Source organism: Solanum lycopersicum, chromosome 3 (genome assembly GCF_036512215.1).
Source record: "Solanum lycopersicum chromosome 3, SLM_r2.1".
NCBI classification, from domain to species: domain Eukaryota; kingdom Viridiplantae; phylum Streptophyta; class Magnoliopsida; order Solanales; family Solanaceae; genus Solanum; species Solanum lycopersicum.
The window spans coordinates 5227427-5288374 of record NC_090802.1 but is presented as its reverse complement, the minus strand read 5'-3'; the positions used below and the strand labels follow the sequence as shown (position 1 = coordinate 5288374).

The 60948-nt window shown below is 30.8% G+C and overlaps 6 protein-coding genes and 3 long non-coding RNA genes across 11 annotated transcripts; 5 read left to right on the top strand and 4 right to left on the bottom strand.

Annotated features, from left to right (window-relative positions):
* The first annotated feature begins 2672 nt into the window (after nucleotides 1-2672).
* Nucleotides 2673-3943, top strand: LOC112941159 (uncharacterized). Its single transcript, XR_003246208.2, has 2 exons — nucleotides 2673-2810; nucleotides 3460-3943. It is a non-coding gene; the product is annotated as an uncharacterized lncRNA (long non-coding RNA).
* A 3684-nt stretch (nucleotides 3944-7627) lies between these two features.
* On the bottom strand, nucleotides 7628-9737 carry LOC109119697 (uncharacterized). The gene is made up of 3 exons (XM_069295458.1): nucleotides 9505-9737; nucleotides 7948-9172; nucleotides 7628-7750 (listed from the first exon to the last, which is right to left on the bottom strand). The coding sequence occupies exons 1-3, from the start codon at nucleotides 9735-9737 to the stop codon at nucleotides 7628-7630; spliced, it is 1581 nt and encodes a 526-aa protein (XP_069151559.1).
* Nucleotides 9738-12092: 2355 nt separating this feature from the next.
* Nucleotides 12093-13673, top strand: LOC112941158 (uncharacterized). The gene is made up of 2 exons (XR_003246207.2): nucleotides 12093-12705; nucleotides 13207-13673. It is a non-coding gene; the product is annotated as an uncharacterized lncRNA (long non-coding RNA).
* A 2980-nt stretch (nucleotides 13674-16653) lies between these two features.
* LOC109119762 (uncharacterized) lies at nucleotides 16654-17407 on the top strand. The gene is made up of 2 exons (XR_002027183.3): nucleotides 16654-16973; nucleotides 17058-17407. It is a non-coding gene; the product is annotated as an uncharacterized lncRNA (long non-coding RNA).
* A 3402-nt stretch (nucleotides 17408-20809) lies between these two features.
* LOC101263493 (anthocyanidin reductase ((2S)-flavan-3-ol-forming)) lies at nucleotides 20810-23602 on the top strand. The gene is made up of 6 exons (XM_004234535.5): nucleotides 20810-20984; nucleotides 21520-21686; nucleotides 21799-21999; nucleotides 22075-22234; nucleotides 22774-22987; nucleotides 23258-23602. The coding sequence occupies exons 1-6, from the start codon at nucleotides 20867-20869 to the stop codon at nucleotides 23400-23402; spliced, it is 1005 nt and encodes a 334-aa protein (XP_004234583.1). The 5' UTR covers nucleotides 20810-20866; the 3' UTR covers nucleotides 23403-23602.
* Nucleotides 23603-24088: 486 nt separating this feature from the next.
* On the bottom strand, nucleotides 24089-25632 carry LOC101250372 (small ribosomal subunit protein mS78 (rPPR3a)). The gene has a single exon (XM_010319354.4). It carries the CDS (start codon nucleotides 25380-25382, stop codon nucleotides 24243-24245), a length of 1140 nt encoding a protein of 379 aa, XP_010317656.1. The 5' UTR covers nucleotides 25383-25632; the 3' UTR covers nucleotides 24089-24242.
* A 5843-nt stretch (nucleotides 25633-31475) lies between these two features.
* Nucleotides 31476-34851, top strand: LOC101263190 (transcription factor bHLH112-like). Its single transcript, XM_004234534.5, has 7 exons — nucleotides 31476-31956; nucleotides 32639-32918; nucleotides 33182-33298; nucleotides 33562-33627; nucleotides 34219-34284; nucleotides 34381-34431; nucleotides 34603-34851. Exons 1-7 carry the CDS (start codon nucleotides 31664-31666, stop codon nucleotides 34744-34746), a joined length of 1017 nt encoding a protein of 338 aa, XP_004234582.2. The 5' UTR covers nucleotides 31476-31663; the 3' UTR covers nucleotides 34747-34851.
* A 5254-nt stretch (nucleotides 34852-40105) lies between these two features.
* Nucleotides 40106-42877, bottom strand: UREF (ureF protein). Of its 3 annotated transcripts, XM_010319349.4 has the most exons (3): nucleotides 42740-42858; nucleotides 42372-42422; nucleotides 40106-41652 (listed from the first exon to the last, which is right to left on the bottom strand). In XM_010319349.4, the coding sequence occupies exon 3, from the start codon at nucleotides 41640-41642 to the stop codon at nucleotides 40914-40916; it is 729 nt and encodes a 242-aa protein (XP_010317651.1). In that variant the 5' UTR covers nucleotides 41643-41652; nucleotides 42372-42422; nucleotides 42740-42858; the 3' UTR covers nucleotides 40106-40913. The 3 variants fall into 3 exon arrangements, with proteins under 3 accessions (XP_010317651.1, XP_010317653.1, NP_001233942.1); XM_010319351.4 differs by lacking the exon at nucleotides 42372-42422 and having other exon boundaries at nucleotides 42740-42877; NM_001247013.1 differs by lacking the exons at nucleotides 42372-42422; nucleotides 42740-42858 and having other exon boundaries at nucleotides 40376-41652.
* Nucleotides 42878-46290: 3413 nt separating this feature from the next.
* On the bottom strand, nucleotides 46291-48447 carry LOC101250087 (uncharacterized). Its single transcript, XM_004234417.5, has one exon. The coding sequence runs from the start codon at nucleotides 48185-48187 to the stop codon at nucleotides 46412-46414; it is 1776 nt and encodes a 591-aa protein (XP_004234465.1). The 5' UTR covers nucleotides 48188-48447; the 3' UTR covers nucleotides 46291-46411.
* Between the last annotated feature and the right edge of the window lie 12501 nt (nucleotides 48448-60948).

The window sequence follows — 60948 nt, the reverse complement described above, 5'->3', positions numbered from 1 at the left end:
ATTACTGGTGAAATATCCTTGAGCTCTCAATCGATAAATTATATATTAATTGCTTAATATCTTTTTTATATTTATTCAAGCATTTCAAATAATGTTGTATTTTTAAAGTTTGTGTAAGAAAATAAATACGTAACCTTATTGATTTTCCATATATTGGGAAACTACCTACTCTAATAGATTGGTTGCCACTTAAATACATGTATATGTTGGGTGTTTTGTGTTTATCCTATGTGCAATTCATTATTTATTAAGATAATATAATTAAAATAATATACCCTAGTTATTACCTTTTTTGAAGAAAAAAAACTACATAATATAAGCAAACATAACTATTTTATATGCATATATAATCTTGCAATATTTTCAACCAATTATATAACATAGCTACGCTAAAAAGATTTTGTAGCAAATATTTCCACTCTCTTCCTATTTCGTTCGCCACTCTCCTCTCTTCCTCGCTCTCTCTCGCTTTCATTTCTCCTCTCAAGTTCTCTTCTTTCCTCACTACAATCTATTGCGTGAATCTTTCTTCTCCCTCCATGTTTTATTATATGGGAAAAGACTCAAATATGTCATCGAACATTGAGAAAAGGTTATCTATGTCATTTGTTAAAATTTTGACTCATTAATTTATGTTGTATCTGTTTGAGAAAAGGTTCATTCATACCATTATTTGTTAACTAAAAATAATTTTATTTTGCGATACCATTATTCATTATGATTCTGCCACGTCTCTAATTTAAGAGAAAAGATTCAAATATGTCATCGAACTTTGAGAAAAAACTCAAAATCATTCTTATAGTCTAATGCTAAAAATCAATGAAAACCTTTAGAGGCGATACTTTACGAATTTGTGGCAACTTTTGTAGCCGCTATAGGTTCAATTTCTCGTAGTAAATCCTAGTTGATAATACTTAAGGGGAGGGAATTAGTTTCACGTGGCTTGCATATCACTAATACTATTAATTTGTTAACTCTTGAGGGTCTTCGTGGTCTCTTAGGATAACGACAGAAACATTTTTTTTATACAAAAATGTAATGAAAGGTTTAAGTTATCTATTTTACCTAGTCTAGGAAAGAACAAATGTATATATAGAACACGATTTATGACTAATAAATTTGGAGCTAATTAACAAAATCCATCGGTAATTTTATTTTAATGACGAATTAGAAATAATTTTCTGTTAACTACGAACAAAATAGTGACGTATAAGCAACAAAATTCATAGTTTATTCCAACTTTTTAGTAGTATTATCATAATTGATTTTACTTTTCTTATAAAGGAAATGGGCCTAATATACCCTTCCATAATTAAGTTTTAGGGACATTTTAAAATAGAAACATAATGTTAAAGATATTTTTAATTCAATAAATTAATATAAGATACTTTTTGCCAAATTAATAGGTTAAAGGTTTTTTTTTCCCACACGTTTTAATATTTTGTACGTAAACATTCATTAAGAAAAAGAGACTCAAGAAAGTTGGATTATAGAATGATCCAATATAGAAAAATGTCACTGTTAAATCAACAGAAAGACATAATACATAAACGTGTGCTTTAGTTTGATCTCATTTTATATTTATGTCCGATAAAGTAGAACAGTAAACACATGAGTCCTACATGACATAGGACGCTACAAAGGACAAAAAATGACATGTAGAATGTCATGTAGGACATGTATATTTATTTGTTCGACTTTATACAGGTTTAAGTGTCTAAGTGAAGAACATAAATGTGATCTGAAGCTAAATTAAAAAGTATATTTATATATTATGTCTAAAAAAAACGAATCTTAACAATTTATGACTTATGAGGAAAAAAACTACCATTGCTTTGAGCATTAGTGGTGATAGAATTACAAAAATGGTAAAATATGGATGGAACATTTTAGAGTTCACTTGTTTCGTATCGAAACTCTATTAATGACGAATAGAGAAAAACTAGATTATTCAATATGACACGAATGTGGATAGACCAAAAAAGTGTAACAAATGACTAAATTAAGTGATTCTATATAATATATAGATTATAGGGTCATATTTAAAAATATTTCTTATGAATAATTTGAATTATGTATTGATATTATATTATTAGTTCAATTTGAACAAATATTAAAAGGTGATCATTTTATTTCAAAGCCGCATATCAAGCATAATATAAAACACACATTAATTAGTTTAAATATTGAAATATTCATGAGATTCTTTCTTAAAAGAATTAAATGTTTGCAAGGGAGTGAGTTTGATTTTTGGTAGTCAAGCTATTTATTAGGCTAACAAGAAAGAAGAAAGGGTAATACATTAAAAAAGAAGAAAGTGTAACAAAAGAAGAAAGGGTAATACATTAAAAAAGAAGAAAGTGTAACACGTATAATCGATTTATTGGTCACATTTTGTTTTAATTCGTCATTTTACACATTGTCTGTGAGTGTAACATACAGTTGATAGTAAAAAAGTGTTCATGACACAATAAATCCTGACATGGAGTATTTAAAATGAACAAACACTAGTAAAAATATTTAAACGAAATTTTGATGTCAACTTTAAATAACTATCGATAAATTCTACCTTAAATATATGGTGTAGACCAAATGTGCTCACTTTTGCAAATATAAAGGACAAAACTGTTAAAAAATATTTGTAAGTGACCATCTTGTCATTTTCTCACAAGTCTCAATTCTGGTTAATTTAGGCTTATAAATACAAGACTTCCACAAAGGAAAAAGCATCAAAATATTTTACAAAAAATTAATTGAGATGGCCTCATTTAAGCAAGCTTTTCTCTTCATTGCTCTCTTTGCAATTTTGGGTTGAAACTTTTACCACTCTTCTCCCATTTTATTAGTATATATTTCTTAGATATTTAACTTTTTTTTTTAGTTTGTTATAAATACTAAATATGTAGCATAGTCAGAATTTTCATTAAAAGGGTCCGAAATAAATACATGAAAGAGTCAAAGAGGGTTCTATATCTACTATATAATATAGGAAAAATGCATAAGTACCCCTCAACCTATGTCTAAAATCTCAGAGATACACTTATACTATATTAAGGTTCTATTACCCCCGAACTTACTTTATAAATAATTTTCTACCCCTTTTCGGCCTACGTGACACTAGTTTTAAAAAAAATGTCAACACACGTTGGACCCACAAGATAGTGCCACGTAGGCCAAAAAGGGGTAAGAAAATTATTAATAAAATAAGTCCAGGGGGTAATAGGACCTTAGTGTAGTATAAGTGTGTCTTTGTGATTTCGGGCATAGATTGAGGAGGTACTTGTGCATTATCCTAATAATATATAATAAAATATCTTCATTATGTATAAATATTGTACTATTCTATCTAAATAAGTCTGAATGAACTCCTAAACCCTTACTAGCTCAACCGCTGACTTAGTCAATTGATATCCTTATATAGGATCTTAGTCTAATCATTGTTGTGTTTACACTGTGCAGTTAATCTCTCTTGGGCTCCAAATAAAATACAAGTCATGGCATTACGAGACTTATCTGTTGATGTTGAAGATATTAAAGGGAAATTACTTCGACTTGATGATATTACTACTTGTGGGAGACGTTGCAAGGTCCATAGTGATTGCGAAGACGGTGTTATCTGTTCAACTTGTCTTATACTTGGATCTACGATTTTTCATTGCGTATAACACAAGTGCACTATTACTAATGAAATATTCTTCGATCGCAAATGAATGAACTATTAATTATTTGATATGTCATAGTGTTTATTCAAGCATTTTAAATAATGTTATGTTATCAAAGTTAGTGTAAGAAAATAAATATGTAACCTTATAAGTTTTCCATATATTGGGAAACTACCTAATCTTATAGGTTACAACTTAAATATATGTATATGTTGGTTGCTTGTGTTTATCCTATATGAAATTCAATTTTAATGAGATAAAGTGAAAAAAATATACCTCAATCCTGATTCTTTTTTAAAAAATTTTCTTCAAATTTCACATCTCAATTACTAATTTATTTATTTAAAATTTAAACGCAATATATTATCATTAATATATAAAAACACACCTAATTGAGTATATGTTGATATATAGTTCAAATAGAAAAATGGAATAATTTATATAAAGTTTGACCAGTTTATTGCAAGGTCTATAACTGATCAAAAACATAATTAAAAAGTAAGAGGTCTATGATGAGATGACAAGAGTTTCTACTTCACAAACCTTCAACAATAAGCCTTAGACGGATATGAGAAGAGGTAATCAAAACAATCCGAGCTTGTAACCTACACAAGTGTAGAAAGCAAGGGAGTAATATCAAATAACAACGATACTCAACAAGCAATCCTAACTAACCCTAGGTAAGACAATACTGAACACAAGTACTCTAACACACCATCCAAATCTCCATAAAACTACAACATGCATAGAATAAATCAACCTAATCTAACAATTCTCACTCAATAACAACAATGCACATATAGAACATCACAACTTGCACCTCTAACACATACAGAAATATCATCACAAATTTTCATAATTCAACAACCACAATAACATATTACCACTCATGAATAGCAAGAAACAAGGATGAAGTGTAATTCAATGTACTGTAACATAATATATGGTGATGTATGTCTGTTCTAATGTTACACAACCCGTTGAAGGGCTTGATTCTTGTCGGATGGGATGTGCTCAGCTGCCTCCAATTCTTTCTGTGGATCAGACAACTTCCTTAAGTCAGCAGACGTCATATTGATCTCTCTACTGCTCCCGCAAACGGTGATAAATCTCAATTCAGGATTCATGTGATACTTATTGAATCTACCACAACGTGTGGAACATCCCCTTATTTTTAATAAAATCAATCATGTCATATGACACGTCCCTTTTTCCTCAATATTAATCAAGCACGACATGTGGCATATTCTTTTTTTCTCAATAATTTCACAAAGCCTCATCACCACAATATTATAACTATTAAATTGTTGATACTGAGCAATCGACAATGGAAGAAGAAGAAGAAGAAGAAGAAGAAGAAGAAGAAGAAGTCTGTTACAGAGAAAACTTCTCCCTCATGCTTTTACAATGTGCTAACTAACTATTACAATGTACAATACTCACATATATACAATTAGCTAATTAACTAACAATGGAAATGAACCAATAGTAAAATGACAGCTGGCTAACAAACTAAACTAATAACTAACAACTAGTTAACTAACTAATTGAACTCTAGCTAACTAGTTATTCAACTCTTATCAATACTGTTAGCATATTCCTCAATACCCCCCCTTCAAGCTAGGAGATATGAAGATGTTCTTCATTCCGAGCTTGGAAACCAGATACTCATGTTGCAATCGACCAAGTCCTTTAGTTAGTACATCAACAGGTTGTTCAGCAGTAGCCAAATGTTGAATGGATACATGACCTCTTTGAACCTTTTCTCTAATAAAGTGACAATCAATGTCAATATGTTTGGTCCTCTCATGGAAAACAGGGTTGGATGCAATTTGGATAGCAGCAGTGTTGTCACTATATATAACAATAGGCAAGACAGTAGGTATGTCTAATTCACGAAAGAGACCAAGTATCCATGTAACTTCAGCAACAGTAGATGCCAGGCTTCTATATTTTGCTTCAGCAGAACTTCTGGATACTGTAGACTGTTTCTTACACTTCCAAGAAAGTAAAGATTCTCCAAATTTAACCATATATCCAGTAATGGACCTCTTAGTATCAGGGCATGATCCCCAATCAGCATCACAAAATGCTTGTAAAGAACCAGAATGCTGAGCAGATAACAAAACACCTAGGCCAGGTTGTTGTTTAATATGTCTGACAACTCTAATAGCAGCATTCATATGAGATTGCTTGGGAGAATTCATGAACTGACTTAAGTTTTGAACAGCATAGGACAAGTCAGGTCTAGTAATGGTTAAGTAGATCAATCTTCCAACCAATCTTTGATACTCACCAATATCTGATAATACAGGATCAGATGTAACTCCTACATGCTTGTCAAAAACTACAGTAGTGAGCTTTCCATTCAGTTCAACAGGTGTGGCAATAGGTTTAGATCCACCTAAACCCAAGTCTGAAATAATCTCTAATGCATACTTTCTCTGATGCATGAGAATTCCTTCACTGTTTCTGGCAAATTCTATCCCTAGGAAATATCTCAATGGTCCTAGATCTTTGATCTTTAAGTTATCCTTTAATACTTGTTTGGTGTCATTGATTAATGTGATGTTACTACCAGTGACTAACAAATCATCAACATAAATCAAAACAATCACAATGCCTTCACTAGACTTCTTGATCAATAAGGAATAATCCAAACGGCTTTGCTGAAATCCAGCAACTAATAATGCCTGAGTCAATTTTACATTCCATTGTCGTGAAGCTTGCTTAAGTCCATACAATGACTTAAGCAACTTACACACAGGTTGAGCCCCAGCATGCATATGAGGAAATCCTTGAGGTATCTGCATATAGACTTCTTCTACTAAGTCACCTTGCAAAAATGCATTATAAACATCCATCTGTTGGACATCCCATCCCTTAGATGCAGCTAGAGTAAGCGTTGTTCTAACTGTGACCATTTTAACAACTGGAGAAAATGTCTCCTGGTAGTCTAAACCTTCTTGCTGACTGTATCCCTTGGCTACAAGTCTGGCTTTGAATCTCTCAACTTCACCATTTGCCTTGTACTTAATCTTGTACACCCATTTGCAACCTATAGCCTTTTTTCCAACAGGTAAAGTTACTACCTCCCAAGTCTTATTGTCTTCTAATGCCTGTATCTCTTCTTTCATAGTTGTGACCCACCTCTTATCCTTGGCAGCTTGATGATAGAACTTAGGCTCAGTGTCGATTGAAAGATTAGCAATGCAACATTGATAATAGGGAGACAAGTTACTGTAATCAATGCTATTTTTCAATGAGTACAAACAGTTAGACTTTGATCTGGACTTGAATGTAGTAACAAAATCCTTTTGCCAAAGTGGAGGCCTAGAAGTTCTAGTTGATTGTCGTCTGTTGGAGCTCAAAGATGAATCATCTATAGTTGGTTGATCCTACTGATGATAATCCTCAAGATCATTGTCAAATGTCTGTCCATCAGTATCAATGGGATCATCTATATAGTCAAGATCATCATATATGACTGGCGAATCTGAAGATTCATTAGATAATACAATGTCTTGTATATCATCAAAACAATGAGTTTGAAAAGGAAAGATAGATTCATTAAAAACCATATCTCTACTGACAAAGAAGACCTTATTTTGTAAATCATAAAGTTTGTATCCCTTCTGTGTAGTGCCATAACCCATAAGTACTGACTTGATGGCTCTAGGACCAAACTTATCAGATCTCAACAATGTAGTTGCATGACACAAACATCCAATAATCTTCATGTAGGACAAATCTGGTGGCTTTCCAAACAACATTTCAAAAGGAGACTTATTAAGTAACACAGTGGATGAAATTCTATTGATGATATGAACAGCAGCTAAAGCACATTCTCCCCAAAACTTGATTGGAATATTGCCTTGAAATCGAATAGCTCTTGCTGTCTCCATTATATGTCTATGTTTTCTTTCCACTACACCATTTTGTTGAGGTGTATATGGACAAGAACTCTATTGTATAATACCTTGAGAGTTAAACAACTCACTCACCTGAGCATTAAAAAACTCTCCACCATTATCTGATCTAAACATTTTAACTTGAACATTGAATTGAGTCTTAACCATAGCAAGAAACTGTTTCAATATGGTAGAGACATCAGACTTAAGATGCATGATATATATCCATGTCCATCTAGAGTAATCATCAACCAAAGTAAGAAAGAACTTAATTTTATTATGAGTTGTAATCTTGTAAGGTCCCATACATCCATATGAACTAAATCAAAACATTGTGGACTTCTAGTACTGCTATTATGAAATGGTAGTCTGACTTGTCTAGCTAATGGACAGATATAGCAACATGTCAACTGAAAATCCCTCTTATGAGCAAACATGTCTATCTTCCTGATAACACTCATAGGGATATGACCTAGCCTTTTATGCCAAACTTCACCTTCAGCAGAATTCTTCACTGCAACCAAACTCTTATGTTGTCCAGTGTTTATCAATTGTGGTGACTTTAAAATGTATAGGCCACCATTTTCTTCACCAATCTCCTTCACTTTCCCAGTGAAGAGATACTGAAGAAAAAAGAAATCAGGATAGAAAATTGCACAACAATTCAATTTCCTAGTAAGTTTAGCCACTGAAAGAAGATTGAAGTTAAGTTCTGGCACATATAAGACATTCTTAACTACTTCACCTCCTTGTAGTTGAGAGCAGCCTGAATGTGTGACTTTAGTTGAATCACCATTTGGAAGTTGAACATGTCCTGAACTCTTTACTGTTGATCCATGAGTTAGTAGATCTTTAGTTCTCACCATATGATCAGTTGCCCCACTATCAACAATCCAATCAAAACTAGAAGTTGAAGGAGTAAACTGAGAATGTCCTGCAAATATACCTGTTGCATTGGCATTACTATTGGTAGATACTGTATTTCCTTTATGAATCAATGACTTGTTCATCATCTGTAGAACTTGTTGATATTGATTAGGTGTAAAATGTTGAGCTAGAACAGCTCCTGAACCACCTGAACCTGAATTAATTCCATGTTGTTGTAACATCTGTTGTGAACCACCTCCCTTAAACTTCTGCATCTGATCTACAACATTACTATCAGTTGAGCTACCTGGATTGTTAAATTGAGAGTTGTAGTCTGTTGTCATAATATTTGTTTGTCGCTTCCCTTTATAATTGGTAGGATAGCCTATTAACTGATAACAAGAGTCCTTCAGATGTCCATGTTTGTGACAGTGAATGCAATACTTCAGCTTGTTACATTCAGCTCTATTGTGGCCTCTCATATCACAGTGATCACAATATAAGTATCCACTTCTCTGCTTATTAAGTTTCACATTACCACTTCGATTACTCTGACTATTAAAATTGTTTCCTCCAGATCCACTAGTGAACAAAGTTGTAGGATCCATTTGCCCTCCTAAATTGTATTGATCTCCACTTAACTCTCTTTGACTTTCATCTTGAATTATCATAGCATAACATTGATTAACAGTTGGAGATGTATTCATCATAAGAATTTGACTTCGAGCATGACTATAATTGTCATTCAGTCCCATCAAAAATTGCAGAAGCTTCTATCTAAGCATGCTATCAACATATTCTTTAGATTTTTCACAATTACAAGATGGAGGAGGGACAATTGAATCAAATTCATCCCACAAATCTTTCAACTTTGAATAGTATACTGAAACTGGAGAAGTACCTTGAGTATGTGTAACAATCGACTTGTGTAAGTGAAATATTCTAGACATATTAACCTTGTCAAATCATTCCTTCAGATCACTCCATACCAGTGATGCATTAGAACGAAATAGAATTCCACTCATCAATTCCTTGCTCACATTGTTCATAAGCCATGAAAGCACCATTGCATTACATCGATCCCACTGCTTCTTCTCAGAACGACTGTGTAATCTTCACGTTTGATGCTGCCATCAATAAATCCCAATTTATTCTTTGTTAGCAGTGTCAATTTCATTGCCCTGCTCCACAAATTATAATTCTCCATCCCTACAAGTTGAATGCCAATTTGAACTGCACCTGTGACATCAGAAGAAGACAGATACAGGGGGTGTATGTGATCGATTTTACTTGTCATTTTACCTCTTCCGATCTACAGATTCAGAGATCCAAATGAGCCAGAATTCCTCAGAGATTGTACACCTGCTCTGATACCATATTAAATTGTTGATACTGAGCAATCGACAATGGAAGATTAAAGAAGAAGAAGAAGAAGAATGTTACAGAGAGAACTTCTCCCTCATGCTTTTACAATGTGCTAAGTAACTATTACAATGTACAATACTCACATATATACAATTAGCTAATTAACTAATAATGGAATTGAACCAATAGTAAAATGACAGCTGGCTAACAAACTAAACTAATAACTAACAACTAGTTAACTAACTAATTGAACTCTAACTAACTAGTTATTCAACTCTTATCAATACTCTTAGCATATTCCTCAATAATAACACCAATACAAATATATGTATGCAAATGTTTAATGAGAGAATAGTAACCTTCGCAACAACCACTATAAGAAAACTGTTTGATTTATATGGAATTTTTTCTAGAAATTAGTATGAATTTTCAACAAATTTTCATATTAATTCCTAGAAAAATCTCCATATAATTCACAGTTTTCTTATAGTGGAACAACTCAATTCATATAATTTTGGCACAACATAAGAGTGAACCAACAAAACCACTCAACCATACATGGCACATCATATATCACAATACCTTCAAGATTCTTCTTTTACCCACATTTTCATCACTAGTACTTATTCATCATTTAAAAATTCACAAAATATACGAAATCCTTCACTAATTCTCATTACTTCCAATCACACAAGGCATACAAGACGAATGGGTCAAGAGGTCCACTAGCCTTAAAAAGTAACAAACTTAATTCGACACTTGAGTCTTCCCTTCATGTCGAGCCACAAAATTCACACCAACTAGTCAAATATAGAATACCTGTAAAAAAACGTGAACAACGACATCCATAATGCTAATTTTAGATATCGGATTCAGAACGACCCAAAAAGTCAATCTCAAAAGGCTAAGGATAAATCTAGATTTGTTATAAAAAAAAAAAAAAACATGATACCCAAACATTTTGGAACCCACAAGTGATATCTTACCAAAATGAGTTGAAATCATGTTCAAAACTCTAATTTACTCAAAACACAAGGTTATGAGAAAAAACTCAAAAACTCGTGTCCAAAATTTTGAATCAAATCTGAAATATTTCTTGAAAACTATCTTATCCATACTTAGGGAAGTCAAATATGAAATTTCAAATGAAAAACTAAGTTGAAATTGACCTAAAAATCTTTTATTTATCAAACTTTGAACTTTACAACTCAGACTATTATGATCAACTACACTAAACAACCTGGGAGAGTCAAAAGGCTAACCTAAAACTAATCCAATACCAATTAAAAGAAACCAATCTCATCATCATAAATAAGGTAAAATAATTTGGTTGAATAGAAAATTGATCCCCCATAAACTTAACCTATAGCCACAACATCTAAATCATTGAAAATAAACCCCCTACATAATGGTGATGCAACCCCAAAATGATAATAGAAATAAATACTAAAGTTTATGTATGGAAAGATGGACAAGAAAGATATATTTAATCCAATAAGTAGAAGTAAGAAATTTTTACCCAAATTAATAGGTTGAAGTGTTTTTTTTTATTTACACTTTTCCATATGTTGTTCTTTAACATTAAAAAAAAAAGACTCAAGAAAGATGTCATTGTCATGGAGAACTACTCCTAACCATTATGAGTTATGAAGAAAGAACTAACATTACTTTGAGCATTTTGTGGTGATACAATTCAAAAAAGGTAAAATATGGTTCGAACATTTTGGACACATAAAGTTCATTTGTTTCGTGTTAAAACTCTCAATATGATGATGAAAAATTTACATAACATGTAAATATGTCATTTAATTTGGCTTCAGTTCGTATCTATATTCTCCAACTTTGGGTGTTTACGAACAGATTACTTATTACAAAATTAAACAAGTGGACACACACATTCTACGTGGCAAATACACATAAGACACCATGTAGAATATAAAATTTTTATGCAGGAAACCGATAAGACGAATGAGTTTATTCATTTAACTTTATATAAAATTAAATACCTACTTGTGCATGTTGAAAGTTGAAGGTAATAGATGACAACTAATCTCAAGTTAAAAGGCACATTTATATGTAGGGGTGTCAAATGGGTGTGTTGGGTTGAAATTGAAAATATTAAAATGGCTGAGATAGAAGTCGGGTTGGGTCTTGACCCGCCCAAGTTTACTTTAGGCTCAAATGGGCTTAAAATGGGTTGGGTATTGACCCGTCCAATTTGACCCGATTAAACTCAATAATTTAACATAACTTTTATAATCACAATTTGAATGTTAGCTCAAAATTATTTTTTTTAAAAAGTAACAAATTGATAGATAAACCCTAAAAAGATGCTAAATAGATAATAATTTATATTTTAAATAGAGAAACATATCTTAATAAAAAGTTTTAAGACGGTTTGAAATTGGAAATTGAATTGGTCACAATTGAGAGTTCTCTTCAAATGGGTTATGCTTGGATGGGTTGAGATTGAACCCAATTCAAATTATTTTGAGCCCAACTCTTAAAATTCTGGACGGGTTGAACGGTTTATCTATGTTTGGGTTCACTTTTGACGCCCCTGTTTATAAGTATTATGCCTAATCCTTTATTACTTTTTACTATTCTAATTTTTTAAATATCTAATAATCAGACTTTGCTAAATATATGTCGTAGACCAAATGTGCTCATCTTTTCAAACTTAAAGGACCAAACTATTCAAAAGTATATTTAAGGGACCATTATGTTATTTTCTCACATGTCTCAATACTGGCCTATAAATACAGCTTTCCATGAAGAAATAAAATCAACAATATTAATACATTAATTCTTCTACATGTTATACATAATTTAAAAATTAATCAAGATGGCCTCATTTAAGCAAGCTTTTCTCTTCATTTCTCTCTTTGTTGCAATTTCAGGTTCAATACTTTTGCAACTCTTTTCCTATTTTTGTTTGTTATAAACACTGAAATTAGTGATAGAGTCGAAATTTTTATCAACGAATCTAAGTTATAAAGAAGTAAATACATGAAAATGTCAAAAGGAATTCAGCATCTACTATATATGCCGAAATTTTTACTAACAAGTCCAAGTTATAAAGAAGTAAATACATGAAAACGTCAAAAGAAATTCAGCATCTACTAAATCTGTCAAAATTTTTATTAACGAGTCCAAGTTATAAAGAAGTAAATACATGAAAATGTCAAAAGGAATTCAACATCTACTGTATATGTAGAAATTTTTATTAACGAGTCCAAGTTATAAATAAGTAAATACATGAAAATGTCAAAAGGAATTCAACATCTACTATATATACATAAAATATAAGTTTCATTTTTTCACTTTATGAACAGCATAATTTTCTATCGAAGGAAATTCAGATAAACTCTAATCATTGTTGTGTTTACAATGTGCAACAGTTTATCTCTCTTGGGATCCAAGTAAGATGCAAGTGATGGCATTACGAGACTTACCTGGTGATTTTGAAGAGATAAAAGGAAAATTATTTCAAATTGATGATATTACGACTTGTGGGCATCGTTGCAAAGGTCGTAGTGATTGCAAAGAAGGTTTTTTTTGTTCAACTTGTCTTAAAATTGGATCTGCGGTTTCTCATTGCGTATAATATAAGCACATTTTTACTGGTGAAATATCCTTTTGAAGCATAAAATATTATTGTGTCCAATGAATGAACTATTAATTGCTTATTATGTCTTCGTGTTTATTCAAGCATTTTGAATAATGTTGTGTTTACGAAGTTTGCGTGATAAAATAAATATGTAACCCTTATAATATGTTTTTCATATATCGAGAAACTTAAATATATGTATATGTAATTCAATATTTAATGAGATAAAAGTCAAAATAATACATCTGATTTATTACATTTTCGCAAGTTTTACATTTCAATTATCAATTTTTTTTTTCATCTAACCTATAGTTCATATAAGCAAATGGAACAATTGATATACAAATGACCTAGTTAGTTTCATGGTATTCTTTAGTATATCTATATATTGTGATATATAGTTTAGGTACGAAAAAAGTAATGAAACAATTAATACTTGGTTCCAATAGCTCTTCGTCCGATTACAACAAAAACACACCAAAATTTACACCAATCAGCTAAAAAATTGATACTTATATAATAAATAAGAAAACAAAAAGGAAAAACAAAACTAGATTTTCTAAAAAAAAAAATTACATGTCGCAGTGCGTATTTTACTATCTACCACAAATCTATTTTTTTATGTCATCAACGAATTATTATAATAGGGTGATAAGTATTCTTTCATTTTTAGCCAGAGATTTCGGGTTTGAGTCTATCTAAATATGAAATTGTCTTTGTTAGAAATTATTTTATATTATAATATGAAACTTTTTGATGCAAATTTAAATTTAATCAGACTCCAACATAAATATCAAACATCAAATTGAATAAAAAGAAATCTATATCACATCAGAACATAAGTGATAACTATTTCATTTTAAAGTATTCGTAAAAAAGGTAATAAAACCCTCGTAAAAATTAATACATCTTTTATACTTCGGGGTTTAAATATAACTTAGAAATACTTATGTTTTTTTTTCCTTTTAAGTCACGTTATATTGGACTGAAAAAAAAAAAGCATGACGAAAAGTCAATCTAAGTCTTTTTTATTTGTTTAAGTACATTAATCCCAAAAAAGGAAAAATTACGCATAATGAAAAATATTTATAGAGTATTATTTAATTTAGCTACAGTATTGGATATTTATGATTTGTAGTTATATTTTTTTAAATTTTGTTATGAATTCGTATAATTCAGTTCTTTAATTCTTAAATTAAAGGCTTATAGAAAGCGCTTTAAAAAATAACGTAAAACGTTTGAAATAAGTGAACTAATCTGATATTTAATTTCTTTTATCGGAGTTTTCGGGGTATTGCTTACAAAAACGTCCCCCCATGTGGTTGACCTTCTTGCCGGTGTGCCTCTTTTATCTTGATGGAATTTATTAATACGCAAGCAAAAAATTTAAAATTTGTATATACTACTTACCCTAGTTAATTGTATATGATTTATTGATACATTTGATTTGTATAAGCTATAAAAAAAATATGATAAATTACTCTGTTTGGCGAGTAAAATATATAAACAGAATTCTGAAATTCTTTTAAATTATTAACTACAGAAATTGTATATATTTATCCGATGTATATTCGTAAGTGAAATATACAAATAAAAATATTCATAACAAACAAAACTCTATATATAATGTGTAATAGACAAATTGTAATTAAGAAGACTTATTAAATATTATCTCTTTGATATTTGTCAAACTTTTTTCTTAATTAAATTTACCCTATAAACCTTTTTCATTAGATGAAACACCATGTCTTATTTTCGCACGCCATAATAACATTGAATAAATACAAAATCTCCCCGTCAAGAAATTAAATTCTAAATTAGTAATTTATTAATATTATCTAAAAGTATGAATCTTCAAAATTTACTTGAACTTTCAAAGCCATATTAATTACAGGGCAAATCGAAAAGAAATAATTCATGTTATCCTAATTTAATAAGTAATTAAGTAATATGAAATAAATAATTTTAATAAAATGCACATTTAATATTAGCTAATTACAATTGCGCTGTATTTATACTCAAAATAATTGGCCGTAACTCATTGGGGACATTTTTAACACAAATCCTCTCTAGTCAAAGGTTAATTTTAGGTACATCTTAAAATAAAAATAAAATGTTAAAGATAATTTTAATCCAATAAAAATAAGATATTTTTTTATCCACATTCATAGGTTAAATTTTATTTCTTTTTTGATAATTCTACATATCTTGTACATAGACGTTTATGGGAAAATAAACCAACAAAGCAAACTTATACTATTTAATTACTCATTATAGCTATAGTTTGATATAATTACCACTAGTGACTAACATTATACATTAATTACGTGGGTTGACTTCGAGTTTGTATAATTAGTCACGTTTGTATATGTATAATTCGCCAGAATATACAAATACATATGTATAATATACAATTATTTAACATATATACATATACAATTTACCTCTCTCGCACTCTCTGCCCTCTCGCTCTCGCCTCTCCTCCCTCTCCCAATCTCGATTGCCCTATATACAAACGTATATGTATAATATACAATTATATACATATATAATTCACCTTTCTTTCACTCTTTCTCCTCTCTCTCGCCTCTCTAATCTCTCTTCCAAACTCGCTTGCCTCTCTCCTTCATATAACATGTAATTACGAATTATAATTATTAATTTATAATTATAAAAAGTAATTAGACTATTTTAAGTGACCATAAGTGAATGTTTCCCGTATTTAAAAAAAAAACTCAAGAAAGATGTCTTTTTCAAAGAAAACTACTCCTAACAATTATGACTTATTGAAGAAAGAACTAACATTGCTTTGAGTATTAGTGGTGATACAATTACAAAAAAGGTAAAATATGGATTAAACATTTTGGACACATGGAGTCCATTCGTTTCGTGTTGAAACTCTGATATTGATAAATTAAGAAAATACTAAATGATTCGATATAACACGTGTTTGGATGGATCAAAAGTGTAACAGATGACATTAAAGTGAACAATTTTATATGATATGGTATATTTAAAAATATTTCTAACAAAAAATTCTAACTATATACATTGCTATTGTATTATCAATTTAAGTTAACTATATAATATAAAAAGTTATTAGTTATTTTAGATTAACGGTAAAAACCTATATCTCTTAATTTGAGTTGAGTAAAAAAAAGAATAATAAGAATTGACGATGAAAAATTAGGCAGCTAAACAACAAAAATTCACCACTAATCCTATTTATAAATAGATCATAAAAAAAATCATATCTGAAACGCCCTTCATAGTTAAATTCTTATTCTTTTTAATTCACTCTTTTCACATAATTTGATAAAGAAAATTATTAAATATTTGACATAGACTAAATATGCTCTCTTTTGCAAACATAAAGGACAAATCCGTTCAAAAATATATTTAAGTGACCATTTTGTCATTTTCTTTCACAAATCTCAATACTGGCTAATTTAGGCCTATAAATAGTGGTCTTCTTATATATATATTTTTACAAATTAATTAAGATGGCTTTATTTAAGCAAGCATTTCTCTTTATTGCTCTCTTTGTTGCAATTTCAGGTTAAAAACTTTGTGTTTTATTAAATATTTAGACATTGATATTTATATTATTAGACTAATCTTTGTTATATTTACTATGTATAGTTAATCTCTATTGGAGTTCGAATAAGATGCAAGCGATGGCATTACGAAATTTACCTGTTACTGTCGTAGAGATGAAAGGGAAATTATTTGATACTAGTACTTGTGGCAAACGTTGCAATGACCGTAGCGATTGTCAAGAAGGTTTTATTTGTTCAAATTGTGTTACATTTGGGAATTTATTTTCTCAATGTGTATAACACAAGCGCATTATTACTGGTGAAATATTCTTATCGTATTTCTATGTTTGTGTAAGAAAAATAAATATGTAACCTTATAAGTTTTCCATATATTGGAAAACTACCTAGGTTACAACTTATAAATATATGTATCGGTCTCTTGTGTTCATCCTATACGCAATTCATTATTTATGGTGATGATAGTAAAAAATTACGTAATTTTTTTAATGAGTTTCACACTTTAAATATTTTTTTAATATTCAAACACGTCTAGTTGGATTGATAATAATAGTTTCTAAACAGAAAAAAAGATAACTAATAGCTGATATAGTCATATTTGAGGTTAAGACTGGTCAACGGAATGGGACGTACCGGTACCGTTTCAGTACTGTTCCGGTTCGTTCCGGTTCGGTTGCCTACGGGACGGGACGGGATAGTCTGAATCGGTACAAGGAACGAAATGGAACCGTGATTTCGTACCGGTTCATTCCGCTTCCGTTCCGGTCCGGTTCGGTTCCAATCCGGTTTATTTAATATATATTAATTTTTTTATATTTTATATAATTTATATTTAATTTAATTTTTTTAAAATTACAAATTTTATTTATTTAATATTACAAGATACGAGTTATAAATATAACTTATAAAATAAATATTAATGAATATAAGTAATAACTTATAAAGTATAAACTTCAAAAGATTTAAATTTCAAAAACTTTATTAGACTTTACTTGCAAACTTAACAACAACAAAAAAGTTAATAAAATATCTTTAAAATAAACTTAAGTAAAAATTATAGTATAAATTTAAAAACTATTAATTTATACTTAAAAAATAAAAATAAAAAATTATATTTTTGTAAAATTCCAAAAAATATCGTTCCGTTAATTCCGTTCCGGTTCATTCCGGTAAATAGTGGAACGGGACGGAACCGATGAACTATTTGAAATAATGTTACGTAGTTATGTCTCTCATCTTCTAAAAATGAACTAACTTAATACAATTCAATATACATCTGATTTAAAGAATTTGTGATATATTTTAAGGGCAACTTTCACATATAGCAAACAAAAAATTCATATTTGTATAATATAGCAAACTTTGCATAGTTGCGCTCCATAGCAAATATAAAAACTGTATAATTCGCTATACATATACAAGTGTATAATTCGCTGGTCTAAATTGTATAATTCGCTGGCCTAAATTGTATAATTCGATGGCCTATTTCGCTGCAATTGTATAATTTGTTTTGCGTATAGTTGAATCGAATTAAAATGTATGTATATTGCATAATTATAAATTTATAGCAAAAAGATATATGTTTTTCTCGTTTATACAAAAACAGAAACACAATATATACACTTCTGTTATATAAAGCTAGAGAAAATTGTATTTCACTGCAATTGTATAATTCGTTGGCCTTTTTCTCTGCAATTTTTGAAGTAAAATGTTTGTAAATTGTATAATTAAGTGTATAACACGAAGATATACATTTTTGCATGTGTATATACAATTTTCTCTCGCTTTATACAAAACAGAAACAGAATTATACACTTCTGTGTTTAAAGCGAGAGAGGCGAGCGAGAATGGAGAGTGGCGAGCGAGATTCCCGCGAGAGAGACGCTCGCAAATTTTAGATAATGTTTGCTATGGAGCACAATTAAATCAAACCCTAGCTATTCTATTTAATTTAGGTTATTAGTTTGCTATTTTATACAATTTTCCCATATTTTAATTTTACCATAATACATATGCAAATTGTCAAATAATTTTTTTAATTTGGTGCAAAATAGAATTTGGAGGAACAATGATAAATATTAGCAAATTGAGCTGCAAAAATAAATAAAATAAATAAAAATGAATAGCAATTTTTTTTTTTTTTTTTGCAATGGTGAATGAATGAAGAATTTTGAAATATATTGTCTACTATTTTAACGTCTATAAAAAAGTAAGCCCTAAAAATAGGTGGAATAAAACTGACTAATTTACATCAATCAATTTCAACGCAGAATGGAACTCTTAGATTAAAAAAAAAAAAAGATAATCTTAATGTGAGTGAATTAAGGTGTTTTAAGTTTTACTAAGCTTTCTTTATAAAAAAATATGAATCGAAAAGCCCTCTAAAGGACATCTTCTTTTCCACAGACTTGAATGATGAAATCCACAATATTGCGTCTCTCTACGATATCATATCATATTAATTACCACTATTAAATAAAGGCAAAAAAGAGACTTAGAAAAGGAGATCTCAAAAATAGGTCTATAATAAGAGACCTCATAAAGTCGCTATTTGAATTAATATTTTTTAAAAAAAATTTAATGTAAGAGAGACCTCGTGAGGTCAATTTAATGAATTTATTTTTTTCTATACCTGACTTATTTCAAATTTTCAAATTTTTAATCTAATTCTCATAAAATTGAGGTCTGTACTTGTTAAATTAAAAATAATAATGTAATTTAATTAAAGACTTAAAAAATGAGAGACCTCATGAGATCTCTTAAACAAAAGAAAACCCTTGCCAAATTTATCTATCTCTTTCTTCCCTCTCTCTTTCTCATCGTTCCTCTCTCTCTCTCATCGTCCCTCTCTCTCTCATCGTCCCTCTCCGCCATGATAGATTTTGGCTAGGGTTTTCTTTTGTTTAAGAGAGCTCATGAGGTCTCTCATTTTTTAAGTCTTTAATTAAACTAAATTATTATTTTTAATTTAACAAGTATAGACCTCAATTTTATGAGAATTAGATTAAAAATTTGAAAATTTGAAATAAGTCAGGTATAGAAAAAAATAAATTCATTAAATTGACCTCACGAGGTCTCTCCTACATTTAAAAAAAATTAAAAAATATTAATTCAAATAGCGAATCATGAGGTCTCTTATTATAGACCTATTTTTTAGGTCTCCTTTTCTAGGTCTCTTTTGGCTTTTTTTAGTAGTGATCAAAGACGAGCCAGATATTCAAATGAGTGGTTGAGTAATGTATTTAACGTTAATCAATACTTCAAGCCAGCCAAAAAGGTACCTAAAATGATTATATTGATAATCTGATTGTCTATTTAATATAAGGAGGGATAAAACCATCCAATTACACAACATATGAGATGATATAAGCTTGTTATAAAAATATGATTAATTACGTATATATTAGACAGATAAAAACTTTGTATGTATTCTAAGGGTACAATTTTTATTAGTTGCTCTAAACTTCAAAATAGTATTTGTGTGAGTAATAGCAAAGTTCCCTTTCCACATTTTAGTATTTATATGTTACATATAATTCAAAAATAATAATAATAAAATTATTATTATATGGTGGGAATAGATTTGGCTATCTCTCTTCATTATTCTTCTTTTCAAAATATACCAATATGACTTAAAATTAATAAACATGTGTATTGTTAAGAAAATAAATATACCAAATGACATAAATATTTTTTATAGAGTGGTCAAATTTTGACAATTTGGTAACTCCATGTGTCTATCTACTGCATGTATAACCTAATGGTCTTAGTGATGTAAATCTAATTATAAAAGATACAACATACTTTCATTTGACACTAAAATATTTCGCATTATTTTTCTCTATAAGTTTTCATTAGTTTTATAATTTTTTAGATTTTTAAAAGATATATTCCATGGAAGGAAGATTAAAATCAGCTTGTGTAATTGGTGGCACTGGATTTATGGCATCTTTGCTTGTTAAGCTTTTGCTTGAGAAAGGCTACACTGTTAATACAACTGTCCGCGATCTTGGTACGCAGAATTTTTCGTAAGCGATATTAATAATTTGAAAAAAATAATATCATTTATGACAAGTGGTATTTGTGACATTATATTTTCATATTGGTTCTTATCTATCTATCTATTATCTTCTAAAAAATTGATAAAGAAGTGTTTGTAGCATCATTTGAGCAAGGCAAGGTATATCTGACCCAACCTAACTAAGAAGAATCGAACCTGACAGATATATCTTTTTTTCTTTTGGAAAGGTGCTCCGAGTAGTGGATAGGAGAATTCTGATGTTGTTTCACGTGGAAGTTAAACCCTATTTACTTTTTGGTTTATTGCAATACGTGTTTTCCCTTATAATGATCCTTTATGGAATGTGAATTTAGATTAGTCGACACTCTTATAAAAGGAGTGTCGCACACTAGGTGGAAAAAAACAGATATACAGAGCAAGGGCTGAAGCAAAGTGATCCATGCTTATGTTTCTTTCTTTTTTTTAATGTCAATATTTATACAATATATCATTATTTTTTGGTTTCTTATTAATTTTTTTTAATTAGGAAATCATAAGAAGATTTCTCACCTATTAGCATTACATGAGTTGGGAAAATTGAGAATATTTCAAGCTGATTTAACAGATGAAACAAGCTTTGATATCCCTATAAATGGATGTGACATTGTCTTCCATGTTGCAACACCAATTAATTTTGCTTCTCAAGATCCAGAGGTATATATATATATATATACATATATATAATATGTAGAATTATATCAAAAGATTTTGAATTTATTAACTTTATATCATGAATCCGCTTCGATTATATTCTCTTTATTTGCAGAATGATATGATAAATCCAGCAATACAAGGAGTAGTGAATGTCCTAAAAGCATGTGTCAAATCAAAAACAGTTAAAAAGGTAGTATTGACCTCATCAGCTGCTGCTGTGACAATCAACCAACTTAGTGGCACAGGTCTAGTCATGGATGAGTCTAATTGGACAGATGTTGAGTTCTTGACTTCAACAAAACCACCTACTTGGGTAATTTCTCATTATATTCTTTTAACAATATAGTTTACAATTCTTTAAAAAAAAGTTTTTTTTAATACTATGCAGGGGTACCTTGTCTCAAAAACATTAGCTGAAAAGGAAGCTTGGAAATTTGCTGAGGAAAATAACATTAAACTTATCACTATAATTCCATCTCTCCTGGCTGGTCCTTACTTTACTCCAGAAACTCCAAGTAGTGTTGATCTTGCCATGTCCTTAATCACAGGTCAGAATAAAAACATCACATGAATATCATGTTCCTTCTGTCCCAGTTTATGTGACACCCCTTTTTTCTGTTATTGTAATGTATAAAGAATATACTTTTTATATTTAGAAATGATTCTATTTTAAAATTTTATAATTTTACCTATAGTGATATGATTTATAGTCGAAAACATGTTCAAGACTTGGTTCTTTTTGTTATAACTGTGATGTCCTGGTCAGTTTATGCAGACCTCAATTAATTCCACATGATACTTGTTAAGCGCTAACTCCCACTGTCACAAGTATGGAGTGACCTTTGTCCAAGGGTGACAGATGGGAAAAGATATCACCTAGTGTTTTGTCAAGGCGAACTGAACCTAAGACCGCATGACTCTCAAACAAACACAGCCTGAGGTGCTATAAAAGCTTATTTAATACTACAAGTTTCGAAAGTCTTCCTTTTTTTCTTAACCACAACGACCAAACAAACAGTGTTGCATAAACTGGTACGGAGGGAGAAATTGAAAGCATTTCATCTTTTCTTTGCAAATATTTTGACAGGGGATGAATTTCTTATAAGTAACTTGAAGGGGATGCAGATGTTATCAGGTTCAATATCTATTACACATGTAGAGGATGTTTGTCGAGCCCATATTTTTGTTGCTGAGAAAGAATCAGCTTCTGGAAGGTATATATGCTCTGCAGTCAACACCAGTGTGATAGAGCTTGCAAGTTTCTTGAAGAAAAGATATCCAACTCTATATGTTCCGACTGAGTAAGTAATGTCACAAATATCAAATAGACCTGGACTATCATCTTTTCTCGAGTTTCAAATTCCAACTATCAGTTATCCTCTTTTTCTACCTGAACTATCACCATCTATGTATTAAAACACACCTCAACTATCCAACAACACCTTTCCTACCTAAACAGCTGATAGTTGGGGTGTGAAACTAGAAATATTGAATAAACACCTCAACTATCCAACTGTTCCCTTAGGTTACTGACATATATATAATCTTTGTATCTGATTGATGTATTGCAGTTTCCGAGAATTCCCACCTAAAGCCAAGTTGATCATCTCGTCAGAGAAACTCATCAAAGAGGGATTCAGTTTTAAGTATGGGATTGAAGAGATTTATGATCAGTGTGTTGCTTGTTTTAAACATAAGGGGTTATTGAAGATCTAAACAACTTACTGATGAATCTTTGTGGCAAAGAGCAGCACTATTCTATCGATATGTGTAATGAATAAGCAAGACTTAATGTGATACAGAAGAAGCAACATTTAATAAATAAAATAACTCTAGTTTGGTGATCTATCATTAAGAAATAACTTTATTTTCGACTTTGTACTCGAACACATAAATGCATACTCTTGCTTAGAACTGAACTCTGTTTTGCTTCATATTAAAAAAGTTTCGGAAATTGAGGCTATTTCCCAGCCTTTATGCTCTGTCCCTTGTCATATTCCTTAAAGGTCAGAGTTAGAAGTCATGTGCAAGTGAGGGAATTCATAGGGAGACTGGAGACTTCTCTTTCCTACTTCCTGGGGACTCTAGATTTATCATTTCCGGTCTTCTTGTTGTTGTTGCTCCTTTCTGCTACTTTATTGATCTCTTTTCTCTATTACAGAATATTTTTCTCCCTTTTTAGTATGTTACTGAAACAATTGATAATGCTATTAAATCTGAAATTGGTTTCGCAATTGGAGCTATCTTTCATTCAACTTATTGAAATAGAACTAAGATTTCTATACAAAAGCCTAAAAAGTACTAGAGAGGGTATGTTTTAGTTGGGAACCTTATATCACAAGACCATTAAACCAACATCAAGTGAAGTCATTAAGTCGACCAAAAATTCACGCACAAAAGGCTGAGCAAAGTATAAATTCATTTAACATCCAAAACAAGAATACATCTTATTGCTAACAGTCATGAAAGTTGAAACTAGCATCAAATTAAGTTCGTACACAAGGTTAACGTACCAAATTCAGCATCTAAAATGCTAAGCAAATCTGCTGGTCGTCTTTAATCAACTGAAGGTAGATTGAGCTTATAAAGATGGTAGTCATTTGACTTGCCCAAATGCACAACCTCCTTAGCTTCTCGAATCCTAGACGATTTCACCAACCCATCGACCACTCTTTGCAACAACTTTGCATCAACATTACACTTTCTTTTAAAAACCTCTTTGCACAACTCAAGAGCCCAATCAAAATCACCCTTTTCGCACGCAGATGAAATGACACTAACGAATATCACCTTGTTTGGAACAGAACCGCTCTTCACAAGTTCTTTATACCACTTTTTAGCCTCCTCCAAATTACTCATTTTACAAAATCCTCTAATCAACGCACCATATGTAAACACATCAGGCTTTAACTTAAAACTTCCCAATTCGCCAACAAGCTTGGCAGCCTCCGAAACTTTGTTCTCATTCATCAGTCCTACCAGCTTAGCATTGTAACTTCTAATATCAGGAGCAACATTCTTGCTAACCATTAGCTTCCACATCTTCTCGCCATCATCAAACTTACCATTCGAGTAAAACACCCCAAGAATCGTATTAAAGGTAACCAAATCAGGCTTTAACCCGTTCTTCTCAATCTCATTAACAAAGGCAGCTGCTTTATCCAATTCCCCCTTGTCACACAACCCCTTAATCATTATATTATACGTGACAACATCCGGCTTCACCTTCAACTTCTCCAGCAATTCCTCAAACAAACCTTCAAGTTTTTCATATTTCTGCGAATTCACACAAGCCCCTAAAAGGGCATTAACAGATTTCACACTCTGCTTACAATTTCTTTCAGGCATTTCATCAAACAGTTTCTGGGCATTCTCAAATAACCCAGACTTTCCATACAAACTCACCAGCCTTGCTGCGAAACTCTCTTTGGAGATGTCGGGTCGGTATTGTTTTTGGTGTTCGAGGATTTCTTCGATCCATTTGTACCGTTTTGCAGAGGCTAATCGATGAACTGTAGATTCGTAAATGCCGGTTTTTGTGCGGAATCTTGTGACATCTGAATACTGTTTGAATTTCTCAACGAGTCTTTTGAGGTTCCTCTCTTTGTATAAGTCGTCGGAGATTACTCTGATCGGAGATACTGAGGCTTCAGCCGTGGAAAAAGTCCGGCGGATTACTCTGCTAAAAGAGGCCATCAAGTGAGAAAAGAGTAGAGTGTACTGAGTAGGGTTTATGGAGGGTTTTGATGCAAATGGAATAATTTTTTTTAAAAAAAGATAAATGAAATAATTAAAACTCGTGATCTAAAATACGTTATAAATACTTTCGGCGTTAACAAGTGTTCTCGTGTGTCGATCGTTGTATTATTTCATTTTTGTGACTATTCTTTTATAGATTTGTTGTGTAACTTTCCATTTCTTATTAATGTGTTGTTGTGATGAATTTGACCTCAAAATGGACACTTTTGGGATGCTACGTATCAAAAGGGAGTCGCTCTAAGAAATACAAACCAAAAGGGACTCACTTTTTGGTCTGTGTATTTACGGAGTGTCTCTTTTGATTTGTGGCGTCCAAAAAGTATCTATTTTGAGTCGAACTCTTGTTGTGATTGTCGTATCCCTTCTTGCAAATTGTTTGACAAGTTTTTTTATAATCTAACTTCATTTGTTGAATTACACTTGATATGTTGTTGTTTTTAATTTGAGAATATTTACAAAGGTGATATATATATATATATATATATATATATATATAAGTTAATCACTTAAAACAAGATTGTGATGGAGTGGTAAGTACTTATTCATCCTTAATCATAAGAAGAATGTTATACTAGAATCGCAAGGTGAAGTGCTTTATATTACAAATCATAATTTGAGTGTGTAAATGAAATGCATGTAATAAGCAAACTTAAGGATGATGAATATATTAAGGGGTCAATTGGACATGATTTGAAATCATATTAATTTGAAATTGAAGATATTATTTGGACACGCAATTCGAATTTTTAAGTTTTTTTTTTTCATTAACATGAAAAGTGAATCCCAAAAGTTATGAAAGCTATCAAAAATTCTCCAATTCTTATAGAGTCTTACCAAAAGATCACAAATCATAGTTTATAATAAAATATTATGTCTTAAGGCTCTGCATTAATAAATCGCATATCTCCTTGTTCTTTTTATAAATAAGTCTTTGTGATTACAAACTTTAAAAAACATATAATTTTATAGAGATTCCCGAGACATTCTTCAACATAATTCTTTTATATCGAGATAGAACCATATGTGAACGAATTCAAAATAATGAGTTTTCGATACAAATATCAAATATAAAAGAGGGAACGAAAACTAAACAAAAAGCTACAAATTCAAAAGTTTGTTTTTTTTTTTTTTTAAAAAAAAAAGGCAACATAACTGCAACAATTCAACTTAATTTCCATATCTATTCAATTTATGTGATTTCTGATGAGTACTGAATAAATTAAGAGTTGAAATTTTGGCCAAACGTCATGCATTGACAATCAATTTTCTCATACCAGCATAAATTTTATTTTAAAAAATTTAAAAATACGTAAAATTAAATAATTTAACTTTGATGCTTTGAATCGTGTCATCCAAAATGAGACATAAGAAGTACCTCTTTTCCTAAATAAATTTATGTTCAAACATAATTGCTCAACGTTCGAATATCTTTTTGTACCTTCAACTTCAAATAATTTAACCAACTTATATCGAAACTCATAAAAAAAAAATTTTGTCCAAACATAACAGCAAAAGTTCCACTTAATTGTCATATCTTTTTCTGCACCGTTAATTATTAAACAAAGGTCTTCAAATTCAATATGCCAATTTAAATTTATTCAAACATCAAATAAAAAAAATTAGTCCTTAATATAAAGTCTCTATGGGCAGGCCTTGGTTACAAAAATATGACATGGTATTGTAGGATTTATTTCTTTTTTCCTTGCAAATTATCCAATATTCATTGTTAATTTTATTTTTATTTTCTTTTGTTGGTCATCTAGAGATATTGAATTAAAAAAAATTATAAAGAGCAGTTCTAACTTCCATTTTGGAAGTTAATTACTTGGCATGTACTTCTTGGAAGTAATAACGTTGACCTTTTTCTTATTAAGGGATTTGATCACCTTATTATTTGACTAATTAAAGCATTAATTCAAACAATAATATTTTAAAAAAATATATATTGTAGGAAACTAGGTAGCCGTTTGGACGTAAAATATTATATTTTAAAAAATAATATTTAAAGTAAATAATTTTAAAAAAATATATATTTTATTTTATTTTTAAAAAATGTAATTTTGTAAATGAAAAAGACTTTTCGCATGAAAAAATGGCTCAAACTCACTTTTACATATTTGGAACTTTCTTTTTTTTTGGAACTTATGTTTTGAAAAATAATAATTAAAAATAAATAAAAATTGATCGGCACATTCACCACGCTACTAGAAATAAAGATTTTTTCCACCACGAATCAAAATAGAAAATTGTGTTATAAAATACAATTTCCACCCACTTTTCATAGAACCAACTCAATAGGAATATACATGTCGGAAACAGATTTATATAGAAATGTCAAAAAGCTTCCTAATTATTATTATTATTATTATTATTATTTATTATTATTATTATTATTATCACTGATTCCGTTTAAATATATGTAGAAATAGCCTTATATAAATATGCAGTTTATATATATACACAATATATCTAAATACAAAAAAGATGGAGCATATGTATTGTACATTGGAAAACACCATACTCTTATCTTATTTGTCACAACTGAAAAAACAGTATAATAACAATATATTTATAATATGACAAGAATTGATTTAAAAATTGATTATGGGATTAATCAAATTGCTTATTGATATTTTAAATTAAGGATATGCATTATCCAATAGTTTTTAATTTTAAAGTATAAGAGGGTTGAGACAAGAATAGGGGTTTATGTTAAGTTGATGTTTTTGGTAAATGTCTGGCCTATAATTGTGCTTTTCTAATATTTTAAAATTTAATTATAGGGATTTGGGGGCCATTAATATTTAATGACATTCTTTTATACAAACAAATTAGGTGTGTTGAAATAAAACAAGTCTTAAATCATGACATAAGCACTATCACGATTTTAAGTTGACCTTAAAGTTGGACTTTTTTTTTAATAAGATTCTCATATTAATACATGGTGATAAATAATATATATTATAAATGAGTTCTAAAATAATACAATCTTTGTCTAATTTAGTTGTGAAATTAACAATCTTATCATAATTTAGGAGTAATTTTATGTCCCATCCTTGAAATAAATTCTATCAATTGAAAAATAATTATAATCGTGAAGTTTTAATTAAAACTCCAAAATAATATTATTTATTTTTTAATTACGTATTTAAAGAAGGGCTAGCATGCACTATTGATACTCTTTTTTTCTTCATATTTTCTTTTAGATTTAACTTTAATATATTGAAATCGCAATTTCTTTTATATTATATTTTTTGAGTGCCGATTCTGTTTCATAATTGGAAGAAAAAGTCATTTTGTCTGAAATAGTTTGTCCAACATTTGACTTAAAATTTATTATTAAGATAATAACAAATTCCTATATTTTTCTTATATTTCTTCTTTTAATTTTTTTTAATTGGATTCATTTTAAAATCTTATTTGGGTAGAATAATTCACAATGCACAAAATGGCAATAAAAATGACAATAAGAAAATCCAAAGAGCAATGGACAGGAGTCAACTAATTCCCTTTAATATAAATATTTGAACATAAATAATTTTGTAAGCTATATATGATTTAGATTATTAAAAAAAAAAGATTAGAGAGTTTTCACATAATTTGAGAAATCATATTTAAGAGGTAATATTTAATTAAAATTAATTTAATGAAACATTTCTTAATTTCCGAGGGCGAGCCATTTTTTTACAAAGATTATGGTTGAGTTTAAAACACCATATAATATAGAAGCGGAGAGATTATTATTTTAATTTATTTGTCTTATTTTTTTATTTTTTTAATACATAATATACAATGTGATTGATATATTTAAAATTAAAAAAATTGAAAAATATATCAATATATTATGCTTATTTTTTTTATTTAAGACTATAAAAACTCTAAAAGTTTTTTAAGAAAATAAACCAATATATCGTTACATTAGACAAATAAGTTAAAACTGAGAAAAAAGAAATTTGAAACGTGAAAATATGGTTCATTGACGAATGGCAAAGTGGAGTTGAAATTGAATATCGTCATCAAGTCAACACCACCAACTCTATTGACGTTTCTCCCGATATATTTTTATTAAATTAATATAATTATATGAGATTAAAAATTTATTTATCTGATTAATTTAAATTTATTGATATACCAATACTCATTTAAAGAGTAAATTTTTCCTTTTAAGAATTTATCCATTTTAGAGTTCGAATTGCTATAATTATAATCGTATTCATTCCATTATACTTTCTGTTTGCTTTTATCGGGTGATTTACAATAATTATATTGTAGATAGGTGATGTGTAGAGTGCATTATGATTCGTGATCGACTGTCTTGTAACGGTAGCTATTGATTGTTCTCTTTGTTTATAGTGATTGTCCACTTTCTCCTTTACACCATTTTTTAAAGAAATTTTAAATAAAAAGACTAATTTTATTAATTATTCTTTAAGAAATTTCTCTATAAACTTGCTTAACTCTAAAAAAATAAATTGTAATGATAAAATAGATAAAATGTAATTAATTTTATTTTAATTTAATAAAATAATAATAATCTAGAATAATTATTTAACAGGAATAATAACTAATATAAAATGGACGAGAACTACTTAGTGGTCAATGTCCTTCCATTTTTAGTAGAAATAAATGTAATCCATGGAACTGACCTAACCTACAAAGGTATTAGTAGTAATTATTAATTAATTATACCATGGAGGAAAGTGAAATATTTAATCTAATTTTTGGTTGACACAACTTGGACTTTATCCTATTAAAATTAATATAACTTATTAATAGGCGGCAAGAAAGGAAGAGCTTTGGGAAAATTATTAAATTAATTTAGGTCATTGAACATATTTTTTAACATTCCAATCAACTTGTATTTACACTTGAATGTGAAATTTTTTCAAATTTATTAAATTAATAAGCATTAAATCATTCAATTATTATATTTGAATACGAAACATTGTAATGCTCACTATCGGTGACAACACCCTTAAAATTTTTTACCATTTGCTTTATGTGGATAATATTTTTCAACATGATTTTATTTTCTTTTCAGAAGCTTAAGCGAGAGAGATATAATTCAGGATGAAGGCATCTTAGTAAGCGATAAATTATTAGACTCAACGAATTGACAAATGTATCAGTTATTAGAAGCGAATGTCGAGTGATGAAATTTATTTAAACTCAATACTTTTAATATGAAATATAATTTATAAAATTTTACAATAAACAGTAAATATATATCTATAGCTTCTAAAATATAACAAATCTAACGTTAAAAATCTTAAAAATTAAACTCATAAATAAATTCTGAATCTAAGCTGATGATAGAGTTCCAAAAAAATTGTGGTGACTCAACGAAAACTTCAGCTGTGTTGACTTTTGTTTGCATGTATCAGTCGGTCAACTGCTTCATTCATTCAAATCCTTTACTACCCCATCAATTCAAAGAGATTAATCAATACTTTAATTATCAGATTTGTCAAAATTTTTGACTTTAATTTTCTTATGTGCGATATCAACAAATAAAACATAATTTCACTTATTCGGAAATTTTAAAATTGTTAATTGCAAAACGGACAATAAATATAATTAATGATAGCGTCATTAAAAATTAAATAAGAAATCAAAAGTCAAATCATACACAAATATATATATATAAATAAACTATTATGTCATATCAAATCAAATTAGATAGAGTAATAATCCTGACGCTTCAACTTAAAATAATAAGTCTCACATCGATAAAATACAATAGAGATATTAAATATATAAATAAGAAAGTTTTACACATCAATAACACATTCTAAAACGATATATATTTAGAACTAAATATAACAATATCACTAACAGATTAGATTAACTAGAGAAAAAGGAGGAGGAGAGGGTACATATATATCTAAAGTAACAGTTCAAAGAATAATAATATAAAATAATAGCAAGAGAATTCAATCCAAAATACCATTTAATTTTTATTTAGCATAATTAAATATGCTTATCTCCTAACTCCTTTAATTGCTATGTCTAATCATCTTTCTTTGAATAATGTCAACCAAATTCCAATACTTTCCCCCACCCCCCCACCCCCAAACATATATCTATATGTGTGTATAAATACAACTATGACTTGAGAATTTCATGTAAAACCAAATCAAACAAAAAAAGTATCTTTGAAATTATCAAGAAGAATAGAGAAGGTATTAATAGCAACTATATTATAAAGTTGATTAATTATGGCTGATGAATATTTTCAAGATGGAGTCTATGGAGAAAGCTTGTGGATTAATTCAACAAAAAATATTTTTAGTTTATCATCATCAACTAATTCAATTCTTGATCCAATTATTGGACGATATAATTTTGCATGGCCAAATGATGATCAATTTTTGGACATGAAAAATATGTCAAATAATAATGATGATTATTATTCTAGTTCTGATGATTCTATAGTTTTTCAAGAATTTCCCAAAAATCATAACTTGGGGATTAATGAAAATTCTTCTTCACCAGATTGGAATCACTCAATGTAAGTAAATCTTGTTTTTCATCATTTTTTCTTTGTGCCTCTTAGGAGATGGAAGGGTTATATAATAATATTCGATTATTCTCTTCGTCTCAATTTATATGTTAGTGTTTGAATGAGTTCGAGATTTAAAAAAGACCTAACAAGTTTGAAGCTTGTGATCTATAAATAGTTATATAAGTCTAAATCATCCTATTATTAAAGATAAAAATGAAAATTTAAAATTAAATTTGGGGGGTGGGGGTGGGGGTAATGATAGTTTTGAAGTTATCACTAAGATGTTGTAATTTATTTGATATATATATTTTTTTATTATAGTTTTTTTTTAAAAGGAATTCTTTTTTACATTTGAATATAATTTGACTTTGAAATTCTCATTTTATTGTTAATGAATAATGACATCATTTATATACTATTCCACAAACATTTATAACTTATATATATTTACACTTATTTCAAAAGCCTTTGATTTTTTCTTTAAACTTGTACCTAGTCAAACAAGACTACTTAAAATGGAACGAAGAAAATAATTTTGTATTTCTTTTTTCATTGAGTATTTTTTAATTTTTCAATCCTAACAAATAAATTTTAAGTCTATTTTAATACCGTAAACAACATATAATGTGTATATATTGGTAAAGTTTTCTTATATATTCCATCTTTTTTTTTCTTTGGAATTTTTCAGCAATGATTCCATGTTACAAGAAAAACTCAACTCAAGAGAGAATTATCCTAATCATAATGAATTGAAGAGGAACTTTTCCAGCATAATTAGTGAAGATAATTCCTTAATTAAACCAATTATGAATCAAGATTTCACTAATTACTATTCAGATTTGCTTCAAACATTGTTTGCTAATACTGATCTTCATGAAGAGCAACCTCAACAACAATCTTTCAATTATCCATCATCATCAATAAATCATAGACAAAAATTGAAGGATTTTGTACCTTCTTTGCCTAAGGTAAGTACATCCACATAAATATAGTTTTGACGTATTTAAATATGTTATCGAACTTTGATGACGTGATCAAATCATCATTTGTCACATGAATCAAATATTTTTACGAAACAGGATAAGTTTTCGGTTAACTCATAATGACATATTGCATAAGCCTTTTCTCAAACAAAAATAATATAAATAAACTCTTTTTTTAAAATTCGATAAAATATTTAAGCTTTTTCCCTTTTATTTTATTTTAATCTATTGGTACAATTTCTTTTCAGTTTGATATTGAAGAAATTGGAGAGTCTAAATTAAGCTCAATTACCAAGAATAACACAAATGAACAAACAAACAAACGGCAGAGAATTGAGACACCATCATCATTGCCAACTTTTAAGGTATATATGCGAATACAATTCATTCGTTTTAATTAATACAATATAGTTTAATTTGCTCGATATAATATTTTATAATTTTTTAAAATTTAATGATTTTAAATATATCATAACTTATTTGGCTATATGTGGTTAAAATTATGAAATTTATGATCTTAAATAAGCGTAGAGCTAGAGGAGGAGCATATAAAATTAAAATTATTATTTATTTATATATAGACAAAATTGAGCTTTGTTTATTAATTATTTATTATTATTATTATTAGGTGAGAAAAGAGAAACTGGGTGACAGGATAACTGCCCTCCAGCAATTGGTTTCACCTTTTGGAAAGGTAAATACTTATTTTTTTTAAAAATATTTTAGAGAGTTTTGATTAAGGGAAAGATTTTTTTTTCTCCATAGTTTTTATATTGTTTTTATATATAAGTTAGTTGGTCAAATCATATTAAAATATCATGCTCTTTTTAGTACATAAAAAAACTTTGATCTTTTAGGTGGTCATTAAATTAATAATTCTTTCGTTCTTATTTGCTTGTTCGTTGTTATTATTTTAGATTTTATCCTTTTTATTTAGTTTTTTTTTTAAAAAAAATATAACAAATGAAATTGATGAATTTATTTTAATTAATTAATTTGACTAGTAAACATGAATTCATTACTTAGTTTTCTTCAGTTATATAGATACTTTCTTAAGGGTAAAATACAAAGAATAGTGAAATTTATGTATTGATTCTATGAAGTGTCAAATATTAAAAAACGTCAATTTCTAGTAAGAATGATATGCAAATAGAAATGAATCGAAATAGTTATTAGTATTTCAGAAAGTCACTTTCTTCAACGATATCAATTTACCTATATTCTTCAAGATTTCAATAAATCTTTTTATAGTTTTATTAATTGAATTCACAATTTGTTGTCTCAGACTGATACAGCTTCAGTTCTCCAAGAAGCAATCGAATACATCAATTTTCTTCATGATCAAGTCAATGTATGTTTTTTTTTTTTTTAATTATAACTCCATAAAAATTAATAGTAAATTTACCTATAAAATTAAATATGACGAATTAATATTTGATTTATTCAGGTATTTAGCAATCGATATATGAAAAATGGACCACCCACACAACATCAACAGGTAGGAAATCTATATACCCGTTAATTTTATATCACTATTTTATAGCATGTTACGATATGTTTATTACAAATGAAATTACTTTTTAAATGACGTGATTGTATAAATATTTTTTTATATTGTCTGAGAATATAGATTGTTGAACTCTAATTTTTTCTTAATTAACTATGATAGGTTAAGGAATTACAAGAAGGATTAAAACAAGGGTTAAGGAGCAAAGGACTATGTTTAGTACCAATATCAAGTACATTCCCATTAGCAGCTGAGACTACTATGGAATTTTGGACACCAACATTAATGGGAACTACATTCAGATAGATTTCGAGGCGGATTCAGATTTTAAAATTAATGAATTCTGAACTGTGTACATATTAAATGAACATCTTAATTAAGTCAAATACAAAGTTTAGATTGACGTTATAATTGAATTCTGCTGAACTTGTACCTCATACGCACCCTACTCCATCTTGATCATACAAACATCAACCAAAAAGAGGAGAAGCTTAAGAAATTATGTATAATTAATTGATCAAAACAAGGTTATTTTAATTAATTAAGTGATGTTGTGGAGAAGAATAAGGAATAAACATCGCATTATTACTAATATGGATTGTGGTTGAATGCTTAAGATTTCTCCACTCCTAGTTAGAAGTTTTAGTTTTGAGCTCCTAAGAATTAAAAAAAAAAATCTTGTTGGAAACACCATCATCAAAATTGAACCCTACAATACCTGAATCTGAATCTAATTAAATTTTCATACAAATTTTAAATTCCAATATTGATACCGAAAAATTTAAAAAGTGGGAAAAGCAAGTCAAGGGAAAAGTGAAAGGAAAACAAGTGGCTATTGATCAATTGAAGTGAACCAAAAAATGTACCTACCAAACAAGTTGGGCAGTTTTGTTGACTATTAGCATCTCTTGCTATACCTTTTTTTTTTTATCATCTTTATGTGATTTGAATTTGATTGGTTGATTGGTATCGTAGTATACATTAGAGAATATATCTCAATATTTTGTGTTCGCTCGATTTTTTTAAAAATATTGCAACAATCGTATTGAATTGATCAAATAGGCTTTGGGTTTAAAGTTCATACTCAAAGGCTAAGTTAAAAGAAGAAAGACCGTTCGAGTCCTACAAGAAGCCACCGATGTGGTTGAAATTCTTTCGATTCATTGGAATTCTTCAATTATATACTTTTTTTTTTTGGATAATTTAACATATCACCATAAATATTTTTAAAGAGTTCGAATAACATTATCTTCTATGCTTTAATAAATATTAAATATTAATCGTTGAATTAAGCTCACACATTTTCTTGGACTTACGAGAATATATATGGCTTTTTTAATTTGTTCTTATTTTTACTTTTCTTGCATTTTCCTTGAGGGATAAGTGGATATACCTTAAAGGAATATATACAAAGGAATATTGAATAGGAAAAGTGTCTTGGCATCATTATGATGGTAGTAAAATTGTATGTTCAAGTAGTCTCATAGCTACATCAGTGTCACAATTTACGTGACATTTACTTTATCGATTAAAATGAATACAACATCTTTATAATTAGAAACAATTGACCTTTATATATATAAATATATATATATATATATATATATATATATATATATATATATATTACTTAGAAATAATAGATCATGTAAGTTAATTTTGGGAAACTTACAGAAATTTTATTAGTTTATGAGTTAATTACTTAGATACATTTTTTACTTTGTAATATGACAAATTTAGATTTTGGTGCATTCGGATACATCCAAATACATGTATCTCAAATATATATGATAAAAATTAGGTGTAATTTGTTCTAGATACACAAAGTGGACGCACATGTATATGAGATACATAGTAAAATATTGCTTGTTACTCTCTTTTGTATCTGGTATGCCATATACGTGGAAATCACACCAAATACATATATATACATGTATCTAGTGTGATTAACATGTATCTGAGATACATGAGTATCTTTCTCCCCATCTCGCTCGTCTTTCTCCCTACTTTAGTGTATCTGGACTCAAAATACGTGTATCTTACTCAACATATGATCGAAAACTCTTAATTAATGGTGAGATACATAATTGTTTGAAAGTATAGATAAAATTAGTATAAATGGTATCAATATATTTCTAATCATAAGGTAGTTTCTCCTCTCCTTTCTCATGCCTCGTATCATTCGAAAATCATTACTTGTCTTTTCATGAAGATTAATATGATCGAAAATCTCCCTCGAATTATGATCCCAACGACATAACTGCCTCGAATAATACGAGGTTTCATTAACACAAACATATATTAAATACAACATTGTTGGTGTTATTTCACAAGTGAGATTTGAAAGAATAAATATATATAGAATTGATCCCGATCCTTACTTTTGTGGGGATAGAGAGAAAATTTCCAATAAAATATGTGTTGACACCCAATTTTTGACCCACGTCGGTACAAATTAATTATCGAGCTTCGTGAGTTTTTCAAATTATTTAAAGTTAATTAGTTTTATAAATCTTGCGAAAATAAAATATATGTATATATATACATATATGTATATGTATATGTGTGTATCTTAAGTATTCCTAATTCCCAGGCCCACTCCACCATCAACCCACTCTTATTCCCAACCCAATTCCTTTCAACCCAAATTTCCCTCAGCCCACACCTAAATACCCAATTCATTAAACATTTAATAGTCCAACCCATAACCCATTCAATGGTCCGACCCAACCCATTCGACCCGGCCCCGATCCAAACCCGCCTACACCCGATCCAAACCCGCCTACACCCGACCCAGACCCCATCTTATCTCTTTCTCCTCCTCTCCGCCTGCGTATCCCTCACGCGTAACTCCCCCTCTCGTCTCTCTTCCCTCGTCTCGCCCACGCTCTCTCTCCCAGACGCGACCTCTCCCCTACGCGATTTCCCCACCTACGCCATTTCCAGAAAAAACGCAGAAGCTGCGTACGAAAAGCAGCCCCCAGCCGCATTTCTCGTCTCTCCACACGACTTCTCTCTCCACCAACGTCTCCTTCTTCAATCCATCGCAGCAGTGCAGTGCTTTCGGCTGTGGCAGACCTGCGTTCGCGGCTATGGCAGACGCGCTTTCGTCCTTGATGGCGCGAGATCGATCCACGTCTCCCCTCAAGGACAATTGAAGCGATCCTAGCCATTCCCCTCCCTTTTTCCATTTTCGAAAAGGACGAAATCTTCAGGAAAAGATGTGGCACCATTAATGGAAGAGATTCAAATTTTGAATTGAAATGGGCCTAGTCACGTTCCCGCCCTCCCTCTTCCGAAAACCCTATATAAACCCCTTTCGTTCTCAAGAAAAGGGGTTAGAACTTTGAGCGTTGGAATTTTCGGAGTGAAAAAATCATTAGATACTTAGAGATTTTGTCGAAAGATTGCATAGAGGGATAATTTGACTTAGATTTTCTCACTGGTCTCTTCTACTGTTTTTCTTCTTGGTTAGCAATTTTAGGTTGGAGATTTTGGGTTGTTCTATTGTTTCCGAGAAAACTAAAAAAAAAAAGAGTTTCGTTTAGGTTGGGTAATAGGATTGTTGTTATGAAGGATTTTTTTTTCGAGGTTGAGAATTTGGCTTAGGTTTCCTCACTAGTTTCTTCCACTGCTCTTCTTCTTTGTTCGAGTTTGAGGGAAGCTCAATTTGTTTTGTCGGAAATATTCCTAAGAGCGACATAGGCGTAGAGCCGTGGTTTGTGTCACCTGTGGCGTGAAGTCGTCGTTCTCCTGCTCGCATAGTCCCAGTTCGCTGCTCCCGAAAAGGTAACATCTATCCCATTTGATGTCCTGTTTTCGAGTTGAGTTTTGTTGTGCGCGAAAGGGCTCTGTTCATTCACTGTTATTCTTTTTTATTTCTATTATGTTTTGATGCATATATGTGTATGTTGCTGGTAATTCCCTGCTCCATGTTACTTCTCCGTTTTTTTTTTGTTGTTCTGTTTCAAAAGTGAATTGTTGTCGCTCGTGGAAGTTCTGATTTTGCTGTTCGCCTAGCCTTTAATGGAGAAATGGATTGGTCTAGCTGTTCATTCGGCTGTTTCTGAAATCTGGGTTTGATTTGTTTCTTGATTTGAAGAACACCCTTTGGAATTTTTATTGTGTTTGTGGGAGAATCCATTGTGCTCACGAACTGTTTGATGAAATGTAAAAGAGGGATTTGGTTTCTTGGAACACCTTGATGGGATAGTTCCTTTGCCTTAATTTGAATCACGCTTCTATCTCACTTCTTTTAAGACTTGTTTGACTATAAATAGATGGTTTCAAATATGTCTGCATGATTATTTTACTGTCTTTCGTTTTCATTAGGGATTGATTAAATATGTTGTGTTTGGGTGGTTGTAAATGTTAAGCAAAGTGTCAAGGCTATTTAGCGAGAAGGTCGAATGATTGTTGTGTCTACTTCGTTAAATGCAACAGTTGACTCGTTCTTTATTTTCTAAGTTTCGTTAGTGTCTCAAGATATATGATGCCTTGTTTAAGTTAGTCGTGTGATGTTGTTCTTGATTCTCCATTTTGATCAGCTTGCGTTGATATTCTTAATATTGAATGATTGTTCAAATGTTTGTTGTGATGTGTTTTTTTTTCCTCTCATAATTTGGCTGCTTATATATTTCTGTAAGCTTTCCTCAAATGAAACATTTTGTTAAACCGCACCTTTCTTTGTGTCACATGCGTAATCAAGTAGATTATTTCCTTCACTTTGTATGCCCGTTAGTCGAGTTGTATGTGGATATGTTACCTAATTTCTTTAATTGATCTTCTAATCCTTTAACTCGCTAACATGTACCTATTCTGTTTCGTTGCATGTGAGACTCCTTTCGTGTCCATTTGGATCTCGTCTCTTCTCCCGTTGCATTTCAAGAGTGTCATCAAGACTTAAAATTCCTTCGATCGAGTTAAGACAGACATGCGAGAGTCCAATGCCAGGAATATCGAAGAAGAATCCAAAGGCGAATTAGAAGATTTTCTTATTGTGTTGTATTTTGTAATGGGCATAAGCCTTTATTGTTTTGCTTTCTCGTATTATTTTATATGTTTAGATTAGTACAGGTGGAAAATGGGTTGAAACCCCCAAAAAAAAACAGGTGGGTCCAAAACTCGGTCAAGGCGAACAGAACCCGAGTTTGGGCCCAAATCTCTCTCTCTCTTTACTATTGTTTATATTTTTGCTTTAAATGCCTTTTAGTCTAGGATTGGAAACTCCAAACCCCACCGAGACGCTTTTTCTATTTTACTAAATTTAAAACTAAGCCTAAAAAGCGACAAATATTTCAAGACTTGTAAATTTGTCCAAGTAAAATTCTAATAAAGGTTTAACTTAAAGAATTGCAAAAAAGTTAATAAAGTAGTCAAATAAGTTAATCGTTGGAAAACCGTAAGTTAGCGGAGTGTCTTAGGTGTCTTACACCTTCCTAAGACGCGAATAAGAATCTCGAACCCCCTAAAATATTTTCAAAACAAATTTTTCTGTTTAAGTTGTTTTGGAAATAAGTTTTCTTGATTTTTCTTAAAAATTAAGTGGCGACTCCTAAAAGTCGAAAATATCTTCGAAAATAAAACAAACTCTTTTTCGAAAATCAATTTTTTGATAAAACAATATGTTGATAGAAACATTTAATTAGTTAAACGCCAATGCAACTTGAATCCAAATCAAGAAGATATTATTTTAAGTGAATCACATATTTTTTTTAAAAAAAAAACAAAGAAAGAAAAAGTGAAACATATTTCTCCTTTCTGAAATTCTTAACCCGCCCTCATCAGTCTGCCTTTCGTCGTAGAGTCGCAAAAAGTGAAATTTATTAAGTAGAGCCTTAGAGTTTTTTTGTGATTGTGGCAATGTACTTGCCTTGATGAAATGCTTGTTCCAATTCAAGTTGTGTTGGTTGTCTAGAACCATCACCAGCAAAAGTTCCAAAACCATAGGGACTTCCACCTTTAATATTCTCCATCTCAAACATTCCTGCTCCAAATGAATAGCCAGTTGGTACAAACAACATTCCATGATGTACAAGTTGTGTTATCGCTGTCAACCCGTAAAAATAATAACACATTTTTTGTTACAGTTAAATTGTTACTCTCGTTTGGGCAGCTCCTCGAGAGCCAGTACTCAAGAAAATGCCTGCTGGTTTGCCTGCAAGTTGTTGTGTTCTCCACAAACCTCCAGTAGAATCAAGAAATGCCTTAAATTGAGCACCCATCATTCCAAATCTAGTTGGAAATCCAAATACAAATCCATCACCTTCAGCAAGTTCATCACTTGTAATTATTGGTGCATCACTTTTAGGTGGTGCACTCATTTTTGCAAGAATTTCTTCTGATACAATTTCTGGTACCTGTTACAATCAACATCCTGATCAGAAACGAATTCAAACAGACGAAAGCACAAGCTTGGCAAAGGTACTTTCTCATCCACCAACTCCCGTATCTTGAATCTTCGGTTCCACCACTCAAGAGCAAAAAAGCCTGGAGAACAAATAACCATGACAACCCTGGATAGTGTCAAGCAAAGGACTAGTCTGACATGCTTCCTCTACAGGACGGTTCATCCATTTCTTTGATAAATCTTCTGCATTTGCAGCAAGCTGATGCTGCAAGACAGCTGCACCTAGTGGTCCAACCAAATTGAGCCTTGTTGCAGCAGAAACAACATCTCTCATCGTTATAAACAAGTAAGCCTTTTGCGAAGTTTCAGCATTCAATCCGAGAAGCCCACAGACAAGTCCAAAAATAGGAGCATGGTGGAAACGGACAGCTCCACTAGCCAAAGACACTTCTCGCATAGTTTTAAAATAAGGAACTTCCTGGAACACAGCAGCAGCCACTCTCAAAAGTGCCGATCCTTGTGAAATAGATGCTTTCCTACTAACTTCATTCGTCAGTGTCGCATCCAATATTTTATCAAGTTTATACCATGTTTCAACATTAGGAGATGTATTCAAAGTATAGACAAAAGGAAGCAATAGGCTTCCTGTATTCTCTAGTATATGGATCACAAATGTTCGAAGATCTTCGGGCCCAGAGACTAACCGGGCTTGAATAGCAGCCTCAACGCCAAAAGAATGAGCAAAACCACCAGTAGGAAGAACAGAATCAAGCAACTGCCATTGGCTCCACTGAAGCAATTCCTTCGGTGCGAATTGGAGACTACCCTCAATCTTCTCTTCCATATTCTCCATCTTTTAAGGCCTGAACAAGTTACAAACAGGACAGAGTAACCCATACAGGACGAAACAACAATACCGTACTTAATATACCGAAATTCTTAAAGAATTTTTTCTTTGAGAACAACATAAAATAGTTGGATCAGATTCTAGCTGACAACCTTATGTCTCAGCAAGTGAAAGCGATAATATATATCCTGACAAATTTAATCCATCCACAATCTTAGATTCTATGACCAACTAATGGTTTTGGTTTCACCCACTGTCTTAAAAAAGCAAATACTAGATATAAACTTTGATAGCCTAGTGTCACGTCCCGCCACATTCTAGTTAAATTGAGTCTTAGCAAATACTCTAAGTCCGTGACAGTAGCCTCTACATCACAAGAACAAGTCCAGTTTGTTAGGCATCAAACCTTTTCTAAGCTGCCTTTTTTTTGTTTATGATATTATTATTCTTAGGACTATCACTAGTAGAAACAATGATTTTTTTCACTGCGAATCAATAAGAAATTTGTGCTATTTTCTTACTCATTCTTACACCAAACAACTCAATTGGAAATACAAGGTGGGAAACGATTCTCTATGATTGCAATAGACGATAAATTCATATTTATAAATGGAAGTTTCAATTATGATATACTCTATAGCATTGAATAGACTAAAATATCACAAAATTCAAATTTCTACCATTAAATTCAATCCTGAGATTCAAGGGAAATAAAGAGAGAGAGAAGATACTTACAAATCGAAAATGGCTTAAAAAGAGAAGATCCCAAATGCAGAATCCATAAGTCTACCCAAATGGGGAAAGCACAAATAATAGGGTCAATTTGGAGAAGAATTCCAAAATAGTCTCTTATCTTTCAATTTAAATTCAAAATCATCTCTACTTTTTGGCATAAAGTAGTAATGGTCCTTACTGTTTCACAAATTGATCATTTTTAATCCATTTTAAACAACCGTCTTAAACTGAAACATTAGTTTTTAACTTTTGATCTAATTTTACATTATCACAACTATTAGAATATACACAATAGAAGTATAATTCAAGATCACGAACAAAACATAATCGCATGAAAATGTAAACTGAATAACTTGTGAAACTCTAACCTTTTAAACTTTCACACAACTCGTTCAAAATTGAGATTTGAAATTGTCTTCTATTAATTTTCGCTAACTCTCTCAATCAAGTCTTATGTGGACAAATTTTTTGTTAGAAGAATAATTGTATTTCATTGAGAACCACCACCCTATTTATACTTTTCAGAAGAGGCGAAACGTCTGAAAGATGAAATGTATCTAGTCATTAACATCATTAATTGTATTTAGACTCTAGTAAGTGTATTTAATAACCATGATCAATAGTCATCAACAATCATTAAATATCATTAAGTGTATTTAGACACTATTAAGGGTACCCAACAACTACTCCCTTTGTTCCTAATTATTTGTCTACTCTTTTTTTAATTGTCCTCAATTACTTGTCAATTTTGACAAATTAAAAAAAAAAATATTTTTACATATTATACCCTTATCTTAAGTTTTTAATTCATCTACTTAATAATTAATAGGTGTAAAATGTAAACTCATTATGTCAAAGAAATTCATTATTTTCCTCTTTCTCAATTAAGAAATTAAAAATATTTTCTTCTTTTAAACCAATAAAAACAAAAAACAACTTATTCTTAAACTGAAAAAAGCACTAACAATCCTTTTTTTTCGAAACTCGATCAACTAATCAGATATATATATAGTACAGACCGCAAATTTATTAGCATGAATTAATCATATCATAATAAATCACAGATTGTACCACTAAATATCTTTAACTGTCCTTCTCTATTTAATTTCAATTTCTTACTGTTACAACTTATTTAACTCCCCATGCTAGAATTACGACACCTATTAATTAAATTGAACTTCTGAAAAATTTAATCCATTGATTCATTTAATCATTTATCTTTATACTTAAATTAATTCACATGACGGATATAAGTAACCATAAAGGGATGTCTTCTTTCTCATACCAAAGATATAGTTCTATCAACTAATTATTATTTCTCGAATGTAATTTGTTATTGTCCAATCTATTAGGAATATTTTGACTCATCATAGAGTCTCACCTTTTAATAGATTAAAATAATAAAACAAACTATGCATATCATAATAACTACATCAAAATTAAGAATATAAGCACATATAATGGACTAGAGATATTATTCATTGAAATTCAGAACCTAAACAAATATCTCAATTTGATCAATTTCAATACATACAGAATGTACTAATACAAGAAGTTGAAATTCGATCTAGTATATTAGTAATAAATTACCAACAAATTGGTAACTAATTTGTTATCCGGAATTTAGCAACGAATTCCTAACAAAATACCCATCGAAATTTTAGTAACTAAACAATTTAGTTGGTAAATATGGAGAGAAAAAATGGCAGTTTAGCAATGAATTCCTGACAAAATACCTATCGAAATTTTAGTAACTAAATAATTTAGTTTATAAATACGGAGAGAAAAAATGGCGCTTAGCTTATCAACTTTTTATTAATGGATTATCAACAAATATCACCAACAAGCAATATTACTCATTGGATAAATATAGTAAAAAAAAAGAGTATAGTTTATTAACGAAATTACTAGCTAACTATTTGTCTAACAAAAGAATTTTGTAGCTAATTTTACCAACTAATTAGATATAAGTTGGTAAATTACCAACTAATTGTTATTTATTGGTAACTTGCCAATAAATACTCAGTCGTTTAGAATTTTTTTTGCCAATGAATCAATTTTGTGCTTTATAAATTACTAAACCTATTAGAATCCGTTGACATTTTCCAATTAGTCCATCTTTAGTTAGTGATTTTTATTGAAATATAACAAAATAAAACTCATTCAGAAAAGGGAAAGGAAAAAATTTAATTAATAAATTTTTAATCTCGTTAATTAGTGGATCTTTTTTACTACTAACAAATATTAATACAAGCATAATATTCATAGACATGACCTACCAACAATTGCAAGCTTTTGCAAAGCTTCAACCATAGCACAAAATTAAAATTTGACTTCAGATTTTATGATTGATCTCCAACTTTCATAATGCATAAACAAACACTTTAACTATCCAACTTTTAAATAAATAAACACATGAGTCCTATATGACAAAATATACGTAGGACACCACGTAGGACAAAAAATGACAGGCATAATACATATATTGGACACTAAACTTGGTTTCAAATTTTAACTTTGACCTTTAACTTTCATAATGCACAAACATGCACTTTAACTATCCAACTTTTAAATAAATAAATACATGAGTCCTACACTGCAAAATACACGTAGGATACCACATAAGACAAAAAATGACATGTAGGACGTGCGTGTCTATTTGTTCAACTTTATACAAGATTAAATGTCTACTTGTCTAAACCAAAAATTGAAGGGCATATATGTGATTCGAAGTCAAGTTAAATAGCATATTTATGTATTATGCCAAAAATGACATGTAGGATATGTGCGTCTATTTGTTCAATTTTGTACAAGTTTAAGTGTCTACTTGTGCATTTCCAAAGTTGAAGGACATAAATATAATTCGAAGCTAAGTTACAGGACATATTTATATATTATACCTTTTAAATTGATCATTCTGGTGACTAACAAATTATGAGAAATGATTATACGTTGGATCCATTCATTTTCAATGGTAGATGGTAGCAAAAATAAAGTGAATTTTTACCATGATTAATGGAGGTGAGGTGAATTCTTTGAAGTTAGAGAAGATGAATTGGGGAAAAATAATAGTATCTTATTCCAAGTATTGTAGTCCATGTATGGGAATTAAGCAAAATATCTAAAAGAGAAGTGTTGTAATGTTATTAAAGAGCCCGTTTGGCCATAAATTTTTCAAATAATATTTGGGAAAAATTTGGCAAATAATGTTTGTTCATACAATTTGTCATTATTTGACAAATATTTTTGGCAAATATCCCAAATTTTCAAATACTAGTTTTTTCTAGTATTTGGGCCAAATATCATTATTTGGGATATTTAAAAAATTAAAATTTTACCCCAATCTTTTATCTTTTACAAAAACACCCTCTCTAGTATTTGCTTGCGTTGTATTACATCATTTTTTACGTGAACACCAAAATAGTGATGAAATATTTAGTGAATATTAAATAATGATATGATTGTTGATGAAAACTATTAAAAATTGGCTTTAGGTAACAAAGTCATGTACTTTATCTACTTCACGATGTATGGAATAATTCTTGTTGCACTCACTCCAAATTACCACATTGCTTCAGTGTCATGAACATTATTTGTTATTGTTGTAACTAACATTCAATTGACTTGTAATACAAACTTTTAGTTAGTTTTGATAGTTTTTAAAACTTGTGTGTATAAATCATATTTCCCAAATTTTATGACCAAACACGTGGTGAAATTTCACCCAAATTTTCACTCAAATAATATTTGCCAAGAATATTTGAAAATCTATGGCCAAATGCTAGCTAAATGTACGGTTAATTTATCTCACTACTGCATTTGCTCTTTTGATTAGCTATTGCTGAAGATGCAATGACTGTGGTACATATGTTAGGAGAAATGCTACCTGTTATTACGTTTTGTTGAAAATACATTCCAATTTTTGTTCTTAAATGCAACAACATTTCTTATTTATAGCTTTTTATCCTGTGATTCACAATATATAGGTTTCCATCCAAATGTTTGGACTGTCATACATTTTGTGGACAAAAACAGGTATGTTAAACTTCAATGGTTTTCTGATACAGGGAGCTGTATCTCCACCGTTCTTTCTCCACAAAGTCTGCATCGAGAAACTGAGCTATGAATGTCCAAAGCCGATAAACATCTTCAAAGTTTGCCAGAAAGTTAAGGGCAACGGTGACTACTGATATCCCAAATTCACATCTTTTGTTCTCTGCATCACATTTTTTTCCTTGTAAAGTCCTCTGCTTCTCTTGCTCGTACTTGTCTGGAAACCACAAATGTGACAGAAACCCATGGCTGAGCGATATATTGTTTCGATCAGCAAGCTTCTGTATGAGAATTGGTTCCACCCTTTCTCCTTTCCAGTCGAACAGATTGAACGCCATAGCAGTTCCCCTGTCAAATTTTATCTTTGGACCATAGATTTTGACCAGAGGAAAATGGTCCAGTCTGTTTGGATGCTCAAGCTTCAGGAGTGCACTAATAAGCCAATTCACTAGGTACCTTCTTCTATTACCAATTTGAATCAGTCCGAGCGAATCCACATGATCCAAGCATCTGCATTCAATCCCTTTTTCTTCCACCTTGCCTAGTCTACTAATCGATTCGTCTGATTCCTCTTTGATCTTATCCTTTTCAGCTGAATTAGACCTACATATATGTAGCTCATCCAGTTTCGTAACAAAATTGGTTTTATCTCCACTCCCAGATGAATCTAATACTTGTGTTGGTGGAACAAGACTCACAATGCCTGTACTAACCGAACCTTCCAACATCGACACAACTGATTTCTTGACAAGGAGGCATCCAAACCCTGTAGGATTTTCACCAAAAACCTTATAAAAAGAGCAAATAAGGAAGTCAGGATGGATTAAGGAGAGTCCAAAGCTATCCATATCCTTTGGTCCCAATGCACATGCATCAAGCAAAACATGCCAACCATTTTCCTGAGCCAAACTCATCCACTGATAAGAGTAACTCCCTCCGCTCACTCTTGACTGAAGGGGGAACACAAACAGTCCCCTGGATTTCTTTTGCTTTTTCTTCCTTATAATCAGTTTCCTGAGTTTCGCGGAGTTTATTCGTAGCCGTGGCCATTTAAATTCTGCTGACATTATGTTAGCCCCTCTTTTCTCTGATGTATTGACCATACTCTCCAATGCTTCACTCTCATGATCATAAACGGTAAGAAGCTTTCGACTCGTTTTGAAAGGGTAAGATTCGGCTATAAGCTTGAAAGCTGATGATCTATTAGCAGTAAACACCATGGAATATTCATTCGTAGACATGTTAAGAAAATTCATGATCTTTTTCTTGATACAGGATTCCAATTGTGATCCATCTCCGCCATGTAATAGCTCGTATTTGAGATCCACAGACTTGCAAGATATGTCAAAGAAAGGATATTCATGAGATGACGGCGAAGAAGAAGAAGAGGAGGATGTGACCGGGACCACCTGTGAGTATGAGAAGAGACCAATGCCAATGTAATCCATGCACACATGGTTAGAAACTGAGAGATGATAATATTCTTGATTCCGAATCTTGTCGACTTGTCGAGATTCGGAATACTTAGGATAAGCTTTGAGGAAGTGAGCAAATGATTCTTGATAGGAAGGAAGGGATTCATGGTTAGTAAAATGAGTGTTTGGGAAAAAAGAGGAAGTTGTTGTGGCTGCAAAGGTGTGCCTGCAAGATGCAGTTGTGCTTTTGGGCTTAGGAAGAGGCTGTTGGTTTTGAGGCTCAAGAAGTATAAGGAGAGGATTGGGGCAACAACCATGAATAATGCCTGATACTTTCTCAGCTTCCATTAAGCCCTTTGTGTGGACTCTTTTTTTTTTTTTTGGTTCAAACAGTTTGTTGAATTATCTTCATTCAACTATTTCTTTTCTTTGTGTTTGTTTGGTTGTTGCTGTCAGCTATCACGTTCAAATACTGAGTCTTCAAGAAAATGACTTATAATCATTGTCCTTAAGCGCGTTTTGGGCCAGGTTGATGGACGTGGATTACTTTTTGAGCTACTGTATTTGACCTTTTCTCTCTATTCAATAAAGAAAAAGTTGTTACTTTTCATACCCATTCTAGTCATTGCTTCCAACAGATGCTAAAGTTGACTCAGCTTTATCAAATTTAAAAAAGAGAATTATATATGGCATTTAATATAGTATTTTTTCTACTCACTCTGTTTCAATATGTAATTTACCTGTCCCTTTTAGTGTTTGAAAAAAAAATGCTATTTCCCACGGAAAAGGGTCAAAAGCATTCATCAACTATGATCTCCAGCGGAATAAAATGTTTTTTCTCGTCAATAATTTAGTCTATTTTGTTATCGCCAATAGTTCTTTGATATGAAGAAGAAAATTCAACAACTTCTATACGCATGAAAGTTCCCCCTCTCTCCTTTTTGCACAACAATAATTATTGTATGTTCGAAATCAATTGAATTTTATTCGTTAAAGATAGTTAGTTACATGATGACTGGATGCTTCAAAGAAATCAAAGAATCAATGAAGATTTAAAAAAACGCGAAGTCATGATCTATTGTTATTTGACAAGCTTTGAGATTTAATATGTTGCTGATAAAAGATAACAAGTCGCAATAGTCAAGATGCGAGCAAGTTATTTTGGATTTACTATATAGAGCAAAAAAAAAAAAAAAAGAAGAAGCAAAGCAATAGCAGTGGGGAAGTGAGAGAAGAATTGACGAGAAGTTAGAGGGTAAAAAACCTAATTGAAGATTTAAATTTAAGATTTTAGAAATACAAAATGACGCGGACATTTAGCTAAAAATAATTCAAATATCAATAAAATAGAATTATATATTAATTCCGAGACATTATTTGTAAAACTTACAAGATATTTCAAAGATAAAATATTGGTCGAATAATTATATTTATTTGAATTCTACCTATGCTTTTGTTTAATTACAAAAATAATTATATTTATTTGAACTTTTTCCGTCAATTTTGATTAAATTATTCAAAATCAATTGATCACATTATATTAGATTTTCACATTAATTGATAGAAAAAAGTGAAGAACCCGAACAATTTAGGAAGAAGCTCCACTGTTGGGGGCCCAAAAGGGTATTTAGTGCGGCTTCAGGTCCCCAAAAGTAATGAATTGAGGAGCAATTCTACCTTGTTAAGTAATTGAACAATTTCCTCAAAACATGCGTCCCCCTCTATAATTATTATTTCCATTTTATGCAACGCTCCTCTTTTATCTTTTTGCTTTTTGCTTTTTACTTTTTGGACACGAGAAAAAAAAAAAGTGAAGACATTATCGTCATTCACCTCCCACAAAAGTGCTAAAACCTTTATCTAATTAAATTAAGTTGTATTCAAATAGTTGCTTCTATTCAACTTGCTCTACTAATATGATATATAAGATTAAAAAAGTTATCTTTTGGTGTGAAACCTATAATATATTATGATTGAAGGAGTGATTTAATGTAAATTACGTGATATATAATTCATTATGCATAATACATGAACATGTTCTTTAACTTGACTGTAATTTGTATTTATATTTTTCAATTTTGGATGCGTCTTACATGACATTTTACATGGAAATTTATGTCTTTTATGGAATCCTACGTGTATGTACTATGTCCTAGGACATATGTATCTACTTGTTCGGATTCAAATTGAAGGATATAAATGCCAGCTAAACCAAGTTAATAAACATAAGTATGTATTATAGTTAATTCCAACATGTTGACAATCCCTTAATCTATGCTATCTTTAAAAAGAAAATTAGCTTTATCATAAAACAAGTGTCTATAGTACTTTGGCCAATATCTATTCATACATGGATCACTTGGTTAACAGTTAAAAAACAGTAAGAGTACTGTCATGTGAGAAAGTTGTTACATATCAATCAGCATAGGGGTGTACGTTCGGTACTCAGTTCTGTATTTCGGCTTTTTTATTCTATATATTAAGACTGGGCAACGGAACGGGACGTACCGGTACCGTTCCGGTTCGTTCCGGTTCGTCCCGTTTCGGTTGCCTACGGGACGGGTCGGGATATTCTAAACCGGTACACGGAACGGGACGGAATCGTAGTTTCGTACCGGTGTACCGGTACAGGTTCATCCCGGTTCCAGTCCGGTTTATTTAATATATATTAATTTTTTTATATTTTATATAATTTATATTTATATTTTTTATAAATTATATTTTAAAATTTAAATTTTTTAAAAATTCCCGCCACTGCCCGCCCTGCCCGCCCCTGCAGACTGCAGTCTGCATAAAGCAGCACTGCAGCTGCAGTGCAGGCCCCCCCCCCCCCCCCCCCCCGCCCCCTACCCTTTTCCCAAGAACAACCTTAAATTTTAAACGGAAAAATTAAAACGGCTAGTTTTTTTGTTGTATAAATTAGAGTTGTGTGTAAAAAATTTTTATTTACAAGTTTACAACTTACAAATATAATCTGAGTATTTGAGAGAATATATATTTCCAAATTACATTCATATTTATAACTTATATCATTTGGTCATTTGGTGTATTTCGGAGGAGGAATCTTCTTCAAATTTCAAGTTTCGACATCAATATTTTAATTTTCATTATAATCGTTTGTTCTTATACAAACGTTTGGTAACTTCGTTCCACTCTCTAATCTTATATTTATTTTTTGTATTTATTATTTAACTTGTAAGTTGTTCTTGTTAAGTTTCGTATTTTATAATTTATAATTTTATATCATGGAGTCTTCTAAAAAAAGTGGAAGTAAAAAAGGACTAGTAGAATCAGTAAAAAATTAGTTAAAAAAACTAACAAAGGTGCTAGTTCGTCTAAATCTAAAATTCCTCGTTAGAATAAATACAGATGAATTTACGCATGTGAATGAAACTAGTTTTTCCCGTCCCGGTCCTATAAATATTAATTCAGATAGTCCGACTCCCCATGAACTCTATGAAAGATATTATGGTATTAATCAAGAAAATGAAGAAGTGGAAACGGATGAACAATTAAATTTAGATGAAGAAGTAGATTTAGATGATACACCGACTAGCCCCGCCGCCGACCTCAATACAGTCAATAGTATAGGTATTGAAGCTCCACCTCCGGTTGGAACTACTCGTCCCCTTATTATTCCAACTAGAGGTAAGACCAAGGTACAACGTTCTTTAAAATCACATGTGTGGAAATTTTGTTATTTGAATGAAGAAAAAACTTTTAGTATATGTAATCTTTGTAAACAACATTTTAAATATACATCTGGTGGGACGGGAGGTTCAACGGGGGGATTAAAAAAACATTTGATTAACAAGCATAGTAAAGAGTGGTTTGCATATATGTCTTCTCTTGAAGTTGGTGGAAATTGTAATGTTGAAGAATCGATTAGAGGATCAAATATGGTTCAAAGTGAGTTAAATACTTCGAACCCAAGTGGTCCTCTTACACATCGAATCTATAACAAGGATCGTGATCGTGAAAACTTTGCTAAAATGGTTGTTGTTTGTGGTTTACCTTTTAGTTTTGGAGAACATCCGGGTTTTATTGCTTATATTCGTGAAACATATAATCCTAGTTTTCAAGGTTTATCAAGTAGCATGGTAAAAAGAGATATTTTCGAATTTCAAGAAAAACATTGTCAATATTTACGTGCCTATTTTGAACTAATGGATTGTAGAGTTGCTATTATTACTGATATGGGTCGTAGTCCTAATGGTTTTGATTATTTAACTGTTACTGCGCATTGGATCGATTATAATTGGAATTTACAAAAAAGAATTATTGGTTATAAAATTTGTCAAAAGAAAAAAACCGAAATTTATATTGCTACTACTGTGTTGAAAATTTTAGATTTTTTTGGTCTTTGTGATAAAGTCGTTAGTATTACTTTAGATAATGCCTCTGCTAATTTAAATGCTATTAATTTGCTAGAACCTAGACTTTGTCCTATTAGTAAATATGCTTTTCATGTTAGATGTGCCGCGCATATATTAAATTTGGTTGTTAGTGACGGTGTGAAATTATTTGAAAATAGTTGTGATAAAATAGATAATGCTTGTTTTTACATTTTTCATATGAATAGTAGTAGTAGAATTAATCAATTTAAAGAACTTTGTAATGCATTTAAACTTCCGTTTAGAAAAGTTCCGAAGCATGTAAAAACTAGATGGAATTCCTTTTATGATATGCTTGAAGTTGCTTATGCATATAGGCAACCTATTACTACGCTATTTAATAATCATAATGTTTATCCTGAATTTAAAATTAATGATAGTGATTGGGATGAAGTAAATGAACTTAGAATATTTTTGAAATCATTTTATGATGCTACTAAAATTTTTTCTGAAATATATTATCCTACTATTTCTGAAATTTTAATACACATATGTGAGATTTCATCTATTTTTTCTGAATATAAAACAAATACTTTATTCACATCTGCTATTGAAGTTATGATTACAAAATTTAAAAAATATTTTTTTCCTATTCCTCAAATTTATTTAACTGCACTTCTTTTCAACCCCGAATATAAAGAATATGGTACAAAAGCTTTAGTTGAATGCATTTATCAGAATTTAGATATTCAACCTGAAGAAGAACCTGATTTGGTAACATGTCAAAATAGTATAAAATACTTTGCAAAAGAAATGTATGATAAATATTCATTCTTAGATAATGTTGAAAATCCTCAAACGTCTACAAATCAAGTAGGTGCTCATGGACGAGTGAAACATAAACTTGGTCTTGACTCTTCTAATAAATGTGAATTTGTTAAATATCTTGAACAGGGTACAAATGATATTACAAACGATAATGGTATACCGGAACTATTGAACTGGTGGAGAAATCGTGGAGCTCAATATCCAAAACTTAGTAGGATGGTGAAGGATGTGCTTGCAATTCAAGGATCATCAGTAGCTTCGGAGGCAGCTTTCAGCGCGGCAAGATTTCAAATTGGAGACCACAGATATTCGTTAGCAGAAGACAGCCTGGAGATATCAGTGTTATTTAGAGACTGGATAAATGCTGAGCGTAGAAATCAAGGACTTCCAAAGTTAGATAGTCAATTTGAACTTTTCATAGATTCAGCTATTGGATGTGGTAGTGATGATGACATCGAAATTCAAGATCGTCAACGAGCTTTACCAAGACCAGAAGTTGATCACAATCAATCCCTAGCTGAGTTAGAAAGAGGATTTACGGGACTATACAACTATTAGTATTACATTCGAGACATAGTTGAAACAGAACCCTTCCTAGAAGGTGGCTGCGTAAGCTATGTACTCTACTAATAGTTGTAAATTGAAATTGTAATTTGTTACAAATTTAAATAAATTAAATTGATATTTTTTAATTTTTGTAATTTAATTTACTTTTTTAAAATTACAAATTTTATTTAAAGTATAAACTTCAAAAGATTTAAATTTTGAAAACTTTATTAGATTACTTGCAAACTTAACAATAATAAAAAAAAATTAATAAAATATCTTTAAAATAAACTTAAGTTAAAAATTATAGTATAAATTTAAAAACTATTAATTTATACTTAAAAAATAAAAAAAAATTATATTTTCGTAATTTAAAAAATATCGTCCCGTTAATCCCGTCCCGTTCCATCCCGGTCCGTTCCGGTTCATTCCGGTTCCGTCCCGGTATATAGTGGAACGGGACGGAACCGATGAACCATCCCGGTAATTCCGGTCCGGTTCATCCCGGTACCGGTCAAAATTCCGGTCAACGGATTCCGGTCCGATCCGGTACCGGTTCATTCCGGTCCGGTGACCCGGTTCAGGTCCGTTGACCAGTCTTACTATATATATATATATACCAAATATACACTCAATTGAATATTTTTGAAGTATATGAAATGGTATAAAATTATCCTCTATCTACCTATTGACTTCAAAATACCCTTCCCACCCACCTATTTGCTCCAAAATACTCTTGTCATCCACCTTTGGGTTCAAAATTAATCATTTATTTAACGGTTTTAAATTTAAACTATTTATATATTTTTTTAAATTTTTGACAATCAACTATTTCTTATAATTTAACTTATTAGTATAATATATAAATCAATCCACTACCCACTCATTACTAATTAAACCCCACCAAATTAATAAATCCGTCAAATTACTAATGCAATAACAGAAAAGCTACTGCCAATGAGTGTTATTAAAAATTTGACACAAAAATATCTATTGAAGTAAATTGTCATACATTCAATTATCTAAATAAAAATTACCAATAAACTTAAAAGTCTGACTATGTTTATTTTAATCATTCTTTCGACTCAATTATGTGATGTTACTTCGTAGATAATTTTTTAAAAAATAATATATTAAAAGTTTTAAAACAAATCATAAATATTTATAAAATTATATTAAAAAGTGCATGAATTAATTCGGGATGTATTACTTCTTTACCTTTAATCATAAATTTCGAATTCAAGCTTGAAAGAGAACCCTATTGAAAGTGTCCTCCTAAATAAGCGGCTCAACTTAAATTTAATTGGAGCTTCGATTCAAACTCGAATAATTTTCGATGTCATTTTCAGGAATCTATAATTTCGTCGTATTTTAGTAGTGCTTATGGCGATTTTGATATTATAATTGGTTTACTAAATGAGTGGGGTTTAGTTAGTAATGAGTGGGTGGTGGGTTGGTTTAAAAACTATATCAATAAACTAAATTAGTGTGAAGTATTTTAAAAAGAGAAAAATGACAAATATACCCCCGAACTACTGTGAATGGTATGCAGATACCCTCCGTCATTCTTTTGGAACATTGGTGTCCCCGTCGTTCATTAATTAGAGCATATATGCCCTTCACTCTACAAGGGGCAGGGGCACCAATGTCCCCGAAGTATGACGGCAAGGAAACTAATGTCCCAAAAGTATGATGACAGGGGGACCAATGTCCCAAAAGTATGACGACATGGGTACCAATATCCCAAAAGTACGACGAAGGGTATTTGCATACCATTTACAATAATTTGGGGGTATATCTGTCCTTTTTCCCTTTTAAAAATATCTAAAAAATTTAATTTTAAAATCGTCAAATAAGTGGTCAATTTTGAACCAAAAGGTGGATGACAAAGGTATTTTGGAGTCAATAGGTGGATGAGAAGACCATTTTGGAGCCAATAGGTGGATGAAGGGTAATTTTATACCATTTCCAATACTTCGAGGGTATTTTAGGCCCTTCCGTAAAATCTATTGTTCTAGCTCTTTTAAATGCTAAGTCATTAGTTACTGTATTGTATCGTTACTATACCTACAATGTTTGCTTTGATTGTTACCTAAAATGTATTGTATTGTATTGTCAAATTCTGTTGTTACGTAACAATGAAAACTCCATTTCATGGAACAACCAATTTGGTGTGTTTCCATTGTTACTTAATTTCTTTTTGCAATTATATCTTTACATAATATTTCACAATACTATTTTACCCTTTACTTTATATTATTTAATTCTAGTCAAGCCTCCAGCTCTAGAATAATTGAGGATATTTTAGTAAATTTCTAAATTACAATACAATACGATACAATCAAACCAAACTATAAAAATATTATTGAATAATAACAAACAATACAGTTTAGTTGTAACATCTCGTAATTCGTAATAGCCAAGAAATAAAATAAGAAACCAAATTTATCATTTTTGGAAAGAATAGGAAATATCTAGAATTTTTTCCCCAAGTGTAAAAAGCGAGTTTTTGACCATTTTCAAACGACTGTAATTTCTATCTTAGAATGAGTTAGAGTCAGTTCTTTATATGGTTGGAAAGCTCTTGAAGATATCTTTCCAACGTTACCAAGTTTGCGCATTTTCGATATCGTATAAGGGAGATATGCTTATCGGAAGTTGGACCGTTGGGTTGAGGAAGGCCCCAATCCGAATTTTGGAAAGGGTAAACGTGTCATTTCACCCAACTATTCCTTAATTCATTTTAGAGGTTTATCAGGGGTAGAACTAAGCCTTAAATAAGTTTTTTGAAAAGTATCCACGCTTAGGGTTTGGGAGAAAAGAGAAGTGAAGAAGAAAAAGGGAGAAAAGTTCAAGGATTCATCAAAAACACCAAGATCGTCGCGTGAAATTTGTCGGGTGTGATCCCTATTAAGGTATGTGGGATATTTCGTGTTGGACTAATTCACCGACACACGAATTTTTTTCAGTTCAACAATTTATGAGTTGATTTCATGTTAGAAGTTAAATTCTTGAAGAAAAGTTTTGATTTCTTGTTGATTGATTGTTGGTTGACGTTGCTGGTTTAATTCTTGTTTCTCCGGGTTACTTTTGAGTTGAATTCGATAGTTATGAAGAGTACCCGTAGTCCCAGGTGTTTGGTGAAAGAACTAGGAAGGTTTGGAGATAAAAAACAAGTTGAAAACTTCGTCAGACGCACCTGGGTAGGGGCAGGCGCGGCGCGCCAAAATTTGACTGCAATCAACTGAGCCCTGGCGCGGCACGCCACCAGGGCACCATAACCAAGCTTCAGTCAACTGGGGCTGGTGCGGCGCGCAACCAGTACGCCCGGATCGGCGTTTTTCGCTCAATTTTCGTAGTTTAGCCGTCGTAGGTCCTTCTAAGTTACATTAACACCTTCTGATGATTCAAATTACTTCAAATGATCTCTGAACACCGGAAAATCACTAAATAACTCAAATCATAACCTTGAATCCATAATCCATTCAAGGAAAGTTAAGATCAAAATCAAGAAAGTTAAGAGTCAAGTCTAAATAAAACTAAGAAGCTAGTTCAAAGCAAAGTTCTAAAAGGTTTTCAAGAGTCTTTATCAAACATTTTAACTTCGTTTGAAGGCTTTAGTTCAAGTTAAAGTGAAGAATAAAAGTTGAAGTCTTTTCTTCAAATGAAATATAAGGGAACTAAGTATTCCCTAAGAGTTGATTTAAGATTCAAATTAAGCAAAGAGTAAAGAGTTAAATTCATTTCTCAACAGTTATAAGGGAGATAAGTATTTCCTAAAAGTTTATAAATGTTTTTCACATTTAATTTAAGAGGAAACTAAGTTTTCCAACAAAGTTTTGAACAAGAAAAAGGAACATTGATTCCTAGAGGGCTTTTAAAGCTAAAAGGGTTGAGCAAATTATCTCAACCCAAAGGAAGGAAGTTATTTTAAGCTAAATTATATTTTGGGAATAGTATTGAGCACTGATGTGGGGATGAGAGTTCATATCAACTCAAGTCTTCATGTAAATCATGTATTCATCATGGATTTTAACGAGTCATACTTTTTAGATGATCACGTAAGTTAAGCTAGTGGATCCACTAAGTTGAAAGGTTCAATACGACGACAAAGTGTAGGACAGTTCTGCAACGTGGGCGAGACACTGTATCACCATTTGGGCTCACAGTGGTGGTTGTCAGTTAGAGAATCTCCCACAGAAACTATATTACTTTCATACATAAGTAAAGTTGAGTTTGCTATTGCATTTTTTAACGAACTAAGTTGTTTTACAAAGCTTTATGTATATTGCATGTATTTTATTTGCCTTATATATATTGAGTTGAGTATTCAGGAGTTGAGCAGAGCCAAGGTAAGTTTCTTCTTATTGCGATCAAACCTTAAGTTATTGTTAGCATTTCAACTTGCATACTCGTACAGTCAATATACTGATGCCAGTTGGCTTGCATCATCTTATGATGTAGACGCAGGAAACCTGGATCAACATCCAGTGCATCATTATCCAGTTTGAGCATTCAGAGTCAATGGTGAGCCTCCTTGCATTCCGGAGGATCCTTTTTATGCTTTCCAGTCTTTCTATTTCAGAATGTTGTGGGGTCTATCCCAACATTCATCAAAGTATTTTAGAGGCTTCATAGACGGATAGTCAGTTAGTTTAGTTGAGTCTCTTTTATTTCAAATGTTATATTTTGATACTTAAGTGTCATTTGGCCGTATTTATGAGAATGTGTCCTATTTTATCATTGAGTTAAATCTTCTGCTGAGTTAAGTAAGTCAGGTCAAGGGTTCGATCAAGGCCAGAAATGGTCATGGGGTGCCGGCCACGTCCAGGGTGTAGGCTCGCGGCATGACACTAGTCAAACATAGTATCTATCATAGAATGCAGTACAATAGAGTACAATACAATACAATACATTATGAAACAATGGGTAACAATGATCCAAATAAAATGTTAATCTCTCTTGAGACATTGTTTTTTCGATCTTAAATAAGATTTAATCAATTTTAATTTCGAAAAAAATCTCGGTTGAGGCAACAATTATAGTAACTCCAGACATTATTCAATAAACAATATGCGTATTTGAAAAATAATCGAGTCTTTTATTTGATTGAGTATTTTTATTAGATCATTATCTTCTACTTGTATTATTGTCTTAACATTTTAAATTCAAAAAATAAATATAAACCATTAATATCAGAATAATTATTCGGTGTTAAAGAAAATTCAAGGTTAAGACACTATTTTATAAAACAATTCTCATCATCTAGTGATATCAAATTACCACTAAATAAGAAACAAAAATATTTTCATATGCTTCAATTGGTTTAATTCTATTTTAAACTGAAAAAATAGCTTGATCAATCATATATATAAAGTAATCAACTGTAATTTCAAGGGACTTTATGATTCCGTTATCAATATTTTCATCAAATTGTTTCTTACGAAATTATTCTATATTTTTCTCATAGGCAATTTCATTTGTAGAAATCATAACACTCATAGTACATATAATATTTTTTAAAAAAATCTAAGTAATCTTTATTTAAAAGTTGGGCCCCCAGACAATGGCTTTGGCGGCCTACAGGTTAAGACGGCCTGCCCTTAAAGTTGGTTCTTTTTAACTTTTGACTTTAGAGGTTTGTCCACGGGACAAGCAATTACCCATTTCCTCGGTTATTCTGGTTTCAATATGGACTGATTGCGGATGAAATTAATCTTATTGTTCATGATGGGTTTTTCCAGTGTTGAGTTTTGGAAGAATCAATATTTTTGGCATTGACATTTCCATCTAAAACATGGAGTCCAGTTAAAGTTTAGGGTAACAATGTATCACGTAAACCGAACCAAGATGCGTCTAATTACATTATATTAAGCAGAGACAGTAACATGGCAACTCTCCTTTGGCATGTTAATCAAATATTTGGTCACTGCTGTATGGAGCCCCCCAAAATGCTGCATGCCAATAGAGTATAGCCCTATAACGATGCATGCCAATATATAGTTGAATTAAATGTTTACATTGGTTTTAATTTCTCTTACCTTTTTAGAAAGAATTGATGTTGATCCAACTAATTATTATATCATGCATATTCCCATAAAGTCTAATGTTACCACATCATGTTTATTTGGGAGACAAAAATATGTATAAGGCCGGTTAACTTGAACAAAATCATGAACATATAATCTACCTACAAGTACAACAATGAGTTGGCTCAAAGTTTCTTGGGCTATAGAATCACGAAGGATCTCTATTTTGTTGATTGTAGGGGAGCCCCAACTGAATGATGAATTGGTTTGGTAGCTTGAGGGGAGCATTCCTTATCATCTACTCCTTTCGTCCCATTTTATGTGAGATAGTTTGACTCGACACGGAGTTTAAGAAAGAAAGACTTTTAGAATTTGTGATCCAAAATAAATGATAGAAATTTGTGTGGCCGTAAATCATTTCAATAAGAGTAAATAGACATTTAATAGTTAAATTGTTATTTACATAAAAATGTGTCATTTTTTTTTAAAACTGACTAAAAAAAAGCAAATCACATAAATAATAAATAGAGGGAGTATTATCTTTTTTATAGACATAATACATATATTGGACCCTAAACTTGGCTTCAAATTTTAACTTTGACCTTCAACTTTCATAATGCACAAACAAACACTTTAACTATCCAGCTTCTAAATGAATAAACACATGAGTTCTACATGACACAATACACGTAGGACATCATATAGGACAAAAAATGACATGTAGGACACGTGTGTTCATTTGTTCAACTTTATACAAGTTTAAATGTCTACTTGTGCACACCCAAAGTTGAAGGGCGTAAATGTGATTCGAAGCCAAGTTAAAAGGCACAATTATGTATTATGCCTTTTCTATATTTTGATGCTAACTTTTCTTTTAATATGCAGAGAGAGTATGAACTACACCTGCTTGAGTTCAATCAATCTTAAGAATCCTTGGGCAATCCGATCCAGCATATGCATGAACAAGCTTCTCAATTTGGAAGGAAAAAGTGACAGTATTCAAATAACTGTGAATCACACAATTTACACGTGCCTTGGAAGAGTCTGAGGCACAACGAATTGCTCAAAATATAAGCATGAGCAGGACCATTGAAGAAATCCAAACAACAAGTGATTAATCTCACTCGTCGGCGTAGGCGTCCCGTTCTCCAAGTGGGTCTTCGAAAGTGATCATTAAGATAATACATAGCCTCCACCCTTCAACATTCCTTTTGTATTGTTATTTTATGAATTTTGAAACTTAAGAGAACATTTTGTAGAATTTTTTAAAGACTTAATAAGTCTTTATTTTGTGATTATAGTGTTTAACGATGTTATTTGTTTGTACATGATTAGTTGTTTGGTTTGTTTGAAATGGTTGTATATTGAATTG

Excerpts from the sequence above, each read along its gene's own strand:
- LOC109119697 (XM_069295458.1), bottom strand. The coding sequence starts at position 9,737 with ATGACAAGTAAAATCGATCACATACACCCCCTGTATCTGTCTTCTTCT. Across the intron at positions 9,173-9,504 it reads GGGATCGATGTAATGCAATG|TCATGCTCGAAGTCAAATTC; the intron begins GTGCTTTCATGG and ends TGACAATTATAG. Across the intron at positions 7,751-7,947 it reads TCTGTCCATTAGCTAGACAA|TTTCTTGCTATGGTTAAGAC; the intron begins GTCAGACTACCA and ends ATATTGAAACAG.
- LOC101263493 (XM_004234535.5), top strand. The coding sequence starts at position 20,867 with ATGGAAGGAAGATTAAAATCAGCTTGTGTAATTGGTGGCACTGGATTT. Across the intron at positions 20,985-21,519 it reads TACAACTGTCCGCGATCTTG|GAAATCATAAGAAGATTTCT; the intron begins GTACGCAGAATT and ends TTTTTTAATTAG. Across the intron at positions 22,000-22,074 it reads CAACAAAACCACCTACTTGG|GGGTACCTTGTCTCAAAAAC; the intron begins GTAATTTCTCAT and ends AATACTATGCAG.
- LOC101250372 (XM_010319354.4), bottom strand. The coding sequence starts at position 25,382 with ATGGCCTCTTTTAGCAGAGTAATCCGCCGGACTTTTTCCACGGCTGAA.
- LOC101263190 (XM_004234534.5), top strand. The coding sequence starts at position 31,664 with ATGGCTGATGAATATTTTCAAGATGGAGTCTATGGAGAAAGCTTGTGG. Across the intron at positions 31,957-32,638 it reads CCAGATTGGAATCACTCAAT|CAATGATTCCATGTTACAAG; the intron begins GTAAGTAAATCT and ends GGAATTTTTCAG. Across the intron at positions 34,432-34,602 it reads CACCCACACAACATCAACAG|GTTAAGGAATTACAAGAAGG; the intron begins GTAGGAAATCTA and ends TAACTATGATAG.
- UREF (XM_010319351.4), bottom strand. The coding sequence starts at position 41,642 with ATGGAGAATATGGAAGAGAAGATTGAGGGTAGTCTCCAATTCGCACCG.
- LOC101250087 (XM_004234417.5), bottom strand. The coding sequence starts at position 48,187 with ATGGAAGCTGAGAAAGTATCAGGCATTATTCATGGTTGTTGCCCCAAT.